This window comes from Elephas maximus, chromosome 25, assembly GCF_024166365.1.
Source record: "Elephas maximus indicus isolate mEleMax1 chromosome 25, mEleMax1 primary haplotype, whole genome shotgun sequence".
Lineage (NCBI taxonomy): Eukaryota > Metazoa > Chordata > Mammalia > Proboscidea > Elephantidae > Elephas > Elephas maximus.
In genome coordinates, this window is record NC_064843.1 from 49,801,913 (window position 1) to 49,874,001 (window position 72,089).

The 72,089-nt window shown below is 41.5% G+C and overlaps 1 long non-coding RNA gene across 1 annotated transcript; it reads right to left on the reverse strand.

Moving 5' to 3' along the window:
* Positions 1–24,806: 24,806 nt before the first annotated feature.
* On the reverse strand, positions 24,807–55,890 carry LOC126067731 (uncharacterized). Its single transcript, XR_007515460.1, has 4 exons — positions 55,779–55,890; positions 46,243–46,487; positions 36,806–36,852; positions 24,807–24,941 (listed from the first exon to the last, which is right to left on the reverse strand). It is a non-coding gene; the product is annotated as an uncharacterized LOC126067731 (long non-coding RNA).
* Positions 55,891–72,089: the final 16,199 nt, after the last annotated feature.

Sequence of the window (72,089 nt, forward strand, 5' to 3'; positions counted from 1 at the left end):
AGGACAAGTAGATAAAGTGTCTGATTTGTATTTAGGGTGGGTGTGACTTGTATCTCTGGCATCATTTGACCTATGATTTGATATAAAATGAGTCATTGTTGCAAATATTTCCCTTCCCTGCTCCGCCTCCTTATTTTTATAAAATAAAGTGGTTCCATTACAGTCCATGTTAATGGATTTCATTCTGAACAGAACAGGGCAAGGAGACTGTGATATCATTGCCCAAAGTGCTTGCTTTTTCCTGATGACCAACCTCCCTCCACTTCTAACGTCTTGTGCTAACTCTCCTCTCCTCAGCTCTTAAGAATGCTAGGCAGACCCAGTTGTCATCCTTCATCAATTAACATGATCAGTACATACTATAAAGTTATACCATGCTGCTCTTTCTGCATTGCAGTAGTGGGGGAGGTACTTATGATGTCATGAAAATGCTAATTAAAAACTAATAAATCCCATAGAGTTTGAGTTTGGTAATTGGCTAACAAGGAAGTCTTGACTCCATAGCTTGCTTACTAATAACCTGATGGTCCTTATTAGGAAGTAATTCTCACCGTCTGCTTCTCTTTACTGAGACTTAACATAAAGTTGTTGAAAGATTCTCCTCATGGCTTGGCTTTGGAGAGGGCAATGCTTACTAGCTTCCCCATTTTTAGAGTGTTGTGTTTGCCATAACCCTGTTTTTACTATTTGAGCCAGCTGTCTTTTAGTACGACGGTAATGATGTTGGAGACTTCACCCAAGGCGTGTTTGTAGGACTCAGTACAAAGAGACAGTTTATTCTCTGACCCAGGGCTACAATGCTCGCATTGGCCTGATCCCTGTGAATGTGGGGAGGACCAGGAGACAGCATCTTATGTGGTGAATCCTGACAACTACAACTCTGCCCAATCAGAGGGAAAGCCCATGTTCTGGAAAGGTGGGTCAGTCAGCTCACCTTAGTTTATAAAGGATAGCCCGTGAGCAGGAGGTAAAGGGAAGTGGGGAAGGGGTGTATTCTTCAAGAATTACCAGGAAGGGGTAGATAGGGAGGCCTGTGGGCTTACAGAAACTGATAGGATTGAATGATGGAAGTGATTGGGGATAGCAGAACCCCAAACCTGACCACCAACAGTAGTACTTTCACTACCCGATTACTACTTCGGGAGGGCAACCACTAATTTCCCTGGCCTGCAGCCTCACCTGACCACCATTCTGTTCTTAAAGTATCATCCCAGCATGCTCTCTTTGAGTCTCTTCTGGGATCCGAGGACCTCTACACTCTGAAAGTCCTATCACTGCTGGTGGGTGATAGAAATTAAGTCTGATTGTGGAGGCCACGTTGTTTGAGGTCACCATAAGTAAGCAGCCAGCAGGGTGGATGTGGTAGATTGCAAAAAGACCCCAATTTTTCTCTTTTGGTTTATTTTCCCACCCCTTGAATTTGGGCTGGCCTTACAAATTGTTTTGGCCAATGGTCCGCAATGAAAGTGATAGTGTGACATTTCAAAATCTAGAACTCAAGAAACCTTGCACACTTCCATTTATTCTCTGGGGTTCCTGTGACCATCATGTAAATAAAGTCAGGATAGCCTGCTGGAGGATGAAACAGGGAGATGAAGCCATCATATACCAGCCAACCCTCAGTGGATCCACACGCAATAGGGCACACGCATGAGTGAGCCCAGCCAAGATCAGCCTAGCCCAGACTAAAGCAGAGAAACCCATAGATTCCTGACCTATTTTTTAATTTTTGAAAATTTTAATGAATAATATACCACAGAAAAATTGCATTTTTTTTGTTTTAGTGAACAGCCATATATCACCCAGTATTTTACTGTATTTGTTTTTTATCACATATCTATCCATCTACCCCTTCCTCTACTCATCCATTAATTCCTATCTTTTTTTTTTTTTATAGTGATAATTGTTTTAAGCCACTAAATTTGGGGATAGTTTATTATACAAGTATTATTTGGAATGACAGGTAACTGAAAGAGTGGACATAATATAAGAAGACTGCTCAGTTACGGAACTGAGCAAGGGCTCAGCATAAATTGTCTGATTGGGAGTGCTTTGCATGGCAGTGTTTTCTTACCAAGGACGACTAGTGAGATCTCTTCTTTTGTCAGATACCTCTGTCTCCATCTCCATCTTTGTCTCTATCTACTGACTTGACTTGAAGTTGTGGGTTGGCTCAAGGTGTATCACAGACAGAAGACAGGGGACTCCAATCAGACTGTATCACTGTCCTTGTGTTCTGTGATTCCCTGGCAGTCAGAACTACTCAGAATTTTTTATTTGGAAGAGTGGATATTTTGGAAGTAGCTGTTTGTGGGAATGTGAAAGAAGAACACCCCTTACATATTGCCATGGATTGAATTGTCTCCCCTCAAAATATCTGTCAACTTAGCTGGGCCATGAGTACCAGTATTGTGTGATTGTCCACCATTTCATGTGATTTCCCTATGTGTTGTAAATCCTATCACTATGATGAAATAAGATGGATTAGTGGCAGTTATATTGATGAGGTATACAAGATTAGATAGTGTATGAAGCCAATCTTTTTGAGATATAAAAGAGAGAAGTGAGTAGAGAGACAGTGGACCTCATGCCACCAAGAAAGCAGTGCTGGGAGAAGAGCACGGCCTTTGGACCTGAAGTTCCTGCGCTGAGATGCTCCCAGACCAAGGAAAGACTGATGACAAGAACTTTCTTCCAGAGTCAACAAAGAAAAGAAAGCCTTCCCCTGGAGGTGACACCCTGAATTTGGACTTTTAAGCTACCGGACTGTGAGAGAATAAATTTGTCTTTGTTAAAGCCATCCACTTGTGGTATTTCTGTTATAGCAGCACTAGATGACTAAGACATATATGCACACACTTCTGAGGTTCCCAAGTGCTTTTCACACAGACATATGCTCATTTTCACATCAACCTTTTGAGGGAATCATTTTATTATCTGGAAATCAAAGATCAGAGATTTTTTGACCTTCCCAATATCACTCAGCTGGTTAAAGTCTGACCCAAGACTCAGACCTAGGCCTCTGATTGTAAGTCCAAATATTCTTTCTATTCATCACAACTGCCTTTTTTGTTACCCACACACACGAATTAGAAGAAAGGAAAGTGAAATTAGGAACGAGAAAAGTAGAAGAAAAGAAACGAGGCATTTGAAGATATGTCATTGATTTATTTGGAACTTGTTTCTATATAAAGTTTTTATCACACCTCTTTCCAAGTATTAGGCACATATTAGGAACATTCTGTGGCACCATGTCATGGGAAGATAGCCTCTGCCCCTAGAAACTTGCAGTCTAGATTGGGGTGATGAGGCACATAGCAAATGCATCTGGTATTGGAGTCATAGATCCATGGCGCATCTCTGACTTCAGCCCCACATGTGGTGGACAGTTCCATAAAGACTCAACTCTAGCTGCCAGCATCTCACTTCAAGGCTATATTGTGTGGCTTACTGTGTTCTGCCCAAAGGCCTTTTGCCAAGCCATGGGAGCATGAGCTTACTGGATTGTAAGCACCACTCAAAAAAACCTGGGGAATTGATAACCTTAGGAGTGATGCTTAATCAGTGGAGGACAGAATTTGGTGGGTAAATGATCCAGCCTCACACGTTGCAGTTGGACAATTCCAGAAGGTACTTTGTCTGTTTCTTACTGTACCCCACAGTACTGAGCCTCATTACTTGTATCAGTGACCTTGGTAATGCACTTCCTTTGTCTCGTTGTCTCTGTTCTTTACTTCTGCTTCCAGGGACCATGTCCCAAACAAGCCACCAGCATCTTTGTACTTGTTTTGGGTTGTGGCTTTCCAGAATTAAGACAATACATGTGCCCAGTGCCCAGTGCCATCGAGTTGATTCCGACTCATATATAAGACAAGACATATACTCATGACTAACTCATCCACAATGCAGTGATGAAATAGTATAAGACAATATAAAATGAGAGAGCTATGTGGTATATACAGATAATAGATAATGTAGAGGTTGTTAGAAATAAGAAATTACTGAAAACTGGGGCCACTAGAATCTAACCAAGCCTTTAAGTGAGGATATGATTTCAATACATTGTTAAATGGAATCCTGGGCATAGGAGTTGGCAGGAGGAAATTTTTCTGGGATTTTTATAAACCTCTGTTTTTCTTTGCTTTTAATAAATGTCAGCCATTAGCAGCATTTGAATTTCCAGTGGAAACTTTAATCAACAAATACCCACCATGAAATAACAACTTGCTGACTGCTAAAGCTTTTTGAAACCTATGTTGTCTCCTTTTTCTATCTCTGATTCTGACATAATTTTATGGGGGCTGACCCCTTGTTTTTCAGGGACGATAATATAGCTCCATTCCTTGGTAGAATATTTATGAGCAGAACCAATGCCCACGGACAAGTGGGATATGAAACCCCAGGCTGGTTTGCGATTGAACTTGTCAGTCAAGGAGACACGCAAATGCCATGTGGTTGGCTTTTAAATCAAGACCAGATGGTAAATAGAATTTGGTGGATCTTGGTAATTCTCCAGTTATCTAACGCTCAGAAGTCTGACAAAAAGTGGAGATATTTTTGCCACAGTGAAATTCTGGCATTGGTACCCAGTTGCTGTGATTTCCACTGTGGAAGGCCAGTTCTGAGGTATGACTTTCTCATAGCGACACAGTGAGTAAGGGCAAGAGAGAGAGAGAGAGAGGGTGGTCCTCTTAAGTCAGTGGTTAGGCTACAGAAAGTTCAGGGTGGGGGGTTCAGATTTCAGCTTTCTACATAGTGCCTGATCTTGTTTTAAGCAGACAGCTTCATTTTCTAGGACCAGTGTCTCTCGAGATCATCATCAGCCCAATGCCAAAAAGGCAAGAGCGTCTGAGAGCGCAAGCAAGAGGGAGGAAATTCAAAGGGGAAAGAAAATATCTACACATCACGGAGAGCATAAACAAACACAAACCTTCAGTAACTGGCACCCATAGGCAGATGAAAGGAGATGAAGTGAAATCCCCAAGTTACCACAGCTGTACAACTGTCTGTCCTTTGAAAACACTTTAAAAGCTCCAAACATTAACTATTTTGTTGTTTTCAAAGTTTATAACCTTTTCCTTTTCTGCTTAGCTGTGTACTAAGGACAAAGTTTCCCTCCCCCCACCCTCCCTGCCTTTTTGCTATTAAAGAGGACCGGTTTATGAGAACAGGATGTTTGTATTAAATATTCAATCGTCAAGGCTTCTTTCAGCTGAAGGTCTCAGTTTGGCTTCAGTTTTGATTGAAACAGACAAACCTACATTCCTACAGAACTACAGAGTGTACCAAATATTTGTCAAATCTTGATAGTGTTAACCCGGCATTGAGCCAATAACAGAATAATCAGTTAATGTCTGCATTGCTCTTTGAAGATACAAAGCACTGTGTAAGTTCTAAGTAGTATTGAGAGCTGAGCCAGCCCTTGAGGGTCTGAGGCTGGGGGTCAGCAGACTATATTCTTCTCCAACTGACTTGCAAGGAGCAAAGTCATTGACTTTTGTGGATGAACTGGACTCTTTGTGGAAGCCATTTGGATCCCAGAAATTAACCTTCAGCCTTGGGGTGCTTGCTCTCACCCTTCTGCCTGAAGGCTTAATTATGAGTTCAGTGTTCTATCAGCCGTGTATGATAGAGAACCCTGTCGTCTCTGGCCTTCTGAAGCTGTGCAATATTCTAGAAGGTGTCCTTCATTGCATGTGAAAACATTCTGGGTTTTGGAGGTACAGCTTTGGGATAAAAGGTATATATATCTTAGTCGCATTTACCAACTGTTCTGCAAGATGGCAACAGGCAGTCAGAAAAGTGAAGGTAGTATGGTGAAATAAGTCTTGGAAATGTGACATGCCTCCTCTTAGAGAGTCATAAAACAAGTAAACATATTATATCCATATGGTCCTGTCGAGAAAACTAAACCCATGCAAGGTAGTTTAATAGAATTCAATACAGGGACTGAAATAGAGAGATATTGGAAGAGCTGAAAACAGGAGAAAACGAGGCAATTTAAAGATGAACAACACAGCAAGTCACCACCGTGCTACGTGGATAATAAACAAATCCACTTTTCCTGATACCAACTGTGAGGATTATAATCAACCTAAATCCAAATCCCCTTTCCTCTTCTCTGCCACTTCTGTTCTGAAACCACCTTCCCCTGCAGCACTTCTTCTTCTGACCCTAACTACCTGGAGCTAGGTCAGAGTTCACAAGTTAAAGGACACAGCCTTTCAGACTGCCAAGTAAGCCCAAGGCTTCAGATGAAAGTCCCCAGATACCCTTACTGACTGGCTGGCTCTAAATTTGGGGTTTTCCCATTACCCCCTCAGGATACCAGCTGCAAGCTCATCTCAGGAGTTTCCAGCCCCTTCACTTCTGACCTGCTGGCTCCCATTACTTGCTCAGGATAATTTCATAAGTTGCCTGAACAAATCACAGAACTCATGGAAAGCACTATACTATGATTACAGTGTTATTGTAGGAAAAATGATACAGATGAAGAGACACATAGAGTGAAGTAGAGCTCCCGTGTCCCAAAAAGAGACACGTCACACTCTCATGTGCATCAAAGTCTTTTACTAACCAGGAAGCCCACGGAGCTTCCATGTCCAGAGTCTTTAGAGGGGCCTCATTATATAGACATGGTTGATTGATTGAATCAGCTCGCCTCCCCTGAGGTCAGCTGATAATCACAGAATGGTCTTTCTATCCTTGCCAGCCCCCATCTGAGTCACCTCATTAGCATAAAGTCTCAGGTGTGTGATCTGGAGGCCCCTTAGATAATGAAGGCACCTCAATTACTCAGGAAATCCCAAAGGTTTCGAGTTGTCTTTCAGATACCAAGGAAAAAGACCAAATTCTTTGGGTAAAGTTAAATTCTTTATCCCACACTTCCCTAGGGGTGGAGGGACAGAGCAAGGAGATAGTGTTTTCAGAGCCCAGGGCCTGCTGTGGGGATCTGGATCTGAGGGGGTGAGGCTACCTGGCAGGAGGAAATGCAAACTTGGCTGGAGATACCACTCAAAACAGAGAGAGGGGAAAAGTACTCTGACTTCTTTTTTCCTGCCCTGGTCCCCATTGAACCAACCTAATCAGGACCAAATGGGCAAAGGAATCTGGGAAATGCACCTGAATGGGTTCAGCCCCTGTGGTACAACCCACAGCAGGGTCAGAGTGGGAAGTAGATCAGAGGGTCAGTGGGTAAGTGGACAGGCTCACATATGAAAGGCACAGAGGAGCTCTGTGGTCATGACACTTGCTTACCATTGTTTGACTCCAAGTCATGCATGATTATTCGATACTTTCTTTTTTCCTTTCATTGATCCTGTATTGCCATCTTATATGAAGTTTAAATAGAATTTCAAATTGCTAATCAAGTTCACTCTTCCCTGCAGTAGCTTTTTGGCTTTACAGTGACGTTAATCGGAGATATAGAACCAAAAGTAAGTAAAGACAGGAACTTGTGGCTTCTCTAAGTGATTTTATTTCTCCTCCCTTCCCCACCCATGTTGTTGATGCACAGCAGGAATGAAGATTAGCGGTCTTGTTAATAGGATGTTATTGGTGGAAGGAAAGTCCCCTCTGGGGAGCAAAACAGATCTTGCAACTTGGGGCATATTGGCAAATGCGTGGGCGGTAGTTACCCTCCTCAGGGTAGACATTGTTGTCATGGATTGGATTATGTCCCCCCCAAAATGTGTGTATTAACTTGGTTAGGCCATGATTCCCAGTATTCTATGGTTGTTCTCCATTTTGTGATTGTAATTTTATGCTGAGAAGATTAGGGTGGGATTGTAACACCACCCTTACTCAGATCCAATATAAAGGGAGTTTCCCTGGGGTGGGGCCTGTGCTGCCTTTTATCTCAAGAGATAAAAGGAAAGGGAGGCAAGCAGAAAGTTGAGGAACTCATACCACCAAGAAAGCAGCACCAGGAGCAGAACAAGTCCTTTGGACCTGGGGTCCCTATGCCTGAGAAACTCCTCGACCATGGGAAGATGGAGGACAAGGACCTTCCTTCAGAGCTGACAGAGAGAGAAAGCCTTCCCCTGGAGCTGACACCCTGAATTTGGACTTATAACCTACTAGACTGTGAGAGAATAAATTTCTCTTTGTTAAAGCCATCCACTTGTGGTATTTCTGTTATGGCAGTGCTAGATGACCAAGGCAGCTGTCAATGGAACTTTATTTCTTCAAATGAGTGTGATTGTAGCATGGGAAGTTTACAGACAAAAGCTTGAACTACTGGTCCCAAGTGTCAGATCCTCCACCTAGAGTGGGTGTCCTATCACCCCCAGTTGCCCTTTAGAGCCACTTACATACCTCCTGTGTGTTCTGCATCTCCTACTTCCAGTCTGGTTCTTCCTAGGACTGTGGCCATTTCCTCTGAGTAGCCTTCAGCTATGTCTATCTTAAATGGCTCACAGAAGTAAACAGACATTCATAAATAAAAATGAACATGCATATTTTTGAAGTATTATACACACATCTATTTGTCTTTTATAGAGTGTATTGTGTGTGTATTTATGTTTACTTCTGTACCAGAGGAAAACTTGATGGCGTAGTGGTTAAGCGTTCAGCTGCTAACCAAAAGGTCAGCAGTTTGAATCCACCAGGCACCCCTTCGAAACTCTATGGGAGAGTTCTATTCTGTCTTATAAGTTTGTGATGAGTCGGAATTGACACTATGGCAATGGTTTTTTTGGTCTATACCAGATGAAGTGTGATTATAAAGTGCAATGTGGGTACTTAAGGGGAAAACTCATCCCCAAAGCCTTTCTGCCAAACATCTCTCAGGATTATGACCCTTTGGGGACTGCTTCTCTAAGCTGTACCTGAAACCTAGCCTTCAGCAGTGGGTTTGGTATATTGTGATGGGGTTTCTTCAGAGCCAAGAGAGATCTTTCAAAAAGTGGCATTGAGGAATAGCCTTACCTTGGCACTAGGCTGCCAAAACTAGGCTCTCCATTCTGGAGGGTGTGCTTGGGAGAGGTGGATCGGGTGGTGGCCCCTGGCTGCTGCCATCCGAGGCTTGTGAGCTCCAGTACTGACGAGCAGCAAGGGGAAGCTAGGCTGAACCTGCCACCACATTCCAAAGCAGTTCCTTCTCATCTCTTGGCTCTCTCCACATCACAAAATCCACACATATATTAGGCCAGTCTCTGTAAGTGTAATGCTAACTACTTCACTGATTTTGATGAGCAACATGGGTAATTTTGGCCTTGACAATGAAATATTTGGTAAACTTGGGTAGGGTGTGGCTTTTTTTCTTTTCTGAAGATAACTTTTACTCTTTTCCCTCTTTTGGTCTGGATAAATATCTGCCACTTGAATCAGCTCCTAGATTCAAGGATTTGTCTGGCTGCCTGAGAAGTCTATTAACTTTGTAGTCTAAACCTTCAACCTCTTCATTAATCACAATTGCCCTCCTCACAAACTTTCCCCAGATCCTTCCTCCTCCAGCTCTTCTCCTCAGTCAGCAGGGGCAAGAAGGCCTTCTCACTAATCAAGACAGCCGTCTAGTCTCTTTTGGAGATATTATGGGTTTATCCCAAACTTCAGACAAATCTGTGAGCCATTTACATACAATGGAGTTTGTTTTTCTATAAATGGACCAGACAGTTTATCTCTAGGGCTTCCCTTCTAGCCTCCGGATTTAGGCTCAAATCAAATATTATGAAAAAAAATATATCAGCAGGTGGGTGGAGGGAAAGGAAAACAAGGAAATCAGGCACATGGTTTCATGTAATTAAAGAAATTACCTGATGGTCTTGCACTACTATAGTGCAATGAACACCAAAGGAAACCTCCTTGGGGGTTACGTAAACACAGTCTCCCACAATCTTTGTTTTGAACTTTGTGTTTTTGTGTGTTACTTCACTCTTCTTGATTCTAGGCTGGTATGGCAAGTGGAAGTACCCAAAACCATGAGAGAGGCTGTGCTTGTGATACTGCCAGCCTGACTGGAAACCGGAAACACCAGGGACCTTATAATAAATATGGAGACTTCCAGCCTAATTTCACAGCCTCAGAAGTTTGCACAGAGGTTGGACTAGGCTGCAAATCTTGGGCGTAATTTTCAACAACACTTCTGGTCTCATGGTGTCCCGCCCTGTGTCAGAGGAGTTCCTAAGTCAGCCTTGGTTATCTAAATTCTGAGATGGCCAAATCCCAATGCCCTTTCGCTTTTTAAGTGGACAATGAGTAGAAAAAGAAGATGGGCTTTGGCTTTGTTGAGCAATGGGAAGGAGATAGTATCACTTTGATAATTCTCAAAAGTCAGTTAGGAAACCATTCGCTGCTACTTAGATAAGTCCTATTAGGGCCCTATTAGAGTAAAGGGGAAAGCATCTTGGCAGTTACTACTCTTACGAGCAGCATTGGCATCCTCTGGGAGCTTGATAGAATTGCAGAATCTCAGACCCCAAATCATACCTTCTGAATCAGAGCCCGTTTTTATAAACCTTCCAGAGATGCCTATGCAGAACAAAGCATGACAAGCACTAGTCTAGAAGTTCTGAAGATTCTTTGAAAGTTTAGTGATATCTACTTGGCTGATGAATAGTTTCTATAGGTAGAGTAAGCAGGCCTGACGTCTTGTATAATCTGTAGGGTCCCAAAAACTTTCCTCCAATAAATTCTCTCGAATTCTCTTACACTGTAAAATACATACGCATATGCGTGTGCGTGTGCGTGTGTGTGCATGAACACGAACATGTTCACGTACATTGTTGTCGTCTTGTGCCATCCAGTCAATTCTGGTTCATGACAATCTAGTATGTTATGGAGTAGAACTGCCCTATAGTGTTTGCTTGGCTGTAATATTTACAGAAGCAGATTGCCAGGCCTTTTCTTCTGGGTGGGTTCGAACAGCTAGGCCTTTTAGTTGCCCCCTGAGTGCAAATAGTTATACACATACATTTATTTATGTACGTGTGTGTGTATGTACGTATTTCCTCCTACTGTGTAACAAATTAACACAAATTTAGCAGTTTAAAACAACACAGATCTGTTACATATCTCAGGTTCTGTGGGTCAGAAGTCTGGGTACAGGCTGACGGGGTTGTCTGCTCAGGATCTCAACAGGCTGAAATGAAGGTGTTAGCTGGGACTGTGATCTCATCTGAAGCTTAGGGTCCTCTTCCAGCTCACTGGTTGTCGGCAGAATTCATTTCTTTGTGGCTGTATGATGCATGTCCCTGCTTGCTAGCAGTCTGCTATAGACTGCTCTTAGTTTCTAGATCCAGTTCACCCAGCCCCTTCCTCTTGCAACATGGCTGTTTGTTTCTTCTAGGTCAGCAGGAAAGCATGGACTGCTTCTCCTTGTCTCTTTTATGGATTTATCTGATTAGGTCAGACCCACCCAGGAAAATCTCCCTTTTGGTTAACTCAGAGTCAACTGATTAGGGACCTAATTACATCTCAGAGTCCCTTTTGTCGTATAATACAACAAAATCACAGGAGTGATATCCCGTGATATACCCAGGTTTTACCTGGACTCAAGGGGAAGGGATTTTACAGAGCACGTTGCCAGGGAATATTAGGGGCTGGCTTATAATTCTGCCTGTCAGTACATACACACATGCATACATACATACATTATAATTTTTATAGATGGAAATGACAGGATTATAGATTAAAAACCTTGGGAATAAAGCTGTGTTTCCAGACTACACTGATTCACTTAACATCATCATGATTTTTACATAACCTTGCAAAAACCATATCACTGTTCATATCATATTTTACTTGAATTGGTTACTTTTTCAACACAAAACATGCTTAAAAAGGAAACTTTAATTTCGTTATCAGAAATGGAAAGCCATTATCATTTGTCATGACTCTGCATTAAATAACTTTCTCATCTTACGATTCAACATTCTTGTAACTCATGTCAAAAGAAAAAAAAAGTGCCACCTAATTAAGCAGAGTTTCGCACTTTGGGACACATTGAGTTTACTGTTGGTTTTTTACTAAAAATATTATCTTTTAAGTCAAATGGATAAAACATAAGCCTGTGTGTTACCTTACCTTGTTAAGCCATTGATGTCCCTTCTACAAAATATTTATGCTGTTATATAAAATATTCTGTCAGGACTAGAAATAATTACCAAGAGCTCTTTCAGCTCCAGGATCTATGATTAATTCCAATTATTGATATTAGATGATTTGTGTGGAATTATTTATTAGATTTCCTGGCTAGCCACCTAGGAAGTTGTAGTTTTCTTGAAGGATTAAACCTGTTGCCGTTGAGTCAATTCCAACTCATAGTGACCCCACAGGACAGAGTAGAACTGCCCCATAGGGTTTCCAAGGAGCACCTTGGTGGATTCAAACTGGCAACCTTTTGGTTAGCAGCTGTAGCTCTTAACCACTATGCTACCAGGGTTTCCTCTTGAAGGATTAGGACTGGGAAATAGAGGGGCCGTTCTCATCAGAAATATCAACTGTGACTCAAGGAAGATGAGCCTGTGTGGGGCTGCCATATGAGGGCCAGGAGCAGTCACGGAGGACGCACAGGGTAATGATGAACTTTTAGTCTCAGCAGATAGGTCATGGACTAGGGAGAGATGGACCATCAAAAGGTTTAGGAGGCATCCAGGCAAACTATTTACCTCGCTTGTGCCTAAGGCAGAACCTGACATTCCATAGTTTGCTGAGTAACTCCCATTTTTCCCTTCAGGTTCACTCACCTGTTCTGATCCTTGTTGGTTTCCCCTGACTTCCCAGTGGGTTGGTCAAAGGGAGACACCAGGAGGAGATGGGAGGACTAGATGACTGGTGTTCATTCTGCTGATTCCTTCTCTGCCTTCCACCGTGGATTGGCTGATTTTACAACGGAAGGACATTGCTCCTATCAGACAGTCCTCTTCTAAGCTACCTCCCAGCACTCCAGTAACTCCTCCCAACCTTTGCTTCTTTTGCTAAAGGGGTCCAAAACAGCTTGCCTGTCTTGCCATTTCTTGTTGGTCTCCTGAACCCGGCCCACCCGTTGTAAATAGTCCGTTTCTTAAGCTTTCCTCGGCTACACAGTTTGCATGTTCTATCTTTTCATTGTCAGAATTCACTGATACACACTTTGGGTAGAGGTACAGATATGCACTCCATAATGTCCATTTGGGCAAAGTCCAACTCCACGTATGTCTGTGGTCCCACAAGGTTATGATAGAGTTCAGAACTCCAGATTGGAGAAGGGGGAGAAGCGGAAGTACTTTGCTAAGTACTGTAGATCCTGCCTGTCTCTCACTAGCTCTCCAGGTTCCGTGTCAGCCCTGGTCCTCGGGTGGCAGAGAAAGGGGGTCTCGGAGCCCACTCATGGCTACCTCCCCCACCACAGTCGCCTCAGGCAGGGACCGAGCAGCGCTGCTAGAACTACCAAGGAGGATGCTTCATGAGACCGCTGCCCCACTTGGCCAGGGCGCGCTGTGTGTCATGCCCAGGCTGGAGACCGAAGCTCCTCCTACGGTGGTGGCCTCAGGGTGGTCCAGGCTATGGCAGCGATGGTGGGAAGAGGCAGCAGGAAAGAAGAGTGAAAGCCCATGAGGTGGGAGAAGGTTGGAGGGGAAAGCAGAAGGGAGTCCTCAGAGCACCTGGAGGCAGCCACTGGACAGCGAGCACAGCCTGCGGCAGGGACAGGGCTCTGCTCTGGGAGACCAGGGCTTGGGGTGGTGGAGGAGCTTCTCCCCGGTCCCTCAGCGCAGCTGCGGTGGCGTGGACTCGGACCTAGTGACCCGCTTGCACATCTCTTGTACATAATATGGTAATCGCACAACGTCCAAATCACGTAATGTCCTTTTCACATAATGTATGGTAGATGCTAAGCAACGTATATACTTGTGTTAGACTAATACATATTTCGGAGTACTCCAGACCTTTAAGTAAAGCAGATACTCTCCTGTTACCATCCACTTTTTTCACCTTGCGTTGTGGAGTGGGATGAACAAGACACGCTCCTCAGGAGCTGCCTACATTTAGTAACCTATTCGGAATTCTCCTTCTTTACAATAGACATGAAAAGCATATGAAAAGGTACTTGGAAATGATGACTTATGATTTTTTTTTTTCATTTTGGGAAAACTCTTCTGAAGTTGTAGTAGCTTCGCTCTACGGAAGTACAGTCAAGTTTGATTTCTATTTTTAATTTAATCTCCAAATGACAGAAATACTTTTGCCCTTGGGAATGTAGTACCATGATTCCTTTCCCTGAGAATTATAAAGGTGATTATCCACCGGCTTCACTTGAAATGTGACACTTAGCCCCATTGAACCGTCTCAATTTTGTCTATGAAAAGGATCAAAGTAGTGGGTATAAGCCTGAGACAGAATTCTGAGTGCCTCATAAAGGAACGAGAAAAGAGGCTGGATATCCATTATCCTAGAATTCAGTGGTTTCAATTTCAAACAGGATAGAGATTGAAAGTTTTTTTTTTTTTTAATTGAGCAATTACCATATTCTAACAAAAGATTAGGTAGGATGAACCTGAATTTGAAGACAAAAAGACATGGGTATTTCTATAAAAGGCCTAACACTAAGCCAGCCAATTGCCAGTCAGGTGATTCTTTGCTCTGCTTTATGCCTGTGGATGCAAGGTGCTCTTGTCAACTTCCCTGATGAGTTTTGAAGATCTGGGTCATTTGTTGAGTCGCAAGGCTCTTCCAAAATCCTATCAAACTAAAAATCACGTGAATTTTTATATTCCATAAACAAAGCTGTGTAAAAAGAACATGTAGAAATTTAGTTTGCTTTCCAGCCCTACTTCAGTTTCCTGGGATATGAGTGTTGGATTTGAACAGTCCATATTGCACGTGATTCCTGAGTTGATGTGGACATTAGACCAAGGTTTCAGAAGAGCCAGGTGCAGCCTGTAGCAGTTCTATTCCACTTATAGCTGAATTCTATTCCTCTTACAGTTGAAATCTTAGGCAATGGCAGAAACTCATTCATAGGCTTTTATAAAAACTTTTCACATCAAGAATGCTATCTAAGAACAAAACAGCTTGCCAAAATGTGTAAAGACAGGTCCTTCAAAATTGGAGCCACCAAGCCCTAAGCCAGACACACAATCTGCTGACATTTGAAAGCAGCAGAGGAGCATAGGGCTGCCGATGGAATGCCAAGGATTTTGCCGCTGAATGTCAGCCTCGTCACTGTGATTGCCCCTTCAAAGTGCAGGCGGGCAGTTGGACCACCTGTGGGGGATTCTGAGTGCCTTGTTGCCAACTGAATCCAAGTTTTGGGTTTCAAGATGCAACCACCAGAACAGTAGTTTAATGTCTGAAAAGTACAGGAAGAGTGCAGGGGAAATAGCAAGACCTTTACATTGATCTTAAAACACTCAGGCTTAGTGTCATTTATATTTGCACTGACCAATTTAGCAGTCCTCTGGGATGAATCACTTAATTATAAAGAATAAAAAAAGCTGTTGTTTGATGTATGTGTCTTAATTATTTCCAAGTGGGAGAATTGATTCCCCCATCCCCCCCTTATGAATTTGCCTCCATTTGTGAGACTAATGAAGCCCCATTAAAGGGAATGGAAGGTCAGAGGTCACCCTTTCTTTACATTTAATGTCCTTAAGCTGGTAGATTATTTATGAGGGTTATTATGCCTTGGGTAATGTTCCCAGCTTCTCAGAAGAGCTATATCGATATGGAATGATGAGATACCACACATCTCAGCTTCACTTGGGCTCCAGATGTCAACTGGAAAGAAGTAGACTGGGAATATGATTAATTGGCCTCAATATTGGCAGCAGTCTGGGTGGCTCCCATAATCTTGGAAATAGTAACTTGGCCACTGTGGGTTATAAAGCTTATTCTTATCCAATGTTGTCGACAGCTCCTTGCATTCTGAAGAGAGAGAGCTTAATCACCAAGAGAGCTCATAGGCTGAACTCTTTTCCGTATATTTTTCTTTTAGATTTCATGAAAAATTTCAACCAAATATATATATATGTATATATATATACACATATCTCCCAGGAAAATGAGAGTGTACCGTACTGTGAAGAAAGGTTATGAGTTTGTGGTCAGACCTAGATTTCCTGGAGTCAAATACCACGAATAGAGAGTTTTTGTCTATACGTTATGTGATCTTGGGCCAACTACTTAACATCCATGTGTCTCGCTTTCTTTATCTGTAAAATGGGTATGATAAACAACGTTGAGAATTAAATGAGTAAATTCATGTAAAACACATATATTAGTTTCTGGTACACATTGAAGCCTTCAATAAGAGTTAGAAGTTATTACTATAATAATTAAACTTTACTAGTGGAAAAGTTGGTGGCGCAGTAGTTAAAAGCTTGGCTGCTAACCAAAAGGTTGGCAACTGGAATCCACCAGGCGCTCCTTGGAAACCCTATGGGGCAATTGTACTCTGTCCTATTGGATCGTTATGAGTCGGAATCGACTTGACAGCAATGTTTTTCTTTTTTTTAATTGGGGTTGTTTTCTTCATTTCTGCATCTTTTCTGCTCTGTAGCTTTGTTCCCAGGTCTGGATTACCTGTTCCCTGGCCTCTGATTTGTGCCGGATTTTCCCTAGCTTCACACTCTGCCCTGCTCTCTCCTCGTGCCCATCCAGATTCCCATAACCTCTTCTGGGGAGTGACTGCTCCAGGCCATTTCTCACGAGGACAGGAAATGAAAAGTCACTGCGCGTGTGTCTGTATATGTGCAAGGAGTCGTGGTAGGCTGGTGGTTAGATGACAGATTGTTGAGTCATGTGAGTCAGGATTTTAAATTCATAACTGGGACTTTCTAGCTGTGTGACCTCAGACAAGTTATTTCCTTACTCTAACCTCAAATCCTTTCCTATAAAATGGGTATACTTGTAGTACCTAATTTATGAAGAGATTGTGAGAATTAAAATCCAACACATTGCGTAGCATAATTCCTAGCACATAGGCAGCCTATAACAAAGTTTAGCAATTATATTTTAGATAACACACAAAATACTTAGTCACTAGCTAATACCCAAGTCCCTATGGTACGGAGGAGTTGTTACCCTTTAGGGATGGATAGATAATTTAAAATTTAAGACTTTGCCATCTAGTTTCCAACTTAACGCTCTTTTTCAGAGTTGTCCTTGTCAGCTTTTACATGGGGGATCTCACTGAATTGTGCAAATACAAAGTGATAAATTTTACAACTGCCAGTGTGCTGGGAATAAAGATAGTTCCACTCTTAATCTGATCTGTCTTTTGCAGAAAAACCATTGACTCACTCTTATTTGTTTAGAGGGCCAGGGAAACAGGGTTCATCACAACCAGAAAAGGGCCTGACACCCTCCCCAGGCAGATGGAAGGGCTGGGCCTCGTGCATTTGTTATTGCTGTCACTGAAATCACATTTGGGCCTTGTCCTCCACTGCTGGAGGAGAAATGGAGGGTTTCACTTCACTGGGAAATCCTTCAGAAGGTAGAGAGAGTGTGGGGGCAGCACTCAACCTCCACTCCACTGTGACTGCGTGCATAGGCTGCAGCTGACCCAGGGTCAGAACCATGCATAGTCCTCACAGCTCTGGAAGACAGGGTGGAGGGGAAAATGGAAGCCTACCTAGTAGCTGCCAGAGTGATTTTTGGTAATAACCCTTGTTCTTCTGGAGGGCAGCAGCTCCTCGGCTTCGTTTCTCCAGAATCCAAGGTGTGTTGCCCCATCTCCTGCTTTCCTGGGGATCCAGTCTTTGGGGTGGGGAGCACTACAGCACATATTGTATCGATCACTGACTGTTCCTCTGGTGTTCTGTGGGAAACTACAGTGGGGTGCTTCTGGGAGTTAATAGTGTCTTACCTAAAATATCCTACGATGGATACAGCTTCAGAGCCATGATTGGCAGTGACATTGGTTCAATGTGCTTTTCCTCCCAGATAACATATTTTTAAATAAAAATAACTAAAATTTGCTGAGTGCATACTATGTACTAGGCTAGGCATTTTCCATTTATTATCACACTTATCTTCACGTCAGCCTTGTGAGGTGGCCACTACCATTATCCCGTTTCACAGGCGAGGTGCTGAAGCTCAGAGGGAAGAAGTTTCCTAGCTAGAAAGAGTCCATTTGTTGAGCGTGAAAGGAGGTGCTATCCATCAGGACACCAGAGCAGCAGGCATATGCTAGGGCACACTGGGACACGAGTTTGCAACCACCAACTATGCTTGCTCCCTGTGTTTGTGTATTTTTTTTTTTTTCAATGAGTCAACCAAGACAAATAATTAAAGATGGGTATTCCAGGGTATAACCATCATTAAATCTTCCTTTTAACTCCCAAGCATTCTCCCTAAGATGAGCATTGTGCTTCAACAAACGAGGCAAGACGAAAGGCTCCATCCTGTCCTGAATATTTATTAGGCAAGTTTGGCAATTTTAAACTTAGTTCTCAGGAAAGATGTGGGCAGGATCACCTGAATTCGGTACTTCTTAATAGAAAGATTCAGGCTTTGAAGAGAAAGTAAGTCAGAATAGAAAATACCCTGATCATCTCCTTCTTAGGACATGTTCCAGAGCACAGGAAGACAGGGTCAGCACAGTTGTGCCAAGTACTGATAAGCAGAGGCTTTTACTTAAATATTCATGGAAAAGGTATTAGCTTTTGCCAGGGCACAATGGTTTTCTCTGTTTGGGGTAGGTGTTGCTATTCATACTTTCTTGAAATAAATACAAGTGTTCTGAAAAGAGATCATCTGAGACCAGTATATTGATAATCTATGGAAAAAAGATTGAAGTTGTCAAGGATTTCATTTTGCTTGGATCCACAATCAATAAACACGGAAGCAACAGTTGAGAGATCAAACGATGAGTTGCATTGGGCAAATCTGCTGCAAAGGGACTCTTTCAAGTGTTGAAAAGCAAAGATGTCACCTTGAAGACTAAGGTGCACGACCCAAGCCATGATGTTTTCAATTGCCACATATGCATGCAAAAGCTGGACAATGAATAAGGACGACTGAAGAAGAATTGACAGATTCGAATTATGGTGTTGGAGAAGAATATTGAATATACTATGACCGACAAAAAAATAAACAAATCTGTCTTGGAGGAAGTACAACCCGAATGCTCCTTAGAAGTAAGGACAGTGAGACTATGTCTCACATATATTGGACATGTAATCAGGAGGCATCAGTCCCTGGAGAAGGACGTCATGCTTGGTAGAGGATCAGCAAAAAAGAGGAAGATCCTCAATGAGATGGACTAACACAGTGGCTGTAACAATGGGCTCAAGCATAATGATTGTGAGGGTGGCACAGGACTGAGCAGTGTTTCGTTCTGTTGTACATAGAGTCGCTGTGAGTCAGAACTGACTCCACGTCACCTAACAACTAAAGAAAAAATTATTTGGCCTTCCTGGGAGGGCGTGTTTGTACAAAAGGTACCACCAGATGGGCATCTGAGGGGCCAACCTGTCCCATAGCTTGGATGTTTTGGTTTTCGAGCAAAGCAAATAAGTTGGTGGGGTAGGGGGGGCGGTCCTGGATGACTTCATATTGGTTCAGAGTCTAGTTTGGGTTGTATTTGAATAGTAGGTTATGATAGGGATGGGCCTTGGTGTAGCCCAAATTTTAGTACCTTCATTTGTGAAGGTCAGAGTCACAATCTTTTTGCCTGAAGGAGAAAAACATCTATGATTATATATTGTTTGACCTATACAGTGCTGGTCTTAGTGGAGTTTTTCAAAAATTTGAAGAAGCTATTACGATGTAATAATCAGGAGGTATTTTTACTGTGGTAAATATTTATGTAACAAAACATTTGCCATTTCAACACTTTAAAAAAAATTTATTGTGCTTTAAGTGAAAGTTTACAAATCAAATCAGTCTCTCATACAAAAATTTATATACACCTTGCTATATACTCCTAGTTGCTCTCCCTCTAATGAGACAGCGCACCCCTTCTCCCCGCCCTCTATTTCTGTGTCCATTCAGCCAGCTTCTGTCCCCCTCTGCCTTCTTGTCTCCCCTCCAGGCAAGAGCTATCCACATAGTCCCATGTGCCTGCTTGATCCAAGAAGCCCACTCCTCACCAGTATCATTTTCTATTTTATAGTCCAGTCCAATCCCTGTCTGAAGAGTTGGCTTTGGGAACGGTTCCTGTCTTGGGCTAATGGATGGTCTGGGGACAATGACCTCTGGGGTCCACCTAGTCTCAGTCGGACCTTTAAGTCTGGTCTTTTTATGAGAATTTGAGGTGTGCATCCCACAGCTCTCCTGCCCCTTCAGGAGTTCTCTGTTTTGTTCCCTATCATGGCAGTCATCAGTTGTAGGCGGGCACCATCTAGTTTTGGTCTCAGGCTGATGCAGTCTCTGATTTATGTGGCCCTTTCTGTCTTCTGGGATGATAATTATCTTGCATCCTTGGTGTTCTTAATTCTCCTTTGCTCCAGGTGGGTCATTTCAACACTTTTTACATGTGCAATTCAATGATATCAATTATATTCATGTTTTCACTTGTCAGAAGATTTTGCATAGATGTCTGGATTTTTGGATTCTTCAGAAATATGGTCCAGAGCTCACATGAGTTGGCCTCTCTAGTTCACCAGAGTTCTCACTTTCCTTATTGTGTACCCACATACCTGCTTCCTTTGCTTCTAGTATACTTACTGACTTTGCTTCTAGTCTACTTCCTTTGCTTCTAGTCTACTGACTTAGCTGCCCCTTGGGTAAAAATGGCCTTTATCATTTTCAGGGCTCCCAGGTGCTTTTATCTTCACCCTCTCCCTTTGAGGTAAGTGAGGCATTCATTACTTTTCCTAATGAACTAAAAAATAAACTGAAGCCCCAAAAGATTAAGTGACGTGGACAAACCTACCCAGAATGTTAGTGGGAGGATCAAAGCCTGACACCAAATCCTCCAGCCTTTAGTCTAGCATTTTCTCAACACTGCCAAGCCATTCTCACCTTCCGGGGCTTCTCCAAATCAAGGAGCCAGAGTCCACCTGTGCCTTAGACAACCACCCTGTTCTGGCTTGGTATATACACCAGGGACCTCAGAGGTTCTGTTACAAGTTTTGGCCTTGGAAGGTAACAACGTGGAGAATATGACTGCTGACATTTTCTTCTTCTGTTCCTCCTCCTTCCTCCCCTTCTGGTTTCTCCTTCCTTTTCATTGTATTCTTCTTCTTTTCACTTTCCTTCTTCTTCACTTCTTCCTTAGCCTTCTCTTCTTCCACCAACATCTCCTTATCCTTCTTCTTCCTCTTTTTCCTCTTCTTTTACTCCCTTTCTTCCTCCTTTTTTCCCTCCTTACTCACTTTCTACTCAGATCACATTTAGCAAAATAGCTTCCATTGAGCAGGCCTGTAAGAATTAAAGACCAAAGCCTTTTTTTGATTGACAGATTTGGTTGACTGATTTTAGTATGTCTTTGGTTGGAGTTTCCTAGAAGTAGACACTAAGACAAAAATTTGAATGAAAGTAATTTTGGGGGGTAGGTAATTTTAGTAACACCAGTAAGTGCATGCAGAAGCAAGACAACAGAGGGAGAAAGCCCTCTTTATATGTATATATATATATATATATATAAAGATAAATGAATATAGATGAATGAATGAATGAATAAAAGAATATGTCATCAAGCAAGTGACTTTGGAAAATAAGAACTTCATCCCACATGGGAAACTCTGGGATGCAGTGTAGAACATGTGTCTCAGCATTATTCTGCCCAAGGGCCAAAGGTAAGAGGGTATTTAGTCAACAACTCCCAACAGTCTTTAAGGGGTGCGCCTGTGGATATGTGGCATTGATTCCCTTGTTTCCAGCTTGCCTTGCACGTGGGCAGAGTGGGCTCTGGCAGCCAGAGAGAGTCTTCAGGCAAGAATCCCAGGAGCTGGCAACTGAAAGCCTGCAGCATTCATGGAAATGGTAAATGTCAATGGGACATAGATGGGTCACTGACAGCATCTGCTACATAGTCCTTTGCAGTGCGGCCAATGGTAGGTGAAGACAGGAGGAAAAGGGCTAGAATGCACAAGAGAGAGTCTTTTAAGAACTCAATCTTACCTGCACCCAAAACCATTTATGTCATTCCAGATTATTCCCACGGAGTTGTGTCTCCACAGTCTCCGGTCCAGAATTTTTCATCAATTGGGGATAGTAATATAAAGTAACATAAATCCTAAAGTTGAGCTTTATGATAGGCAATGAAATCTCTGAATGCAAATGTTGGCATGTGCTTAGGTGTATTTTTTATAGTCCTTGGCTTTCATTGAATATACAAAAGAGTCTACAATGATAAAAAGAGTTAAGAACCACAGTTTTAGAGTTTACAGCTAAATTCCACGGTGTTTGTTGCATTTTAATTTTATTATATTCCTATAAGCATTTATCTCTCTAATAGTATGTAATTATCTGGTTACAAATAATCAGACTTATTATGCATGTAGTGTTTTTTTGGGAGAGGGGTTAAAGGTTATGTGTATGTGTGCATGAATACCCAGATTCTCTCACACAACTGTTTTTCCACTGATACTTTAGAAGTAAATCAGCGATATTCATACAATTTCCATCAATTGGTATATTTATGTAGTCTTTCTCTTTCTCTCAGACACACACACAAATACACATATGATTGAGCATGAGTTTTCATGGAAATTGAGAATGCTTAATAAGCTTTTTACTCACTGTATTGCAAATGCGGTACTTTCAACAATTACCTAGAAAGGAAGGTTTATCTTCAGATCCCTGGGTCTGTTTCTAAGCTGCTGATTAGAAGGTTGTTGAGCAAAAGGGAGTGGTAGTGTTGATGACAAATAGTCTTAAAAACAGCTGAAGAAGTTTTTGTTTTTATAATTTATTTTTGTTGTTGAGAATATACACAACAAAACATACACTAATCCAACAGTTTCTACATGTAAAATTCAGTGACATTGGTTATATTCTTCAAGCTGTGCAGCCATTCTCCGCTCCCCCAACTCACTGCCTCCTAAATTTCCTGTCTAAATTTCTGAGTTGCTGTTGTCAGTTTAATCTCATATAGATAGATCTTAAAAGAGCATAATGTTCAAAGCAGACATTCTATACTAGTTAAGCTAAACTGTTGTTTGGTTTTAAGAAGATTTCAGGGGATATTTTGGGTTTAAGGTTTAAAGATTACCTCAGGGCAATAGTTTCAGGGGTTCACCCAGCTTCCATGGCTCCAGAAAATCTAGATTCCATGATAATTTGAAATCCTGTTCTATATTTTCCCCATTTTGATCAGAATCCTCTGTAGATCTTTGATCAACATGTTCAGTAGAGGTAGTCAGGCACCATCTAGTTCTTCTGGTCTCATGGTAGAGGTAGTTTTTCATGGAGGAAATTAGCCACACATCCATTTCATCCTCCTGTTCCTGACTTTCCTTCTTCCTCTGTTGCTCCAGGCAAATAGAGACCAACTGCTCTGCAATTAACTGCCTTAGTACATGTTTAGTGCTTCCGTTCTACCTCCTATTTTATTGCATCGTTACCTGGAGTTTTAAAAGCTTATAAGCTGAAAAAGTTTTAAGATAGAAGGTTTTGCATCTGAAAGTCCCAGGAAATACTGGGGCTTTACCTCAAACTCAAACCTCTTTCAAAACATGTTGTTGTTGTTAGCTGCCTTCAAGTCAATTCTGACTCATGGCAACCCCACGTTTGAAGAGTAGAACTGCTCCATAGTGTTTTCAAGACTATGACCTTTTAGAACAGATTGCCAGGCCTGTCATCCAAGGTGCCTTTGGGTTGGTTCAAACCACTGACCTTCTGGCCAATGGTCAAGTGCTTAACCATTTGTGCCACCTAGGGACTCTATTTTCAAAGCATAGAAATTATGGTTCTGTTGGACAGAAAGTAGACAGGTTGGCCTTGATTATGTTGATAAGGTAAGTCAAGTCTGTAATACCGAAAAGAGATTAGTTCTGGTCCAAGAGAGAAGTGAGTCAAATACTTAAATTTTACCCACAAATTCATGCTTCATCAACTTAATTGTTTCTTGATGAAATATTCATTGAGCACCTAGCATGCTCCAAGCACTACTCTAGGTGCTAGTTTGCAACAGCTCTTCCTTCCCTCCTCATTCACCTTAAGTAAAGACCTTGAACCTCTGCTTCCTGTCTTCTCCTTTCTTTGCCTTCCAGTGGGCAGGTATGTATACTTTTGTTAATCATTTACCTAGGCCTTGAACTCTTGGGAGAAGCATTTTAAGTATGGGAAGAATTCTGCTAAGAATTGTCTATTGATCATCTACCCTTTTGGAACTTTAAAAAGGTTGGCTTTATTTGCCCATGTTATCCTTCAAAGATGACAGATATTACAATCTAAAGTATGATGAAACCATGGGATGGCTCTGTGATTCATTTTTTTACTGAAGCAAGTTATAGAAATCACAGACCACAGGGAATGAAGTGCTAGTAGAATAGTGGAGTTGAAGGGTCAGGGAGTTTAGGGATCTGGAGTCTAACCCTGCCTCAGTCATTTCTTAGCTATATAGCAAGTTTCAGTCTTAGGCTGGGCATCTGGGCCCCTGATCTTTATTGTCTGGCTCTCCTCCAACTGTATCCTTCTTCATGGGGCAAGAAAGCCACAGTGCTGGGGAACATACCCGATAGAACCTACGACCTGCCTTCTAGACCATGTGCCAAGTAACCTGGACTGGAATCCTCTGCTGAAATTGCCCTGAGTCCTTTTCCAGAGCCTGGGGGAGGGGTTATTCTTCCAGTTTATTGTCCTGAAGGTGTCTGGCAATGCCAGTGAATATACTTCTAGGCTGGAGGATTGGCCAGGGGGTGGCTGTTTGTAGGGTGGTGGAGTGTGGATGAAGCTTCCGTAGATGGTCTGGGTTGTCCACAAGATCCTTTGCGGTGCTGAACAGCTCCATGTAAAGAGAAGCATGGCAGGCTTTGTTTGTCTTCTTGCTCTGGCCCCCAAATATCGGGGGGGGGCTTGTATCTAACAATGAGTAAGTTATGCAACCTCTCCATTCCTCGGTTTCTTCAAATCTATGAAAGGGATAACAATACTTATATCATTGCTGTTATAATTAAGCACAATGTATATAAAAGGCACAGTGCTTGACAACCAGTTCACTCTTGTTTAAAGCTTGCTTTTATAGCACTACGATGTGTTCTTAAAACACAGTCTGACTCCAGAAATAGCACTGTTGTTGTTGATAACTGCCGTCAGTTTGCCCCGACTCACAGTGACCCCATGCCCGATGGGATTGCATAGTTCTGGCCCATAGGATTCTTGATGGCTAATTTTTTGGAAGTGGATTGGTAGGCCTTTTTCCGTAATCTGTCTTAGTCTGGAAAATGCACTGAAACCTGTTGAGCCTCACAGCAGCATGCCAGCCTCCACTGAGAGACAGGTGGTGGCTGTGCTTGAGGTACATTGGCCTAGAATTGAATCCAGGTGTCCCTCAAGGAAGGGGAGCATTCTACCACTGAATTACCATTCAAAAGAATGTTTAAAGGGGGTTTGTCCAACAAATATTATATGAGACAGGAAAGATCAGTAATGCATCCCATATGGGATCCTAGGATACAAGATGTCTTACCTGTAAAATGGGTATAAAAAATAGTACCTGCCTCAAAGGGTGGGTGTGCTGTTTGCATGAGTTAATAAATGTAAAGCAATTAGAACAGTCCCAGTACCTAGAAAGTGCTCAGAAAACATTAGCTATGATAAATTTGATGATTATGGTAAAAAAATGAGCCAACATCTGTAATGTCTAATTTGTTCATTTCTACATCTGCTGAAAAAAAGGGAAAAGGTTAGCATGGCATTGAATCACAGTAATTGGACACATTTACTGTATTTCAAGAGACAGACCTCCTCCTAAACAGAGTTTAGCTATAGTTATGTAGAACTGGACGTGGTTACTTAGGTTTTTCATGTTATTTTATTGAAAGCTTTTCCATTCTTCTGTGTTTATAAAGAGCACACTTCTATACAGAGGCAGAAAATAAATTTTGTGAGGGAGGAGAAGAAAAAAAGTATCAAATGTACTATGAAAGCATGCAGGTGAAGATGATAAGGAAATATTTGACATATTATGCCCTTCAGAGATAGCTTATCACAGACCCGGTCAGCTTGATTGGTTTCACAAAATAGCCCTGTTATGGGGAAATTGCCCAGGACCAGCTGGTCCTGTGCAGTTGTATGTGGGTTTCAAGTTCAAGAGAGATTATTTTCTCCAAAGCATCATTTTAAAAGTCTTCTTTCCTGGCAGGGAGTAGGTAATCCAATCTATACATTGTTGTCAAGAGGGAAAATGGGATTTAGGTTGCCATTGGAGTGTGGATCAGGCAGCTCAAGCAAAGGGGCCAACTGAAAGTTTGTTGCATGCCTGGCCATGAGTGATGGAGGCTGAGGTGGAGAGCGAACAGGGAATCTCATCAAGCATCCAGTCAGTGGCAAGAGCTCTCAATGTGAAAGCACACAGTGGTAAGTTACTTGGAAAGTTACAAATTGTAGTTAGACCAAGGACAGGATTCACTTTAGGGTCCTTGTTGCTAAAAAATTTCAAGATCAGTAATGAGGTTTTGTCTTGGATTAGGGTTCCTAGAAATGAAATTCTCTCAGGAGAAGGGGAGCGAGTGAAGTAGGATGGGTTGGGGAAGGCATTGAGAAGTGGAGTTGAGCTTCAGCCTGACCCCATGGGGAGCTCTGGAGTGTGAGTTGCACCAGAAAGTTGGTCTTTTTTTACTTCCTGTCAGTCAGCCAATGGTTGACCCCCTCCCATTATCCCCAAGGGTGGAGTGTGTAACTTTCCAGGCAAGTTGGCTCTCATCTGGCCAAGGGCAATTATTCAAAGAAGGGACAGCTGTCAAACACTCACAGCAGCTGTAGGATGGGTACACCAGCCTGGTAAGGAAATTGGGTAGGGCATAAAGGATGTCGACTATAAACATTATGATACGTGATTATGTGTGTGTTTATGTGTGTGTATGTGCATTATGAAGCCATGGTGGCACAGAAGTTAAGTGCTTGTCTGCTAACCAAAAGGTCGGCAGTTCGAATCCACCAACTGCTCCTTGGAAACACTATGGAGCAGTTGGAATCGACTCAACGACAACAGTATGTGCGTTATGCATATACTCAGTTTAGAACCTTTAGGATTAAGTATGTTTCCAGGAATCGCAATATGGATTGCAAATATAATTATGTCTATTTGAAGATGGGTATTTTTTTATCTTGAGTCCAATTGTGAGTATTAAAAAGATTTATGGCAGCACTGGGGTCTTTCAGGAGCACCAAATTCTTCCTCTGTTTAAAACTAAATACCCCGGGACAGCATTTGGTCCCAGTTGTATAAATGCTAATACTTGATCCATAGGATTTTGCTTTACCTTCATGCTGGAGAATGCGTTGAGAGCAATGACTGTCTTTGTGGTGGAGAGGTGGAGAAGGTTTGCATTGAATTTTTGGAGGCAAGCTATGGAAGATACTCCCCCATTGACTTTGTCACAGTTAGATGGAAGAAGGGAGATACTTTTTTGACTTTTCTTACACTTGCTGAGGTGGACTTAGGATGCAGGTAGCTTGGATTCATTCCATCTCCTGCCCTCGGTATGAAGTTGAGGAGTTTCACTCCTGGAACTCCTAGGAATCTATACTTGAGTATGTGATGATGATGATGATGATGATAAGGCCTTTGTGAATGGGACCCAGGTTTACAGTTTGCCATGATTTCAAGTTCTATTGCTCAAGAATGAAGTGGCCCCCTTGATTTGCTCAAACTAACTATAGGCCTATAGCATTTTTGTCAGCTCCTGCTGACAAGCAAATTAGATACAGCATTTCCAATGAATATGGCAAGCTTCGTGGTGTGGAAAAATAAAACTGGTAAAATTTACATGTTACATAGGTTAGAAATGAGAATAGTCCCCCTCCTACCCCACTTTATGTATATCTAACAGAATAAAATAATTACCGAAGATTATAAAGGAGGAAAAAGTCACATCCATTCAACAGGTTACGTAATTTTTTTAGTTACAGAAATAAATTCAAGAAAAGAAATTATGCACCTTTTTTTTTTTTTTTTTTTTAAGTACTTGGAGCTATTTCCTATTTCCAGAAAACTTTTTTATTGGTATTCTGTGGGGGGGGGGGGGACTATAAAAGAGACATTTGAGCAATATTGTAGAAAAATATTAAAACATCTTTCAGCTACAGTAAAAAGGGCTCTATCCCAAGCAGCCCTGACAAAACAGGTCAATGGGAAACATAAAAGCCACATAACTGATGAAGAAGTATACCTTTTATACTGTGGCTATATTAACACGCTAACTGTATTTCCTCTATTGTGGGTTTCTTAATTTACTTGTTTTTGAAGCTTTTTCAGTATTTCAAAAATTATTTTAAGCCTTTGATTTTGTTACATGTTTCTTTATTAATTCTATTCTTGTTTGGGGCATGAGTTTGTGGGGGTATTTTTTACAGCAAGTTCATTTTTATAGAATCAGTTACGTCCGTAAGGCTTTTCCCTACCCTGCTCCCCTCCCAGATTGCTGTCCCCACTACCACGCAACCGGAAGTTGCAGCTCCTTTGCTAACGGTACTACTAACCCATCTCAGGCAAGCATCCTAGAAATCGAGGATGTAGGGAGGTGTGCTGGGGGAGGATTACGTTGTTGTTAGTTGCCTCAGGTTGGCTTTGATTCATGGCTACCTTATGTACAACAAAACAAAAGGTTGCCCGGTCCTACTCTGTCTTTATGATTGTTGGTACATTTGAGGCTGTTGTTACGGCTATTTTGTCAATCCGTCTCATTGAAGGTTTCACTGATCCTCTTCTTCACCAAACACAATGTTCTTTTCTAGCGAAATGCCTCTAACTCTAATAAGCTAGTAAGCGTGACCTTGAGTCATGTAAACATGTTGATTCTTTGTATAGTCCTATTGGCATAGGTCAGCAGTGATTTGCAAACAGCACCTGGAAGATCCCTAGGGGTTTGTGATGTGACCTCGGAGCTGTTGATGGGGCAGTGTGGGCTGCGTAGGGATGGGCAAAATGGAGACCAAAGGGACAGGCTGTTAACCTCCACCAACGCAGCTCCGCTGTTATCTTAGAGTACATAATGATGCTCCATGAGAGATTTCTTTTGAGAAAGATTTTGGACACTTAAATACCAAAGCCTTCAAGGTAGATAGCAAATATGGCTGCAGATTCTTCCCATCCTTGTATGCACACCCTATTGTACTATGACTCTGGAATTTTACTCTTCCTGTTTTGAAAATTGTTTTTTCAATCCTTGAATCTGGTCATGGCCATGGGGCTTTCTTCAGCCAATGGGAGAGTAGCAAGTGTGAAGCTAGCAGAGACTTGAAGAGCACTTGAGCTTTGAGGTTGGTTCTCTCCTGTTGTTCTTTGGGCCCTTGAGACCTCTGCATGAAGAAGCCTGGACTTGTCTCCTGGAAGATGAGACACACATGGTCCAGTCATTCCTGTTGCCCCCGCCAACAGCCAGGCAACGACCAGACATGTGAGTGAGGCTATCCCAGATCAACTGGCTACCAGCTGACCACAGGCACAGACAAGCCCAGAAATGTCAGCCAAGCTGGCCCAGACCAGAGCTGCCCAGTTGACCTACCTGTGGAATAATAAGCTAAATAAACGGTTGTTGTTTTAAGCTAGTACGGTTGGGGCTGTTTTAAAGAAAACTGGTATTGTCTTGAAAAGATACTAGCCCATATTATTTCTAAGTCCTAAATTCTTATTTATCTTTAGGGTCTTAGAAAAGTTTGCATGAGTTTTTATCTTAGGGTGTAATAAATGGGTGGTTCTGGAATTTCTTATTTGCAGGTAGTTTGTTCCTTAGGACTTAGCACTAGAGTCGAAACCTACTGAGAAAGACAAGCTACTTGTTATGTATCATTCTGTGCTCAGCCAAGCTGCTATTCGCCCATTCCCTCTACCTGAAGGAGATTTTAGTGAATAAAGAGCTTCCCTTTCCAGCATCTTCCATAACCTAGCAATTTCTGTGGAATAAAGGCCGTATGAGGAATTCAGATCAGACTGTTGTCAGTCATAGGCTCACACTGGGCTGGGCTTGCTGGTCAGTGCTGTGACCTCAACAACAGCAAGGGTCACTACCAAGCAAGAGCCTTATGGTGTGGAGCCCAGAGCTCTAGCCTGGTATCTGGGCCTGTTATAAAGGAAACAAATTACCTAATAAATGATTCCAAGTCCTTGATCCACAGGATGTGGATTTTTACCTGCCTGACACCAGTGTTGACTTGTTAGGTAACACATTCCACCTGGAAGAGTCAGCAGGGAAACCCCAACCCTGGCCTGGCCCTGCCAACAATAATTCCTGATTCTCACCAACAGCCAAACAATGGAGCTAAGCCTGCAGACAGAGGTGATATTTTGATTCTTAAGTCACTCATTCCAGAGCTTTATTTCTATGATTTTCTTTGCAGATGGAAAGGAGTAGCATTGGAAAAAGTGCATGAAGGGGAGAGTCGCAAAGTCTGAGCCCTTCTTATCTGATCTTGACCAATCATTAGCACTGTGATCACGGCCAAGGCACTGACTTTTGAGGTCCCCAATTTTATCATTAATAAATACGAAGAAACTGCGCTATATAATCTCTTGGGCCCTTTGAGGGCTAAAATTATACAATTCAATGACCAAGGCTTTCCACCTGAGTACTGCCAAAGAAAACCCTGGTGGCATAGTGGCTAAGTGCTACAGCTACTAACCAAAAGGCTGGAAGTTCAAACCCACCAAGCACTCCTTGGCGCAGTTCTACTCTGTCCTATAGCGTTGCTATGAGTTGGAATCAACTCCGTGGCACTGGGTTTGGTTTTTGGTTTGGACTGTTGAAGGGCAATTCTACAGGTAAGTCTTGAATACAATTAAACAAGAGATCTGAGACCTGAGGCAGTTGGAAAGAAATATATATTTCAAAAGGTTTTTAATTCTAACCATAGAGTTACAGTTAGCACAGCCTTGTGTTTTGGCATTCTTGGAAACATAGAATATTGGAATAAGCAGACCACTCCCTCCTCCTAAACAGTTACCTCATCTTGAATTCCCTAGCCTACTGGTTTTCCTCCTACCCTACTGGCCAAGTCTTCTCCATCTCTTTCATCCTCTATCTAATCCTTGGATTTTAGAGGTCCAGTCCTGGCTTTTCCTTTTTTCAATCTACACTCTTTCCCTGGTTTTCAATTTTGACTTTACACCAGAATCACTTGAGAAAACTAAAAAAAAAAAAAACAGTGTTTAGCCTCCTCCCCAGGTCAATTGAATCACTACCTCTAGAGTTATCCATTTATTACACCTTAGACAAAAATTCATCCTGCGACCCAGGCATCAGTATTTTTTAGGGCTCACTCAATTCTTTCAATGTACAGCCAAGTTTGAGAACCAATGTTCTAAATCAGTAGCTATCAAAATGTGCTTCCTGGATGAGCAGCAACCAGGAACTCCTTGAAATTTATTATACATGCAAATCCTCATGTCCCCCTTCAGACCTATTGAATCAGAAACTCTGGGAGTGGGATCCAGTAATCTATTTTAGCAAAGCCTTCAAATGATTCTGGTGCACACTCAAGCTTATGAACCACTGTTCTATGTCTAGTATAATCTGAGGTTTCTCAACCTGGGCACTTGACATTTTGGGCCAGATAATTCTTTTTTGTAAGGGGCTATCCTACGCCTTGTAATATATTTACCAACATGCCTGGCCTCTACCCACTATATGCTAATAACACTACCTCTCAAGATATGACAATCGAAAATGTCTCTGGACATTGCTGAATGTACCTTGGGAGTGGGATAGTTCCCAGTTGAGAACTACTGTTATTGATGAATGTTTATGTCAATGGTTCTCAAACTTGGAAGCATGCTAGAATCACTTGTGGAGCTTTAAGAATGATGCTTCGTTAAACCCTAGAGTCTTTGATGGAATCAGTCTAGGGCATGTCCTAGGCACCAGAAAAATTTTCAAGTTTACCCTGTGAGACCAATGTGCAGTTAAAGTTGAGAATCATCAAGCTAGACTATCTCATTTTGTCTCATGACATTAACTACCATTCACATGTCAATGACTTCCAGACTATTCCTCTGAGCTCCAGAATCATGTACAGATGCCACTGCCTACCTGGCACTTCCCATTGGATGTCTCATAACAGGTCAAACTTACACCCTCACTAAGTGGCCTTCTCCAGCTTCTCTCTATTTTGTCACTCTACTCAACTTCTTTCTAGTACTTATTGTAACCAAACCAAAAACTCATTGCTGTTGAGTCAATCCTGACTCATAGAGACCCTATAGGACAGAGTAGAACTGCCTCATATAGTTTCCAAGGAACGGCTAGTGGATTCAAACTGTCAACATTTTGGTTAGCAGCCAAGTGCTTAGCCACTGCTAAGTTGTCCTTTATTTAGTCACATATTTACTTATATTTATAGTCTAACTGATCTCACCTGAACATAAGCTCCTTAAGCGAGGGGATCTCATGAGTTTTATTCACTGTTGTACCCTAAGCCTCTAGCATAAATCTAGGCATTTAGTAGCTATTCAATAAATGTTTATGGAAAGGACGAAGGGCTATAGTGTGCCCTGTGTCCTAGGGATTGACAGTTCCAGTCCAGCTAAGGATTCTCAGGAAATGGTAGAAGATGCATTGCAATTTTGGTATAAAATTGTCCCAGAATGCAGAGTCCTGAGCACAAAGCTGCTGTCTAAGGAGGCCATTCCTGAAGCACCCTAACAAAGTAGGGGTATGCCATGGCTCCTCCTCTTATTGCCACATCCTTGGTTTTGGTAAATAGAAGGAGGTCTTCTTAGTTAGTTAAAGGCATATGAGCTCTAAGAGAAAAAAGATCTTCATATCCTAGAGCCCAAACCAAACCCACTGTTTTTGAGTCAATTCTGACTCATAGTGACCCTATAGGACAGAACAGAACCTATAGGATAGTGTTTCCAAGGCTGTAAATCTTTATGGACGCAGACAGCCACATTTTTCTCCTGTGGAGCAGCTGGTGGATTTGAACTATGACTTTTGGGGTAGCGGCCATGTGCTTTAACCACTGTGATACCAGGGCTCTCTTACTCTAAAGCAGTGACTTTCAAATTATGATGCACAAGAGACTCACCTAGAGATCTTGTTCAAAAGCTAATTCTGATTCAGGAGGCCTGGGGTGTAATTCTTTCAACAGCAGGAGCCAGAGAAATGAAAGAAGACAGTCCTTTTACCTCTTTCTTGAAGAAAAAAGAAAATATGTGGAGATGTAATTTTTGCTTTGTTTTCCAAGGGCTTAAGCCAATTCCACTAATTTTTATTGCTTCCAAAACATCTTGGAGTGGTAATTTCACCTACCCTCCTCAGCAGACCCTAGACAGAGATTGCAAGCCCAAGTGTCTACAGAAGCCGGGCAACTTAATAGAAACCAGTGGAAGGGCTGGAGTAAAACAATGAAGACTGGGGTGGGGGGACTGTGTTAAAGGGAAAGCACATGTTCCATAAAAAGGGCAGAACCTTTATGTAGCTTCAGTTTCTCTAAAAAAAGTAGAAAACCCCTTAAATTTTTAAATGTTGAATACTTATTCTTTGAAAGAAAAAAGTACATGTTTCTAACAAAATATGCCTGTTGGTTAGATTTGTCCCAGAGAAAGGATGACAGCAATTAGAAGATTCTTGGTTTGAGTTCCAGGTCAGTCTAACTTATGGAAAGGATTTCTGAGTTCTTACCTCCCGTTGGCTTTGCTTAATAGCTGCAAAAGTATTTGAACACACTGTCTCTAAGAATTTTTTTACTCCAACCAACTACTAAATCAACCTGTCCTTCAGTCTAAGCAGCATACCCACGCCTTCAGGAAAGAGTCCTCAGTCTTCCTTGAACCCCAAACCTACAGAGGCTAATCTGGAAGAGGTGAAGGAATTGGGAGCATTCCTGAGGTGGAACTGTAGAACTAACATGGTGAGCAAAGGTGGGGCCATTGGGTAAGGAGCCTATCTTCCTCTCACTTCCTACCCTGAAAAAATGCCAAAGTCAAAATACTTCGAGTGATAATGTCTGATGAGGGCAAATTGAATTTTTAAAATGATCCTTTTAAAGGCTCATTTGAAAGAGTATGACTAATTTGTCTCTCTTTAGCCGTAACAGAAACATGGTCTTTTGAAATCTGTGTCTCTTTCAAGTTACATATTCCTCACCCACATAGTAGAGGAATACAGATCCTCACTATCACATATTGAAAGAGGCCATAATCCCCAGAAGTTTGGGCAAGGAACAATCTCACTACTCATTAGAGAACCATCTTAGAGAAACCTATTGAAGGGAGTCCTGATGGTTTAGTGGTTAAAAGGTTGGCAGTTCAAATCCACCAGCTGCTCCTTGGAAACACTATGTGGCGGTTCTACTCTGTCCTATAGGATCTCTATGAGTCAGAACTGACTTGATGGCACCTAACAACAACAACAACAACAACAACATTGAAGGGACAGGGGTGAGGCATCATAACAGCCTGAAAGGGATTATGTGACAATTCTTCAACTCTTTATATTTCATTTTTAGGGAGTAGGGTTATCGCTGGGAACAGCATTAAATTGTCCCATGAGGAGCAGCTTAAGAAAGTAATAAATCCAATGCAAGATTGAGTATCCTTTATCAAAAATGGGTTACCCCAGCTGTATTATCAGTCAGATTAGCTCTTTGTGAATCAGAAGGATGTTAAGGTGACATGACAGGAAAATGCTTTGAGCGTAATTTCCCATGACTGATCCTGGCTGCAAAGTTTTCTGACAGCAGATGGTGATTGCCAAGTTGGCACTGCCACCCTCACTTTGCAACACTGCCACCCCCACTGCCTGGTCAGGCAGAAACACATTGTAACCCTGCATTTTCCCTTCCAAGGCATCACAATGCCATCATGGTATTAAAAAGAACATGGGGCCTCCTCTGTTCTACCCTCACCTATCTCCAGGGCTGTAATTGATGTGAAATGTGAATCTTGCAGTTGGGGGTCAACAGTCACATGCCCTCCCAACTTCCACTGAGTCATGCCATCAAACTGACCTTTCTCATTATTAGTATTTATTGTTCCTTGAACTTAGCAAGCAGAAGTGGCTCATGCAATAGCCCTGGCAGTGCCAAAATAAATAGCTACACTCCTGTCCTGAACTGCTTAGGGATTGGAGACACAAATATTGTACAAAGGAAAAATGTAGAACAAATGCAGAATGGAAAATGTATATTTTTCCTTTGTCCCATTTCTTATGCCATCAGCTCGACTCTTTTGGACTCAATGCGGGAAAGAATAGTTGAAATGTGTATTTCCATTTCTGAAAGATTGTTCAATAAAGAGTGAGAAGATTTAGATATTTCAATAATTCTGGAGAAAAAATGTTTTAAAAAATCCCACAGATTTAGAAATTTTACTTCTTTGCAGAAAATAATTATTTAGTTTTGGGGACTGTTCTTGAAAAGAGAATATTATCGAAAATTTTTTTAAATTTAAGTCTAAAGGTAAGAGTGGGGAAGAAATGTGGAAGGAATGATTAGGACAATTAAGACTGAACTCTAATATTGTGGTAGAAGGCTGGTTTTCAATGCTTGTTATCCACAATTTTAACTTAAAATTTAACTTTCACTACATATGAATTTGGGATGGAATGCTTCCCCTGAAATTAGTTGAAAAGTTGAATCATTACCATGCTTAGAGGAAGGACTTAGAACTTGCTAGAGGCTAAAATCAATGACTATAACATAAATGAATGAACGGGTGAATGAATAAAGAAAAAAATCCATCCTTGGTTTCTGTTATATCAAATCTCCTTTCTTGCATTCCTTTTGTTTATTATTATATTTTTTAAATTCTCTGCTACTATGGCCTCCTACCCTATTCATTAAAAAAAAAAAAAAAATTATGTCTATGCCTTCTTCATGTGGTAGACTTCTGCTGTGGTTTTCCTATCCAGTATCCCTTCTCTTTTCTTCTAGTAAAAGGATCAATGTGCTCCTTGAAGACCTTTCTTCCTTCACAATCAGGCCATGTGGTTTGATTAGGCTGACTCCATCCTCCCTCCCCATATCCCAGGTGGTTCACATGACCCAGGCTAATCAGTTATGGATATGTGACCCACATCTATCCAATCATAGTAAATCTCTGCGGTTTTGATGGAACGACTTGGAAGGAGGTTGGCTGGCATTGCTAAGAAGGTAAGAAACAGGTCTGGAGCTGTGGAGAGCCATCCTGACATCTTGGGTTGTGTTGGTGGAATCTGCTTTTGAAATGAGTCAACCTAGAAAGATGTTCTGAGGACATTATTTGAATTTCTACATTTACTGGTTCCTGAAAACAGTCACTGGCTATTGAATCAATAAAGGTTTTAAATTTTTTCCTTATGCTGATATAGTTGGGTTTGCTGTCAATGTGCTGATGCACTCCCCCCAGAAGTAGTCACCTTTATTTGAGAGAGGAGTGTACGTAAGTTAGAATCACAGCAATGTTTCCTAGCGTGGTTCTTTTTGTTTCAACTATCACAACAAATTCTCTTGGGATCCTCGGTATTGTCATGCAAAGTAAATGCTGCATAAATCTCCCAACACATTACTGTCCACATTCTGAGAATGGAGGGGTACGCCAGTTATAGGTAAAGTTATTAAATCATAATTGTTAGGGGTATGGATTAAATGGTGTGTTGAAGTCCCTCCTGCACGACTATGCACTGGCCAAATCCTGTCTCCTGGGAGAGGAAATGTTTCGGTCACTCTCTCTCTTCCTGAGGAAGCATGTCTCCTGCCTTGCAAAGTCATCATGCCTAAAAAAACCACCACCAGGTTATGATAACAGGACAGGCCCTCCCATGGTGCTAATTATGCTTGCCCTCTTGAAACTGCTCACCTCTGCAGTGCTCCCCATCGCCAGGGTATGTGAGTCAGTGGCTTTTCCTGGAACAAACGCACACAACGTGTGTTATTAATGCCAACCATCAGAAAAAATGCATTAAAAAAGGGGGGGGGTAGATGGGAGAAGAGAACAGAGGGATATTGTTTTATATTCTATTAATTTATAATACGGTAGCCCTTATCGCTTCTCACTTTGTTTCTCCTTGGTCTGCCTGCAGCCTTTCTTTCAGGAGGTGATATAGCATGGAGGCCCTATAATAAGACTATATGGGGTAGAATCCTGGCTCCCCTGCTCACCAAGTACAAATTTTGGACTGTTGGCTCTGTTCCCCTGTTGTTAAAAAAAAAAGTTTCAATAATACTTACAATTTAATAATATTTAGAATTAAACGAAATAACACATATCAAGTGACACTCAATGTCACTGCTGCTCAGTGGCTAAATGGTTTCACTCCATCCTCCTCCCCTTCCATCCCGTACCCTCCCAGGCTTGACTGGTCCTCTTATTTGCTAACTAATATAGTCAACTTTTTATCAGGTTTGATTTGAAGTGCCTCAGAATGGTGTTCCTTGTACTAGAATATTTATCCCATTGCTCCTTCTGAAATTCCCCTTATAAGCTCAGCCTGGGTTTAATGTTGAAGGCCTTTGTTGAATAGTAACAGCTTTAGCCCTTACGCATTTTGAATTTATTTCTTAATTTCTAGCAGAGGTCAGATTCTGGGGGCATGAGGCACAGGATGAGTTGGCACAGGAAGGAAGGCCAGGACCAGCTGCTGCTGTGTTCTCTCTCTGCTGTCGTGAGCATGGGGTATTAAGAGAAGGAGAGGACCCCTGGCCAACCAGACCACCAGAATCAACTGGTAAACAGTGGATATGGGTATCAAGGTGAAGACTCCATTGTTTTTGTGAGATGCTGCATTGGAGAGTCCAGGCCGATGCTTAAGGTGGATGTCACGAGGGTACTCTGGTTGCTGTGGGTATCAGTTAGAGGTCAGTCAGAAGAACAGAAATTGATCTGATTTGAAACCAAAGGACTTTAATACAGGGAAATGAACACGCAGTTGATGGAATATCTGGGGTGCCAAATAGAGGCTGATGAAGGAATGTGGAGATCAACAACAACAGGTAGTCATTACTATCCCTGGGCCTAGATGTACAAGGGGGGAGGTGAGATTTCTGAGACTGGGAGCTGAGGTCACTTGGCATAAGCCAGAACCACATTGGGTCTTCCTGGAAGGCGATGGAGCCATGGAAAAGGCACAGTTGACGTCTGAGACACTGGACAGTGAAGGAGAGGGGGAAAGACCCTGGCTCTCCCTTCTGTCTACCCCCGTACTTCACACAGGGCCTCCTATTGGATGGGTTTGCCTAGAAGCCAGCTGGTTCTGGAGCCTGGGAAACAGAGCCTGTGCGGCTCCTCTGTATGTTATAAAGAACAGATCAGGAGATGGGGGCCAGAAAGACCTGAGAAAAATGAAACAATGGGCACAGTACTGAAAGGATGAAGGAAAACCACTATACTACGGCCAAATAAGAAGATGACATTGAGGAAATTGAGCTGTCAATAAGTCTGCTTTATGTTTGTCATGCATATCTGATTTTGGTTGACTTTTTAGGTCTGGCCTTAGAAATATATTACAAGCCTCAGTTTTTTTTCAAAGGGTAGTCTGAGAGGCTTAGTGTTAGAAACAGGTATAGTGCTAATTCAATATGCTAATTCCTGAGCCTCACCCAGACCTTAGGAATCCACTTCCCTTATGGTTGGGCCCACTGGCTTGCCTACTTTTCTCTGTGTTGTTCCTAAGGTTTGTGTTTACAAAGCCTTTCGAATTTAAAATTGGGTTACTCACTCCCTGGGCAAGCTTAGCTTGGCTTCTTTTCCTTCCTGGATGAAGAATGATGCTGTCCTTATGAAGTTCTAGTCTACTGGCCTGTTCAGTATCTGCCCGAAGGTTCTGCCCAGCAGTTAGACTGCTGATGAGAAATGTCTCTTGTTCAAAGATTGATGGTTTAACTCAAGAGAAGGGCAACAAATTCTCAAGCAAGTTACCAAATCTCCCATCCCAGGAACAGGGTTGCATAATTGAAAAAGTTAGAAATAGAAAGCAGAGGAATTCCTTGGTGCAAGAGGTCAGTGAGATAGACTCCCCAACTGGATTGCAGAGCACACTGCTTGCTGGGAAGCTTTTTCAGGCACTGGAAACTGATTCCTTTGCATTTCCCACAATGTTGATGTAAATGGTATAGGTTTCCTGGCTATCCCTGGTGGGATGTTGACGCGTGTGTGATGAGCCCAGGTCTGAGACAGGCACTTGGGTTAAGCATCCTTTTGGTGGGTGAGCTCAGACCTGCATCTTCTCTAACCCTGGTTTCCATCCTTAAATTGTGCATAACTGCTGTACTTCCCTTATAGAGTAGTTGGAAGAATCACCTATACTAATTCACTAAGGATTTAGCCCTGGTGGCACAGTGGTTAAGAGCTTAGCAGCTAACCAAAGGGTTGGTAGTTCGAATCCACCAGGTGCTCCTTGGAAGCCCTATGAGACAGTTCTACTCTGTCCTATATGGTAGCTATGAGTCGGAATCGACTCCACGGCAATGGCTATGGTTGGTTTGGTTTGGTTTGGTTATTTATTAAGTGCCTTGCATGCAATATGTATCATGTTAGAAATATAAAGACAGCATTCCTATCTTTGATTGATTGCAGTTTCTGAATTGAGAATCTGTGTGTGGAAGCAGCCTACACTCCACAATACAACTGTGTTGAAAGTTATTGTTTAAAATGCTATAGTTAAATTATTTGGGCTTTCCCTAGTGGGTACACCTTCAGCAGAGGAAGATAAGTATCAGCTTTGTTCTGGTGGGATCTAGGATTTCAACGTCTAACCCTGAGAATATGCAGAGGACAGTAAATGCCCCAGTGGCACAGTGGTTAAGTGCTACTGCTGTTAGCCAAAAGGTCAGCAGTTTGAATCCTTACTAGCTGCTCCTTGGGGTTCCCATGGGTCAGTTCTACTCTGTACTATAGGGTCACTATGAGTTGGAATTGACTCGAGGGTAAAAGTTTGATTTGATTTTTGTGGGGTTCTCTTGGCAGGCCTAGGTCCTCACTAAGGGAAGGAAGAAGAAAGAGGAAGTAGGGGAAGGAGAATTACAAGAGAGGAGAATGAAAAAGACCAGGATGAAGCACAAAGAGGAATACTGTACAGCTACTAATGTCCACACAGCTACTCCTCCAAGCCCCTCTCTGCCCATTGTTCTATCCCCATGAAACACTTTATGGAGTGTTTACAACCAGGAATAGTATAAATGTGAGCAAAAACCTGTTTTCAAAGAAAAACAAAAATTTGCCTTTCATGGTTCGTAATTTATTTCTTCTTTCCTACAGTCCATTATTGAAGGAGTCCCTAGGTAGTGCAAATAGTTAAGCACTAGACTACTAGCCGAAAGACTGGCAGTTTGAACCAACCGAGAGATGTCTCCCAAGACAGAATTGGCCATCTGCTTCCAAAAGATCACAGCCTTGAAAACCCTATGGAGCAGTTCTACTGTGACATACATGGGGTTGCCATGAGCTGGAATCAACTAAGTCGCAACTGACAACATCATACATTATTGCTCACATTTTTGTTTTCTTTGTTTTGCTGTGTTTTTCTTCTGAGGGTTATGAGATCCTGTCCTTTATTCTTTCGACCTGGGTTGACTGTTTTTAAACCCTTGTAATATTTTACCTAAAGATTTTGTAAAAATAACATTTTGTCAAAGGTAAAAGTTTGCACTGCAAATTAGGTTTATCTATAGATAGATCATGGTAAACGAAGAAAATATTGAACTTGTTAAGGATTTCATTTGACTTGGATCCATAGTCAATGCCCATGGAAGCAGCAGTCAAGAAATAAAACGACGTATTGCATTGGGCAAATCTGCTGCAAAAGACTTGTTTTAAAGTGTTAAAAAGGAAAGATGTCATTTTGAGGACTAAGGTGTGCCTGACCCAAGTCATGATATTTTCAGTCTCCTCATATGCATGGTAAAACTGGACAATAAATAAGCAATACCAAAGAAGAACTGATGCCTTTGAATTATGGTGTTGGCAAAGAATATTGAATATACCATGGACTGCCAGAAGGATGAACAAATCTGTTTTGGAAGAATTAAAGGCAGAATATTCCTTAGAAGTGAAGATGGCAAGACCTGTCTTATATACTTTGAAGATGTTATCAAGAGGAACCAGTCCCTGGGGAAGGATATCACGCTCGTAAAGCAGAGGGTTAGTAAAAAAGAGAAGGACCCTCTACAAGATGGACTGACACAGTGGCTGCAAAAATGGGAGGATGGCGCATGACTGGGCAGTGTTTTGTTCTGTTGTACATAGGGTCACTGTGAGTTGGAACCAACTTGACAGCACCTAATAAAAACAACAATAGATACATCTATCTGTGTACACATGTGTACCCACTTATTCCTACCCATATATGTATATACCTATATGCAACTAATGCTTTTCTGTGCTTGTTTTTTTCTAAGCACAGTTATTTTCAAACTTTAGCTTCATCAGAAACACCAGGAAGGCTTGATAAACCACAGATGACTGAGCTTCACCCCAGAGTTCCTAACTCAGTAGGTCTGAGGGGATAGGGCCTGAGAACTTGCAGTTTTCACAAATTCCCAGGTGAAACTAATGTTGCTGGTCAAGGAACCATACTCGGAGGACCACTTGGTTAACATTTCAATAACACTATTGAACATTTCTTCCCTTAGGCCTCTATTTTCCTGTGTGTGGTGATGTCCTTTCCTCCTATAGACTGAATACCTGATAGAACATTTTAATAGAATTTTTTTTTTTTTTTTTTTAGTATGTTAACTTAAGTCCATGTGTTTTTGTGTATTTCTTACCCAGGAAGCTTATATTCCCAAATATGTAGACATTCCTCTAAATGAATGATCCTGTATTCACGGAGCCCATGGGCAAATGCAAAGCCATGGTTAGGTAAGCAGAGAAGATAGGCTTCCGTGGACTCAATTCCTCAGTTCTAAAAGGGAAATGTGAAAGCGTGGCTTGGACAGCTAGACTAAATTTAGTCACAGGAATATTGTGGAGAATTATCTCCAATATTCAAGAATGACCCCAATAGTGTAGATGTTATTCCTACTTTGACTGATATGAGAAGCTCTGGCAAGAGAAAGAGAATTGGGTGGAAGGTCATTGATTATGGGCTTTGAACCAAGTATGCCACTCTTCACTCGTGTGATTTTGGCCAAGTCTATAGTCCTCAGTTTCCTCAATTGTGAAATGGAAAAAAGAAGTGACAATTTTCCAGACTCATGGAGTTGTTGGGAGGCTCGAAAGTCGGTGGGTATGGAAAGTACCGATTGATGCATTAAACTCAAAACTAAACCTTTTGCCGTGGAGTCGATTCCAACTCATAGCAACCCTATAGGACAGAGTAGAACTGCCCCATAGGGTTTCCAGGGAGTGGCTGCTGCTGGATTCAAACTGCTGACCTTTTGTTTAGCAGCCATAACTTAACCACTGCAATACCAGGGCTTAGATTGATGTATTATTTGCTTTTTATTTTATCCAAGCTTGCTTTCTTTTCCTACTGTGTCTTTCAGGGTGGAGAAGTTTCTTCCTAGCCTATGCAATGGAGATGGTGATAAGATGCTGGGCTACATTGAATAGAAATTCTACAGCTTTGAGGATCTTTGCAGAATGAGGAATCATTGTATTATAAGGAAATTTTCTGTGCAACCCTTGAAGCAGTCTTTCTGCTAATTCCATGATTTGGCTGACAAGCATGGTGAATGAGCTATCAAAATCTTCAACATCAAGCTTGGCTACCTCTTGATTCTGGTGTAGAGATAGATTTGGAGACAAGAAAGAAATATAATCAGGTTTTCTCTGCTGCTTTGTAGGATCTTCAGCAGTAGTTTATTCATAGGCTTAGATTAGATGGACCTCAGGCTACCAAATGGTTCAGTGCTAAAATTCTCACCTTCCATGTGGGAGACTAGGGTTCAATTCCTGGCCAGGGCATCTCATACGCAGCTACCACCCGTCTATCAGTGGTGGCTTGTGTGTTGCTATGATGCTGATCAGGTTTCAAGGGAGCTTCTAGACTAAGATGGACTAGGAAGAAAGGTCTGGTGATTTACTTCTGATACAAGACAATAAAAACACTATGGATCACAAAGGTCTGATCTACGACCAATCATGGGGATGCCACAGGAGCAGGAAGTGTTTGGTTCTGTTGTGCATGGGGTTACCATGAGTCAGGAGCTGACTACATGGCAGCTAAAAATGACAACAACAACAACACTGAATTAGATGTATTCTGGTATTAGAAAGTAATTAAATATACATAAATGTTTTATTGAAATGTAACTCACATACAGAAAAGTGTACACAGTGTAAGTATACAGCTTGATGAATTTTCACAAAATAAATATACTCATGCAACCAACACTCAGATCAAGAAGGCAAATGCTTTGCTACGTACGTATTTACCACTGTAAAAATATAAGTAAAATAAAAAGATATAAGATAAACATTACCAGCACTCCAGAAACCTTCCTTATGCTCTCCATTAGTCACGTCACCCCATCACGAATTGAATTGTATCCCCCCAAAATATCTGTCAACTTGGCTAGGTCACGATTCCCTTGTATGGTTGTGTGATTGTCTACCACTCTATCATCTGATGTGTTGTTCCTATGACTTGTAAATCCCATTGCTATGATGTGATAAGATGGGTTAGCGGCAGTTATATTGATGAGGTCTACAAAATTAGTGTCTTAAACCAATCTCTTTTGAGATGTAAAAGAGAGAAGCCAGCAGAGAGATGTGGGAACCTCATACCACCAAGAAAGCAGTGTCGGGAGCAGAGTGCATCCTTTCGACCTGAGGTTCCTGTGTTGAGGTGCTCCCAGACCAAGGAAAGACTGATGCATCCCAAGGACCTTCCTTCAGAGCTGACAGAGAGAAAAAGCCTTCCCTTGGAACTGGCACCCTGAGTTTAGACTTGTAGCATAGTAGACTGTGAGAGAATAAACTTCTCTTTGTTAAAGCAGTCCACTTGTGGTATTTTTGTTATAGCAGCGCTAGATGACTAAGACAAAAAACCAAAACAAACCCAGTGCCGTCGGGTCAATTCCAACTCATAGCAACCCTATAAGACAGAGTAGAACTGCCCTATAGAGTTTCCAAGGAGTGCCTGGTGGATTCGAACTGCCAACCCTTTGGTTAGCAGCCGTAGCACTTAACCACTACGCCACCAGGGACACCCCCAAGGTTACCACTGCCCTGAGTTCCAGCCCTATAGATTAGTTTTGCCTACATAGGGCAGAATGTAGTCTTTTGCGTCTGGTTTTGTTTGCTTAATGTATTTGTGAAGTGTATTCATGTCGTGGTATGTGGTTTCAAGTTCATTTATTCTCATAGATGAAAAGTACTCCATTATATGAATAAACACAATTTATTGACCCATTCTAATGTCGGTGGGCATTTTTTGGTTTTGGTTTTTGATAATGACGAATGGTGCTGTGATGACCATTCCTGCACAAGTCTTTGGTGAACTTATGTGTGCATTTCTGTTAGAGCGGAATTGCTAAAACCTGAGGTGTGGATGCCTTCAACTTTAGTAAATACTGTCAAAGAGTTTTCCAGAATAGGACACCATTTACATGCCCACCAGCAGCATATGAGAGTTCTGGTTACTCCTCACCAAAACTCGATATTGATTATTATTATTATTTTTTTTTAAAAAGCCATCTTGGTGGGCATGCAAAAAAAATTAAAATCAGGACAAAATTTACCCTTCTCCCTACAAAATTGGTACTGGTGTTTTGGGGTTTTATTATACTTTAAGGAAGCTGTTCTTTTATGGGAGTAATTGCCACATGTTGGTTAGTTTAATCTATATATAGAGGACACAAAACCATTTAGAATAACTCTTGGGGCAGCTGTATCAGGCTGAAGATTTAATATTGCAATACGGGAAATACTCTGTTTATAATTGCTGCTGCTGTTGTTAGCTGCCAGTGAGTCGAGTCTGACTTATGGTGACTCTAAGTGCACAGAGTAGAACTACTCCATAGGGTTTTCAAGACTGTGACCTTTTAGAAGCAGATCACCAGCCCTTACTTCTGAGACAACTCTAGTTGGCTTTGAATCACCACCCTTTCTTTTGGTTAGTAGTTCAGCGCTTAACAATTTCTGTCACCCAGGGACTCCTTATATTTGTTCTATGTGATAAAATTCTTTTTCATAAGACACTTAACCTGGAAATTCTTCTTTTGCCACGAAGACAAGATAGTATAAATCTCTTCAACTGTCAGAAAGGAAAACATTTGCACACATGGGAGAGAGGGAGGGAGAGGGAAACTGAGACCCCCAGAGGCCTTGAACTCATTGCCATTGAGTCAATTCTGACACATAACGACCCTATGGCTCAGAGGCCTTAGATCAGTACTATTGCAATGTCTAAGATGACATTCCCTGATACTTAGTGCCAATGGTGGCAATTTGCAATGGATATTGAAAGAGTGAAAACCTTATGTTGCAACATTGATCACATATACAATTAGCAGTAGCAAGAGCCCTAGGTATTCAGTTAATGATTTTGTGTGTGTGTGTGCATGCAGAAATCATTAACTCTGAAAGTTGCAGTCAACTGTTTCTCTCTAATAAGTATTAAAAAACTGGATACAAGGAATTTATCATTCTAGTGAGACAGACGTATGATGAACAGAATAAAGGAATCAAAGGACAATAAAGAAAAACATTAACTAAACTGTCCCAGCTGTCTTAGGTATGACTGGCTAAAGATTTAGGGGATTCTCTATGGGTTTATAATATCCAAATCATGATGAGTATTATTTTTGCCATGCTATATTACAAATAATTTCCAATTTTGATAAGCCTCATTTGTCTGTGGGTACTAATGAAATAACAACTAAATTTCACCTCGCTGTATCAGTTTTATATTGCCACAATAATGAGGCAGAACAATCACAAAACCTCAGTCACATATAATAATAAACGATTAGTTACCTTAGGAGTTTGTAGGGCTCAGTTGATCTGGGCTGGGCTCAGCAGATGTTGGCTGGGCTTGTTTATGTGTCTGTGGTCATGTTTGGGTTGGCTGATCTTGGCTGGGCTTGCTCACATGTCTGGGCATTGACAAAACCAGGATGGCCCCAGCTAAGGTGCCTGAGAACAACTCGGCTCCATTCCAAAACTCAGTGGCATACACAATAAGCATTTATTTAGTTCACAAAGCTGTGGATCAGATGGGTGGTTCTTTTGATCTCAGCTAGTCTATTAGTTAGCTATTGCTTTGTAACAAATTACACAAATTTAGCAGCTTAAAATGACACACATTTATGATCTCACAGTTGCTGTGGGTAAGAAGTCCAGGTACGTCTTACCTGAGTTTTCTGCTTTGGGGTCTCCTTAGGCTATAATCATAGTGTTGGCTGAACTCTCCCCTGGAGATTTGACTAGGGAAGGTCCCAGTTCACCCTGGTTGTTGGCAGAATTTGTTTTCTTGCAGCTGTTGGATTGAGGTCCTCAGTTCTTGTAGCCTTCCCACGGTTTCTTTTTTTTTTTTCTTTCTGTTTTTGCAACATAGACCTCTCAGCATTTTACAACATGGCCGCTTGCTTCTTGAAGTCTAGCAAGGAGCAAGACAGACTAATGAGATGGAGTCATATATAACATAATGTAATCACAGGGTGACATCCTATCACCTTTGCTATATGGGGTCCTGCCCGCAAGCAAGAGGTGGGAATTACACAAAGCTATTGACACCAGAAAGCGAGAACAATTGCAGGTCGTGTAGGATCTGTCTGTTTCAGCTGGGCTTGCTCACAGGTCTTGGGATCAGTTGACTCTCAGCAGATCTAGGCTGATTTGGGCTGGAATGTCCCGGACAGCTCACCTCCTCTTTGTGTCTCTCTTTCTCTAGAAGGCTAATTCTGGCATGTTCATGTGCAAAGGTGCAAATGCTAGAGTAGGAGTAGAAATGCACAGATGAGTTTTCAGCCTGTTAGTTGCAGCCCATCTTCTAAAATTCCATTGGCCAAACTAAATCACTGAGTAAGAGCGGGAGACCACTACAAGGTTACGTGGTAAAGGGTGTCAATATAGGAAGGGCAAAAAATTGGGACCATGCATACTATACTTACCCTCATCTGTGTAATCCAAGAATTCAGCCCTCTGTAAATCTCCTTTCTCTCTTCCTCCAGCTGGCATTTGTGGATAAACCAAGGGTCCCCATTGGTGTTTCATAGGTGTTCACAATCATGGTTGCTTCCGCCATTCTGGTGTCTACTCTAGGCTATCTGCTTCTTGCAAACCCTCACACGGATAGCAACTTACATGACTCTTCTACAGTCACCTTCCATGAGAACACTAATATCTGAGCAGATATGCTGACTCCGGGGCTCCCAAAGCTAAATAAACTTTCCATGTCCTACAAGGAGAGAGAAGACTGTTCTTTTTACCCACTCTGTGTCTATTCCTTCTCTCATAGAACCACTTTCTGCCCACAGGGCTTCTCTTCTCAGGGACTGGGCCAAACTCATGGTGTCTGCCTTATCCTCCCCAACATATATTCAAAGAACTGTAAAACTACCTTTGTGTGCTCTCTTGATTTAAAGAATGCTCCAGAACTTTTTACAGGACTGTGCTTCTCAACACTGGGTATACATTAAAGGCACATGCGGAGCCCAAGACACACCAAAGAACAATTTTTTGTAGTTGGTTCTAGACACTGGCATTTTTGCCCTGGTGGCATAGCAGTTTAGATCTCAGCTACTAACCAAAACATGGGTAGTTGGAATCCACCAGCTGCTCCTTGGAAACCTTATGGGACAGTTCTGCTCTGTCCCATAGGATAGCTATGAGTTGGAATCAACTCAAAGGCAATGGGTTTATATGATTCTGATGTGCAGCCAAGATTGAGAACGCCTATTATAAATGGAATTGGTTCTTTAATTTTATTAAAGACATTAATGACTCTATTTCCAGTAGTAAAGAGGGCACTAATAGACAATGGCATGGTGTCGCAATAGAGATGCATGAAATATCACCATTAGATACTTATAATCAAATACTAATAATAGGCAAGGTCCTGGATGATCATGTGTTTGATACCTTAGAACATTGTCAAACTTTAGATTAGTTCTACTCTGCACTCGTGGGTTCACCATGAGTCAGAATTGACTAGACAGCAACTAACAACAATAAGTACACACACACACACCCCTACACCTACACCTACACACACACACACACACAAAGAGATTTTAAGACATTGGCTCTTTCCATTGTGGGGTCTGGCAAGTCTGAAATTTGTAGGGCAGGCTGGCTGGCTGGAAACTGAAGCAAAAGCTTCTGTTGCAGCATTAAGTCTGAAATCCACAGGGTAGGCTAGCAGGCTGGAAATTCAGGCAGGATTTCTATGTTATAGTCTTGAAGCAGAATTGTGTCTTCTTTGGGAAACCTAAGCATTTGCTCTTAAGACCTTCTACTTGTTATATAAGGCCCATCTACATTATTGAGGGTAATCTCCTTAAAGTCAACTGAATGTTAATCACATCTACAAAACACCTTCAACATCTGTACCAGGGTTTGACCAAACAATTGGGCACCATGGCCTAACTAACTTGGCTCATAAAATTAACTATTACAATAAGTCTACAGTATTTTATAAGAATTTCCATTTCTATCATGTTCCCAGGTGACACTGGTCATCTTGAATCCACACTTTGAGAACCACTGTCCTACATTTTAAAGCTGCCATGTTTATGTCTGTTATGGGGGGAGAAGTGGTGGGGAAAGAAGTTGATGGATTGATGTACAGAGAATGGAGATTTTTGTAAAAGATATTTCGTCCACTAAATGCATTACACTACGAAGCGTGATGTCCTTCTCCAGGGACTAGTCCCTCCTGATAACATGTCCAGAGTATATCAGACAAGTCTCACCATCCTTGTTTCTGTGGGGCATTCTGGCTGTACTTCTTGCAAGACAGATTTGTTATTTTTCTGGCAGTCCATGGTATATTCAATATTCTTTGCCAACACCATAATTCAAAGGCATCAATTCTTCTTTGGTCTTCCTTATTCATTGCCCAGCTTTCACGTGCATATGAGGTGATTGAAAATATCATGCTTTGGGTTGGGCATACCTTAGTCCTTAAAGTGACATTTTTGCTTTTCAACACTTTAAAGAGTTCTTTTGCAGCAGATTTACCTGATACAATGTGCTGTTTGATTTCTTGACTGCTGCTTCCATGGGCATTGATTGTGGATCCAAGTAAAATGAAATCCTTGACAACTACAATATTTGCTCCGTTTATCATGATGTTGATTATCGGTCCATTTGTGAGGATTTTTGTTTCCTTTATGTTGAGGTGTAATCCATACTGAAGGCTGTGGTCTTTGATCTTCATCAGTAAGTGTTTCAAGTCCTCCTCCCTTTAAACAAGCAAGATTGTGTCATCTGCATAATGCAGGTTGTTAATGAGTCTTCCTCCAATTCTGATGCCACATTCTTCTTCATATAGTCCAGCTCTCAGATTATTTGCTCAGCATACAGATTGAATAACTATGGTGAAAGGATACAACCCTGATGCACACCTTTCCTGACTTTAAACCATGCAGTGTGTGGGAGAATTATACAATATAAAAAGGAAGTTAAGAGCATGAGGCTCACAGACCTGGTTGTAAGTCCCAGCTGTGGTTCTGTCACTGAGCTGCTTGACACTGGCAAAATCCCTTAATATCTCTGAGCCTCAGTTTCCACTTCTGTCACTTTGAAATAATAATAATATCTACCTAATAGGGTTTTTTTTTTAAAATAGGGTTAATGTTAGGATTAAATGAGCTAAATGAGCAGAGAGGGCTTAATACAACCCGTGGAACCTAGATTTCACAATGCAAGTTCTTGTTATTAAACTTATTTTGGGATGAGACACAGGCTTAGAATCAATTTCATTATCTCGTCATTTATATAATGTAACTTCATCCTTGGAGTTTTCAATTGTGAACCATGGGGCACAATAAAAAGAAGCTAAAAATAAAATTCTATTACAGTTATTGTCCCACAAAGCAGAAAACCAGATTCCCTGGATGAAATTCCCCGAGTTTTTTCCCTAAGTGATAAAACTGAGACTGGTACAGTTTTATCCCGGGATTTTATGTCAGAAGAAAGCCGTTGTTTTCCAGGATATGTTTCATTTTCAGTCCTTCGTTGGCAAGGCCAATGGTGCACTGAATGGTGTAATTTCTCCCAATGTGGTTACGTGGTCAGAACAGTGACTGCGTAAAATGGCCTGTTCCAACCCGACCCGTCTGCTGTATGCCCACTTTTGAGTTGCGTGAGCTTATGTCACAGACCAGTTTCACTCACATCCACTTGGAGGTCATCTAACAGGCAGAGGGGAAATCACTTTTCCTTCTTAGACGTCCATCACCAATGTAGTGAACAGATGTTCTCTGATTATAACCAGTTGCCTTTCAGTTGATTCCGACTCATGGTAACACCACATGTCAGAGTAGAGCTGTGCTTCATAGGGTTTTCAATGGCTGATTTTTCAGCAGTAGATTGCCAGGTCTTTCTTCCAAGGTACCTCTGGGTAGACTTGAACCTCTAACCTTCCAGTTAGCAGTCAAAGGCTTTAACAATTTGCACCACCCAGGGACTTCTCTGTGATTATACTATCCTTTTTATTTATGAGGATCAAATAGGCAGGAAAAAATATTTAAATTCCCAGATATCTTGCTGTGTCGTGATTAAAATGAAATCACTGGGCCTTTCTGGAGCATTTTTCGTAATAGTAATTAAGACACATCTGATTTGCCCTCACAGCTAAAAGATCTGGCAATTTGGCTCAGAGAAGAAATTATATATTTCAGCGGGAAAGAAAAGATGCTGTAGGAGAATATTTTAACAGAGTTGACTGAGTGTACTGAATAAGCACTGAAGATGGTGCAAAGGAGAGAGGGTGGGGCTTAGGGACAGGATGGCACTGAGTTTCCCACAGTTTAAGTCAATGTTTTTAAAACTGTGGCTAAAACCAGTGTTTTCTTTCCTTTTTTTTTTTTTTAAATAAATAGGTAAACAGGATAGATGAGACAATATTAGGGTGTATCATCACACTTAGTAAGGGTAGGTATTTACTTATGTTTGTATATGTAAATACACACATGTAAATATGTATAGTTGTATATGTAAATATATAAATATATATGCATCTTATGTCACTTTGAAATATTAGTAACACCTAACTCCTAGGGTTATTGTTAGGATTAAATGAGCTAAATGCAAAGAAAGGACTTAATATAACCCATGGCACACAGATTTTACAATGCAAGTTTTATGTATATATAAAAAAAAAAAAAATAGTGTGTATATATATATATATGGATTTATATATATGGAGCCCTGGTGGTGCAGTGATTAAGTGTTCAGTTGCTAACTAAAAGGTAGGCGGTTTGAACCGACCAGCTGCTCCATGGGAGAAAAGTGTGGGCAGTATGCTTCCGTTAAAGATTTACAGTCTTGGAAACCCTATGGGGCAGTTCTACTCTGTCCTATAGTGTCGCTATGAGTCAGAATTGACTCGATGGGAATGAGTTTATATATATACATATATACACACACACACATATACATATATGTGTGTGTATTGACTTGCAACTTAAAATCCATTTCTTCAGTGGGTGATGGCCAAAAGAAGTTTGATAATACTGCTTTATATGGCTTTAGGTATTTCTTGAGATGGCTTACTCAGAATACTGACAAATAACTATGTAACTGAATTCCATGGTAAGATTTTTTCTCAGCCCCTTTTCAGTATCTTTCAGGTCTTTGATTAGTCACCACCTCATCACCTCTCTAACTCTTGGAGTGTCCCTTTAAAGGAAGAGAAGCAGGCCTGGACTTGGGGGCTATGGCAGGACGGCTTTCTGCCTAGGGTCAGTGCAGAGTTTCCATCCCTCTCTCTGGGAGCTTCTCACATGCTTCTGTTTCCATCATTCACAAGAATTTATAGTTTTCCTTTTAAATAACTTTATTTAAGCAACAAATTAACTCAAAAAAAAAATATTAAAGAGTACCACTAAAAAAAAAAAACAAAAAAACAAAAGCAAAACGAACCCATTGCCGTTGAGTCAATTCCGAGTCATAGTGACCTATAGAAAGACTGCAGTCTGGCAAAAATGGATAGTGGTGGTGTGGGAATAGCTGGGCAAGGTGAGCACCCACGTGCTTGGGTGTCTGGCTGTGCTGTCCGCCCCTGGCATTTCATGTGGCCTGGCAGATTTCCCCTGGGCCACAGTGATTGGACCCTCCTTGTGGAGCAGGTCAGATGGATCACCACTGGTGTTCCTAGCTTCCCAGGTGTTGCAGATGACGACTGCGTTTCCTCCACAAAAATGAACAAAACACAGACAAGCATGCCCCAGGAAGTCCCCTGTGGTGGCCACACACTGCTAACACACTGCCAACGCACTGACATTTTCACACGAGGCAAGCCAGGTCTTGGAACTATTCATTTTTCATAGATTAACTACATCATTCTGATTCTATTTCGTTTTCTGTCAGCAATGATACAAATCCCATGGGGATGGTTCAGCGAGCTCACGTGCCCGGCCGGGTTCAGTGGCTACTCAAAATCTGGCTGGACTGCTTGGCCAGGTCTCTGTGGAAAAGTGTTTGAGTCCTTTGTGTACGGGGAAACCTGAGCAAACCAAGTGTGGTCTGAGGCCTGAAGTGTACCTGGGCCTGCTCTCTTTTCTCCTGTGGAAGCACCTGAGAATAAAACAGGGCAACAAGTGTTCAAGCAGTGTCAGTTCTCTTTCCCGGTACAGATAACACTCCTCTGAATATAAAAGTAAGTAGGTCAGAGGGAAATTGAGAGTTGCCTTTGTCCCGTCCTAGACTTTTCCATATCAACATGAGGGCTATTTTCTTTTGCCTTTATTTGGCTTGACAGAGTCATTATTGTGATTTTCTTCTCCCTGTATTGCCTGGATGTGGGAGCCAGGACAGCTGCTAAAATGCCCATCGTGTCCTTAGTGAACTTGCCACTTCATCACAGGACCAAAACGGGACTTTGGCTCCCCCCCGGTAGAAAAGTGTTGTCCCCTTTTCTGGAGCAGGAATAGTGTTGGCCCCTATGTGCCAAGACTCAACTTCTACCTCAAATCCCGGTAAATTTTTCTTCCTCTTTCCCTCTGGATCCTCCCACAGAGACATAATTTGGTAGGCAATGCTTTAACCCCATGGAAGACAACTTTGAGAGAGAGCATCGCAGATTTTGAAAGAAAGGCTCAGATTGCACCCACCCTTCCTCCTCCCCTGACTTTGGCTCCTCCTTTGCCAATTTGAGAACAGAGGAAATGCAGACAGAATAAACTGCCCAGGCAATTTATGCCTTATTCAAGTTGTTTGAGGACTTGAGAGAAAGATGAGAGGGGACCAAAGGGCCTCCTGCATTACAATTTAAAAATAGCCAGGCTTGGGCTTCTCTTCTTCCTATTCCTGTCTCATCTTCTACATGGAGAGGTTTTGAGAGCGGCTCCCCTCCCCCTGCCTCATCCACTCTCCCTCCTTCCCTCCCATCTTCCACTGTCCTGTGACGACAGTTCATTTGAATGGGAAGAATTTTCTGAGCAGGGATAAGTGTGATACAGGAAATCACTATTGAAAGACTTCTTTATTCTCGGTATCATCATCACCTTAATATGAGGGACAATCAAAGCGTCCAGTGACGAAAGCAGAGGCCTGGGCCAGTGAGGTTGTCCTAAGACCCAGAGGTTATAGAGACCAAACTATGGTTCACAGAGGTCAATGGCCACAGTAAGGTGGTGAACCTTACTTCCTTGGGTCATGTCAGTGGGACTTTAGATCACACTCTGAAACGAGATATTTTTTAGATCCTTTTTCAAGTTGCTAATGGCAGTCATGACAAAGGGACATCAAACCAACCTCACCCCCCCCCCCCCGCCACCACCAAAAAAAAATTCTTGGTGCACTGTGTACCAACATGACCGGGATTTGTGGTGACCAAATAAGCTTCCTTAGACTGAAATTTGGGTAACATGTTCCCTAATTTTGAGTTGATTGCTCTCTGGTACAGCTGAGCTCAAACCTAGAGTGATTCCATTTGTGCCAAGGGTTATCTACATTGAGTTTTGGTTTCCAACATGGGCAGATAGATTCTCTTCTCTTAGGAACCTGATGTCCAAAATGTTTAGCTGGCTTGAGACTATGTAGAACAGTGTGGAGTAATTATAATTTTCTTTTATTTTAACCTCTAAGCTACATCCATCTGGGTCAGTTGCTCTCAAAGTATAGTCCCCACACCAGTGACATCAACATCAGCCTTACCCAGGAACTTGTTGGGAAAGCAGTTTCTAGGGCTCTGACCCAGAACTTTTCAGTCAGAAGCTTGGGGGGTGGGAACCTGGGATCTGTGTTTTAAGTCTTCCAGGTGATTGTGTACTAAAAGTGCAGGTTTTATACCGTTTTCAATCAGTGTGAAGAGACAAACAAAATTTTTAAAATTTCCTTGATATATAAATCAGGGTCAATGACATGTTTTTTAAAAAAATTAGGAACACAAATGCATAAAATATTTGTGTTGATGAAAATTTTCTTTTTTTTCTTTCTGGAATTACGCCTGTGGTTAAGACCTCTTTTGGAACGTTTTTATTTTCCACATTGCTTCATTTGCCAATTGGACTTTTTTAAAAACAGAGGTTGCTACACTTGGATTTCCTGTGCTGGGAATTCAATAGAGGCTTAGTTAATTTGCTATGGCCTGATTTGCCAATTCATACCTAGAACTTGACCTTTTTATTTTTTTTATCTCCCAGATTACTATAGAAGATCTGCCAAAGTAATCCGGAATTTGTGTTATCACATAGTGCCGCCCTGTGATTTTACAGGTGAGGAAACTATAGCCTGGAGATGTTAAAGTCACACAGGGACTAGGGGCGGGCGGGGGGGGGGGGGGGAGCGGATTCCAGTAAACCCGGGACTCCCAAGTCTCCATCTTGGCCTATTCCCATTGAAGCCTCTGCTACAATCAGTAACTAACAAACCAAAACCAAACCAAACCCAGTGCCATCAAGTCGATTCAGACTCATAGCGACCCTCCAGGACAGAGTAGAACTGCCCTATAGAGCTTCCAAGGAGCACCTGGTAGATTCGAACTGCCGACCCTTTGGTTAGCAGCCGTAGCACTTAACCACTATGCCACCAGGGTTTCCAACTACATAAGTACCAAATAAAGCAACATGCTATTTACAATTTCTGGTTCAATTACTTAAACGTTTCTGCCCACTCCTACCAACGCACAAATCACAGAAGGTGCTCTTCAGACCTGGGCACCTGACAACACGAATTTCTCATTTTCTGAATGTGCAGATTATTTATTTGACAGTGGCTGGCCTTGAGAAAATCCTTAGTTCAGAAGACATTTTTACGTAACTTAAAGAAGTTTTCCTTTGTTCTAGCATTATTCTCATTTTTTTATATTAAAACTTTATGATGTTAAGTTATTAAAGGAGAGACAGTCATCTATTGATCTCCCCTAACCTACCCCAGATTACACCTGTTTCATCGATTCCTTTTATTTTTATTTTATGAGTTGTTTTAAAGCAAATTCCAGATATCATGTCATTCCACCCCTACATTGCTCAGTACACATCTCGAAAGAGTTATGGGTATTTTTGCTACATAAACCTAATGCTATTATCACACCTAAAAATTATAATTACAAGGCCATCAAATACCCAGTATTATAATTTCCGTGATTGCTCCCCTGAAATATTGTTTGAGTTGCCCTTTCACATTATTTATTAATATGCATGACTAGGAGTTCAGGATTCTAACAAATATTGTAAACTTACACAAAAAAAAAAAAAAAAAAAGAAAGAAGACAACTTACTTAGCAAGAAGGATTTTCCCAAATTCTCACAGCTCTAATCTGGACACCATTCAGTGTGACAAGCTTCTCACTGGGTTCCCACAGCTGGTTAGTGTTTTGAATTCCAGCCCCATGAACTCATATCAGGCTACATGGGCTAGTGCTCAGCGCCCAGCCTAGAGCTGATATCTCCGATGACAGAGTAATGGAGCAAGCGCGGGCATTGTCTGCCCCCTTCTAAATGCACTGTCATCTGTGTTATTCTTCCATCTCTGCAGGGAGGGAGTGACTCTAATGCTCTTGGAAGCATTTAAGCCATTATGGAGGTGAAAGTAATGCCATGCAAGCATATTTTGTTGAAAGGCCAATGAAGGGACCTGCTACATTGTGAACAAGCCTCTGAACGCTCAGTCATCTAAGTCTTGCTTAGATGCACAGCTCTTCAAGTTCAAGTTTCTGTCTCTAAGTTAAACTTTGCAAAGGATATTTAAAGCGAAAATATAGACAGATATAAAATATAAAGATATATGAGAATTAGATATATAATTTTGTAGCTGCTGACTTTTGATATGGTTTACCTATCCAGCTCATAACAGATAAAGTTTCTTAGAGAAAAGGAAGCCTTCCACTTGAGGTGAATGATTAATTGCTTCCATGAGAAGCTAGCATAACAACATCAAGATTAGAGCTCCTCTGCTGGCAAATTTAAACCCTGTTAGGGTTAAGTGCTATGGCTGCTAACCAAAAGGTTGGCAGTTTGAATCCACCAGGCGCTCCTTGAAAACTCTGTGTCTGGAAACCCTGGTGGCATAGTGGTTAAGTGCTACGGCTGCTAACCAAAAGGTCTTCAGTTCAAATCCACCAGGTGCTCCTTGAAAACTCTATGAGACAGTTCTACTCTGTCCTATAGGGTCATTATGAGTTAGAATCGACTTGACTGCAACGAGTCAATGGGTATAGGTAAATATTACAAGCCATCCTAGATGCCACAGGGGTATTATTTTACATGCCCAACACCGAAAATACTACACAATCGCTTATTGAATGATGCCTGAAATTTAAATAATTTTTCATTATTGTAAATTCTTTATCTCCTGTTCATTTGCATTGATTTGTAACATAATGTAAATGAGGACGGGTTTTAAGAAGGGAAGGGAGAAGAAGATATGAGTGCTAGATTTTTTCTAAGTGGGGGCAGTTACTGGGAGAACGGACATGAAGAATCTCTTGCCTATTCTGATGGAGCTTGTTATGGATTAAATTGTGTCCCCCCAAAATGTGTGTTGGAGTTCTAGTCCCTACATCTGTGAGTGTAATCCTTTTCGGAAATAGAGTTTTCTTTGTTATATTAATTATATCGTATCCAAATAGGGTGAGTTCTAATTCTAATCACTTTTAAATTATAAAAAGAGCAAATTAGACAGAGACAGGCACACACAGCGGGGAGAACGATGACATGTGAGAATCATCTACAAGCCAAGGAATGCCTGGGACTACCTACAAGGAAGGAACTGACACAGCCGAGACCCTAGTTTGGACTTTTAGCCTCTAGAACTGTGAGAAAATAAATTTCTGTTCTTTAATGTCACCTACTTGTGGTATTTCTGTGACAGCAACACCAGGAGGCTGAGACAGAGCTTTACACTTTAGTGGGCAGAGATGGACCATAAGTTTACAAAGAAATACATAGACAAAGTGATCTGAAACTTGGAAAGTTGCTAGGCTATCAACAGTAGGCAGTATCTGTTGGCAGATACTAAAAGGGGTGTATGTGTGGAGGGCTACTTTATATAAGGTGTGGCATTTGGGCAGGAACCTGAATGAGCTAAAGAACAAGGCATGAGGAGGTCTGGGGACAAACATTCTAAGAAGAGTGAACAGAAAGCACAAAGTCCCTGTGGAGGGAATAAACCAGGCCTATCTGGTGCCCTGGTGGCACAGTGGTTAAGAGCTTGGCTGCTAACCAAAAGGTCGGCAGTTCAAATCCACCAGCTGCTCCTTGGAAACCCTATGGGGGCAGTTCTACTCCATCCTATAGGGTCGCTGTGAGTTGGAATGGACTCGATGGCAATGGGTTTTTTGGTTGTGTCAGAGGTACGTAAAGGGGGCTTCTGTGGCTGGAGCTTCCAGGTTGGGGCCAGATCATAAAGGCCTTGTAGAACATGGCACAGAGTTTGGGCTTCAAGCCTGGATGTCATAAATACAACAGGTGTGAGGATCTTAATGGCTATCAAAATCACCTGAAGAGTTGTTACAATTCAAATTGTTGAGCTCATCCAGAGGGTTTGCATTCGGCAGTTCTGGGGTAAGGCCTGAAATTCTGCCATCCTAACAAGTTCCCAGGTGATGCCCAGACTGCCTATCCAGGGACCACCCTTTGAGAATCCTTGTTTTAGTGATAAGCTCAGGCGTGTGTGTGGTCTTTGTCCATCTGTGCAATCACCACAGAGAAGAGATTTCTGAGTAGTTGAGGTGGCAGGTGTTTGACCTGATTACCACTTATCTTTCCCAGAATGCTTTGCTTTTTCTCTTCTTTAGAATAAACCTGAATCTCTGTTTATTATTCACATTCCAAGTGCCCAGTGCCACTCAGAGGAAGAATTTCCAAATGGCAGCAAATCACACTACCACGTTGCTCTCTCCAAGTTCCGGACACCCTGTCTTCGTGGGGGCAGTCGGCTGTAGCAGCGGCTGCTGGGTTACAAGCAGGAGTTGCTCTCAACATTCCTAGGTTGAGAAAGGGGGCCTGTCTTGCCCTTTACTCCCATCCTCCTCTCAATCTGGGATCTCTGAAAACGCACTTCATCTTCCCAGACATTTATACAAGAGTAAAATAAGTTAACGGAGGCCAGCGCCACTGCTGATCTCCAACCAGGAAGCATTCCTACCGTTAGGAAACACGGGCGAGCAAGTGTTTACTGACCGTGTAATTAATATGATGCCTTGCCCTGTCTATCAGCCCTTAGCACCGTATTTCCTGTTCAGGCAGTGGAAAGTGAAAATATTCGTTGCTGTTTGACCAAAGGAACAAGTGTCTTCCAAACGAACACATGATCTATTAGCAGTCCTGCTAGTCTTCCCATGGGAACAGGCATTTTACTTTGTTTTACAGCTAATTTCTTTCTTGCAGCAGGTTCCCAGACACATCAAATGCCTTGCATTTGAGGCTGAAGTCAAGATTTATAGTCCAGGCCCATGTAATTCAATGTCAAGCAACTCTGATAACATAAGGGCTGGAAGTCAACCATTTTCTCATGGGTTCTCATAAAAAAGTCATTTTAGCCAAATTGAGTTTGAATAGTGGGTGTGTCTTTGTGATTTGATGGATGCTGCCTACCCATGAGGGCTGGGAAGAAGCTGGCTACTTGCTTTTGCTACCGTAACAACAGAATATGAAAATGGACTCATAATTCCTGATTGATATTATTGTTGGATAACATAATGGTGGATTTTGTCACTTTTTTCTCTGTGGACATCAAAGGGAGAAATAGGAATCCAAACTCTTTCTCCTCTGCTGATGCTTTGCACCTACTTTTTCTGCCATTTAGTCCTTTTGCTCAACATCTCACTTTGACCTATGTATCATGAGGGTCTATTTCCTTAAAGCCAAACCATCATTTGTGCCAAGAGTAAGTTGGAAAGGAGGATATTTTCTTTGGTTCTGTATGTAGGTTCATGACTTTACAAACTCTTAGAGATGGAAGGATCTTGGGGATCACCTAAAGCAAGTTCCTATTTCACATTTGAAAGTAAGGGGAGTTCAGTGGCCTCTCCAAGAGTGACACAGCCAGTTAGGAACAAGATCAAGGGTATAGTGATCTCTCCACACATGTATTACCTTGGTTTATTACCTGGATGTGGGGCACAAAGGCAGAGACGAGGTCTTGTTTCCTGTAGCCCAGTGCTTTCTAGGTTAGTTTAGATTGACTACTTCTTGACGTAAGGAAGCTGGCTATCCGTATCTTTCAACAAAGCTGGCACCCTATCTGTCAAAAACACCTGAAAATTCTTTGGGAAAGAACTGGACTGTGTTCAAGCTTATCATCTGTGGAGAAAACTACTGTTGACTTTCTAGAGATGAATGGAAAAGGAGAGAGCTGGGAAGTGCTTCAGGACACCATAGCATCCTTCACCTGCAGCGTAGGGCAGTGAGTTTGTTCTCATCTTCTCAAAATACCTGAATTAGGAAAAAAAGCAAAGCAAAAATAATAAACCACTAGTCACTTCCAAGACATGACTTTAATGTTTGCTTGCTTGTTTGCTTGTGTTTTTTAACCTGTGGCACAAAGCAAACCCAAAGCAATAAGCCTGCACATTATGGGAAGGAAGGTGAATCCTAGAGGCCTTGCAATTCAGAGCAGAGCAAAGGGCAGGGGAAGCTCAGACCCTGGGCAAGCAGCATGATCAATAATCTCATTGTGACAGAATAAGGGATGGTGACACTAATGATGATAAAGACAGAGGACCCTGATGATCAGGACAGAGCTTGAGCAAGGTTGGGAGGCTGGTTGGCCTCTCATACTGTCACATGGACTTAGCTTGAGGTACCAGCTGTAAATAATAGTGGCAAGAACAGAGAAGTCAATCTCCCAACAGAACTGTGGTGGGCATTTCTTCCACCTTGTTTATCATTGCATAAAATAGCACTAATCCAAGTGCGGTCCAAGGGAACATCAGTAGCACCTGGGAGCTTATTGTTATTGTTAGTTGACTTAAGGTTGGCTCCTGACTCATGGCGACCCCATGCACAACAGAATGGAATGCTGCCCTAATCTTTGCCATCCTCACAATTAGTTGAGGATCAAATCATTGTGATCCAGAGGGTTTTTACTGGCTCATCTTTGGACTCGTAGGCCTTTCTTCCTAGCCTGTCTTAGTTTGGAAGCTCCACTGAAACATGTTCATCACTGCAACATACAAACAGATGGGTGGTGGCTGTGCATGAGATATACTGTCCTGGAACTGAACCCAGGTCTCCTTTATGGAAGGTAAAAATTTTACTACCAATGTCCCTGTAGGGGCTTATACAAATTGACAGGCTCACCTCAGACCTACTGAATCAGAATCTCTTTGGGGTGGGTTCAGAAATCTGTTTAGCAAGCTCTCAAGGTGATTCTTATCCACCCTAAATTTTTAGAAACACTGGCAAGAAGAACTTGTATTATGGATGCATGAATACAACATTACGAGGAGTGTATGTATTTGTTGGGATTACATAGGAGGACTTCTTGCTTGAGTGCTAAAGCCTGTTTTTTTTTCTTTTGGTACTTGGCTGTGACAATGACTCAGATACTGAAGGGGAATTTATTTTTCTTCCTTTGTTCAACTGGGAGTTGATTGTTGGAAATTATGAATTAACTCTAGGCAAATGAATTAAATCTGGAATTTAGGCATGTGTCTCAGAACAAAGGTGGCTGAATGTTTGGGTTCTATGGCACCTCAGGACTCAGAAAGTCAGTGATAGAGAAGAAATTTAAACTTCTTCTTCTTTGGAAATCCTGCTGTCTAAATGTAGATTTATCCTGGCTTCCTCTGGAGAATAGTGTACCTGCTCTAGAATCAGGTCCTCATTTCAGAAGTTGGCTCTGCCAGATTGAGACTGTGTTTCTTTGGATAAGCCAGTGATCGTCTTTCCATCTGTTTCTTCACCTGTAAAAGTGAAAGAATTGCTACCTTATAGCCTTCTTGGGAGCATTAATAAGGTCAAATGAGATGGTATAAACAAATTATCAGTTATAGATTGAATTCTGTCCCCCAAAAATGTGTGTCAACATGGCTAGTTCATGATTCCCAGTATTGTGTGATTGTTTACCATTTTGTCCTCTGATGTGATTTTCCTGTGTGTTGTAAATCCTACTTTTATGATGTCAGTGAGGTGAGATTAGCAGCAGTTATGTTAATGAAGCATAACAATCTACAAGATTGGATTGTGTCTTAAGCCATTATCTTTTGAGAGATAAAAGAGTGAAGTGAGCAGAGAGAGAGGGGGACCTCATAACACTAAGAAAGCAGCATGTCCTTTGGACCTGGGTTCCTGCACAGAGAAGGCCCTAGACCAAGGGAAGATTGATGACAAGGACCTTCCTCCAGAGCCAACTGAGAGAGAAAGACTTCCCCTGGAGCTGACACCCTGAATTTGGACTTCTAGCCTACTAGACTGTGACAGAATAAACTTCTGTTTCTTAAAGCTACCCACCTGTGGTATTTCTGTTATAGCAGCACTATATAACTAATACAATATCTACAGCTTAGTTTGTTGTTGGTTGCTGTGGAATTGGTTCTGACTCATGGTAACCCCACATACAACAGTACAAAATGTTGCCCAGTCCTACACTGTGACACTCATTATATACTCGAGTCCATAGTGTGGCCACTAAGTATTTTGAGTGCCTTCTATCCTAGGGGCTCATCTTTCAGCATTGTATTCGATAATGTGTTGTGATTCATAGGGTTTTCACTGGGTGATTTTCTGAAGTAGATTACCAGGCTCTTCTCTCCAGTTTTAGTCTAGAAGCTCCACTGCAACCTCTCCACCATTTGAAACACCAGTTTCATAGCTTCCAGCATCATAACAACACATAAGTTACCACAGTACGACAAACTGAAAGATGGGTGGTGGATGACTTAGCTTAGTCCTTGGCAAATTCTCACTTAATGGGGCATCATGATTATGGTGAAGATGGTTAGGATATAATAATATAGATTCTGTTACACAACCTGACCTGGTTCAGAAAGTACCAGTCTCACCTTGGTAACGTCTTTCAGAGGTTTAATACAAATTTTATTAAGTATAATGTACTCTTAGTAGAGGTTACAGATCATGTGTTTTCAGCCCCATGACTCTCACAAAACGAGCAGAAACCAGCACTCAAATCAAGAAACCATGTATGTCCAGCCTCCAAAGCCCCCAAAGTCCCGCTTCCCCCTTCCAGTCACCATCCCTCCAGGGAAAACTGCTATGCTGACTTCTAACGCCAAAGATTAGTTTTTCCTGTTTTGGAAACTCTCTACAAAATTAATCATGAAGTATGTGCTGTTTTGTGTCTTCTTATCCCAAAATTTTGTTTGTGGGATTCATCCATGTTGTAGCATATTATCGTACTGTTTATTCTCATGGCTGGATATTTTATTGTTGGCACATACCATAATTTGTTTATCTATTCTGTTCCTGTAGGTATGTGGACCGTTTCCAGTAATTGCTATTATGATGAATGCTCTATGAACATTTCTGAACATGACTTTGATGAAAAAATGCACATATTTCTGCTGAATACGTACCTAGGAGGGAACTGCTGGGTTAAAGGATATGTATGTGTTCAGTTTTAATTAATACTGCCACATAATTTTTCAACGTGGTAACATAAATTTACACTCCCACCAGCAGATGATGAGAATTCTACTTGCTCCAATTTCTCATAACACTTAGAATTGTCTGTCTCTTCTGATGGTGTGAGAGAAAATCTCACTCGGATTTTAATTTGCACTTCCCTGATGAAGTGAAGTTGAGTAACTTTTGACCTGGGCATTTACATATCTTCCTTTGAAAAAAGCACATTCCAATCTTTTACCCATTAAAAAAATCATGTGGTCTTTTTCTTATTGATTTGAAGGCATTTTACATGTATATAGATATATTCTAGAAGTGAGTCCTTTGCCAGATACATATATTTCAAATTCCTCTCCTACTCCATCACTTGCCTGCTTACATCCTTGGTAAAATTTTGTATGGTTTTTCATTTTCTGCCTCAGAAGTAGGGTTGCCAGATAAAATACAAGATGGTGGCTAAACCTGAATTTCGGATAAATGGAAAATAAAATTTTAGTAATGTTGCATGGGACATACTTGTACTAACAATTCATTGTTTATCTGAAATTCAAATTTAACTGGGCTTCCTGTATTTTTAGGCCCCTGGGTGGTGTAAGGAAATCCTGGTGGCATAGTGGTTAAGAGCTGAGGCTGCTAACAAAAAGGTCAGCAGTTCAAACCCACCACATGCTCCTTGGAAACCCTATGGGGCAGTTCTACTCTGTCCTATAGGGTCACTATGAGTCAGAATTGACTAGACAGCAGTGGGTTTGTGTTTTTGGTTTTGGTTTGGGTTGTATAATGGTCAAGTGCTCAGCTACTAACCAAAATGTTAGTGGTTGGAATCTACCCAGTGCTGCCTTGCAAGATGGCCGGGGATCTACTTCTGCAAGATTAACCCATTGCCTTTGAGTTGATTCCAATTCATTACAGCCACTGAAAACCCTGTGGAGCACAGTTCTACTCTCTAACAATTACGTTCGCCATGAGTTGGAGTTGACTCGATGGCAATGAGTTATATTTTTATTTACTAAATCTGATAATCCTACTCAAAAGACTTCCCCCTCCCACCACCCCATGGGGCTCAAGTATTTTCAGCAGTGGCAACAGAGTCCTGAAGGAGAGGAGGGGGTAATTACTTAACATATTAGAGCCTCTGGGTCTGTTTTGAAGCCCCATCCAACATATATCAATGGTTCTTAAAATCTTATTCTTCCTCTTTTTTTAAAACTTAAAACTCTCTCTACCTTCCAATGAAACAATTCCCACACAGTTATTTTTGGACAAATGACATGCCTTTACAGGTGTGGCTCTGTTTAATTTTCACTTTGTCTCTCTTTGATTCTGAACCAGGAACTTGAGTGTTCATCGGCCAGTTTTAGTATAGGTGGAAATGGAAAGTGGTTTAACTCCACAGCTCTCACCTCTGTTTACTTTCCTCAGACTTCTTAACTGCTGTCCTCAAAGCCCAGCTATTTTTGTTTCCTCCCTTCCCACTCACCACTTCATGTTCACTGAGGAAGTGAGTCGCTTGGAGGTAAAGTACAGGAAAAACACCTTTACAGTGGCTGGTGCAAAGAAAGAAGATATATTAGGAGAAAAAGATAGGAAGATTGGAGGATGGATGATAGAAACAGAGATGGCAGAGCAGACCCTGAAGGAGGTGATTATCTGGAGTAAGAAAGACTTAAAAAACAATATCAAAACCAAACCAGTTGCTGTCAAATGGATTTCAACTCATGGTGACCCCATGTGTGTCAGAGTAGAACTGGGCTCCATAGAGTGTTCAATGGCTGTGACCTTTCAGGAACAGATTGCTGGGACTTTCTTTTGAGGTGCCTCTAGGTGGATTCAGACTGCTAACCTTTCTGTTAATAGCCAAGTGCTTAACTATTTGTGCCAACCAGAAGGAATGAGGGAGGCTAAAGTGGGGGAGCTTTTGAAAGAGAAAGGAAATAGGAGGAGAAAGTTTAGTTCAATGTACATTATTTGAGCAACATGTTTTGGCCCTTTGTAAAGACTCTAAAAAAATCACAGGATAAAATGAAATTTATGTTTGAAATGGGTTAAGGAAACAGAATTATCGTTAGAAATTGAAAAGGATGCTATAAATCGTATGGAAGAAGAAAATGTGGGAGTCATGTGAAAGGAGAAAAAACATTGATAATCCAGTTGAAAGCAGTATTTATCACGTGGTGAAAAGTACTCTGAAAAGTGCTATAGAAACCAAGAGATCGGGGTCTGTCTTGATTTCTATATAATTGTAAGATATTGGGAATTTAATTAGCACCCACACCCACCCAGTCCTCATTTTCCCAGCTGTGAGATGAAGGCATGAGTCCTCACTACCCAAAGTGTGGTGCTTGGACCAGCAGCATCTCCCTTATCTGGGAATTTCATAGAAATGCAGAATTTTAGGCCCCTGCCCAAACCTGCCGAATCAGAATTTCTATGGGGGTGGGGCCAACAATCTGTATTTTAACAAGCCCTCCAGACAATTATGTAGCATTCTGATGTTTGTGAATGAAACCCTGGTGGCGTCATAGTTAAGCATTTGGCTGCTAACCAAAAGGTTGGCAGTTCAAATCTACCAGGTGCTCCTTGGAAACCCAATGGGGCAGTTCTACTCTGTCCTATAGGACCACTATGAGTCGGAACCAACTCAACAGCAACATGTTGGTTGTTGGTTGTTTTGTTGGTTTATCTTATACCAGTGCTTTACAAATTTTAATGTGCATAGAATCTGGAGGCTCGTGAAAATGCAGGTTCCATTCTGTAGGTCTGAGGTAGGCCTAACAAGTTTTTAAGTAGCCCTGATATTACTGATTGTTGGCAGGTCATGCTTTGAATAACAAGGGTCTAGAATAATCTTTAAGCTCCTTTTGAACTCAAAAAATAAGAGAAGAATATTAACTAAAGATAAAAATAAGAAAAAAGATAACTAAATCTACATCAGTACATATATTCATATGGACAAGAGTGTTTACGAAGTCCTGTTCCTTAGCAATTGTGTTGTCCTAGAGAAGAGCAGAAGACAAAACTGTGTTTCTTATCCAGCTCTACGAGACAGTGTGTTTTTTTAGATAAGGCCATTCTGGAAAAATCTATGCAACAATTGGCTTCTTGATTATTATTGTCCCTACCCCCATAGCAGAATGTGTGTGGTGTTCTCCCAAATCTTGAACTTTTGTGAGTGTGAACATGTGCAAGACCCACCCAACCTTGAATGTGTGTTAAATGTGTATATATGGACCACACACACACACACAGTTCCTTAGTAACAGCAAGCAGAACAGATTCCCGAACCAGTGGAAGCGACAAATGTCTTGGCCTTAGCCTAGATCCCAGGCCTGAGGAATCCCAGCCTGTACCACATTTTAACAAGCAAGGCAAACCCCTGGCTCTTAGAGTCTGGGCTATGGGAAGTGGCAGACAGCCCCTGCACGCAGTCCCCAGCCCTGACAATTGGGAATTTAAATGCACAAGCATTTCTACCCAGAAACTTGTCATAGTAGGAGAAGGCGGGCCTGCCATCTGCATGGTGATGTGGGAAGGGCACAGGGCAAAAGAAAAGGGCTGACTAGATGCTAAGGGAGAAAGTCCTGTGTGCCAGGCCTGAAGCATTTACAAAGGGCCTTGTAAATAGAGGAAGGGATGTGAATGAGGAAAAAGGATGTACTGGAAGTCCTTTTTTTAAATATTGATGATATATTTTTAACATTTTAAGTGCCTGTCACTTTTCTCAAAGCTTCATATATATTATTTAGCCCTCACAACACTGTTGTAACCTGGGCCCTGTTTTGAATCCCATTTTACAGTCAAGGAAACAGAAGCCACAGATAAGTTATTTGCCCAAAGTCACACAGGAATGAAATCCTGAAAACTTGTAACAGCCAGCGAGCGTAACTCTAAAGCTACCATGCTCTTTGTTTTCTTGATGCAGTAAAATGTGGGTTGGGATTTATATAATTTACTGTAGCATAATAGAAGGAATCCAGGAATTCAAAATAGGAATGGTTGCTGCTAACATTGCCACTGATTAGGTGGGTATGGTAGATTGATTTTAAAAAATGGCCACAAATCTTACGTTCTTAGTATACCAATTCTTGCAATGTGACTCCCAGCAACTTCCATCAAGAGGTGGAGTCTATTTCCCTGCCCTGGTATCTGAACTGACCTGTGACTTACTTTGGGTAATCAAATGCAACGGAGTGAAGGTAGGCCATTTCTGAGCTTAGTCCTTCACAGGCTTTGAATGCTCACCCTCTCAAGATGCTGCTACCACTACGAGAACTTGTCAAGACTTATTTGCTTGAGAATGACAAACGCATGGCCTAATCACCTCCATTGAGTCAGTCTACAACCATTCAACCATCAGACACAGAGTGAGTTCATTCTAGCCAGCTGTCTCACCATGAATGAGTCCAGCCAAGATTAGTTGTGCTTGGCCCAGATCAGCAGGACTGCCCAGATGACCAAAAGACTTATAATGATTTTGGTTGTTAAAGTTTGGGATGGTTTATTATGAAGCAACAGATAGCTAATACATGACAGGACCCAGGGGGAGCCATTTGAAGTCTACAGAATTCTAACAGAGGAACACAGACAAGACTATGCCCCAAAATTTCATAATTCCCCCATCCTAGCTTTTGTAGGAGTCCCTGGGTAGTACAAATGGTTAACGCACTTGGTTGCTAACTGAAAGGTTGGAAGTTGAATCTACCCAGAGGTACCTTGGAAGAAAAACCTGGTGGTTTACTTATAAAAATCAGTCATTGAAAACCCTTACAGAGAACAGTTCTACTCTGAAACACATGGGAAAGCTGTGAGTCAGAACTGATTCTTTTTTTTTTTTTAGTCTTTGTAGGGTATAGGGTTGCTATGTGTCGGAATCGACTCAATGGCGCTGGGTTTGGTTTGGTTTGGTTTAGGGTGTGAAAGCCCATTCAGGCTTTTCAAGAACATGGGAGCCCACCTTTGTCTCCATGTTCCATTTGTCTGCTCAGTGGTTAACAGAACTAGTTCTCAGGACCTGCCATATTCAGGGACCCACCATGTGAACGTGCTGGCAGTCCGCCAGGATGGATCTTGTCTGAACTCCTTTAGCTTGGCCTCTCATTCACAGTGGGGCTTCCTCCCTCTCCTCCTGCCTCCCAGGGATGCTCAGTAATCCACCAATGTCTACATGTAGTTTGCATCTTTGAAGCTTTAATTAGTGGTGTCTTGAATCTTGATTGCTTCAGGGGTGGCTAACGAGTTTGACTTCTCAAAAAATGAACACTCAGGACATGAGAAAAAATACTCACTCACTAGGCTCAAGAGAAGCAGAGATCCTCATGTAAACATCTAGGAATGTAGCACATTTTCTTTCCCTGAAACTCACTGATACTCCAGTGGGGGGAACGAATGATGTCTGGATGGGGGATAACCTGCTTCCTACTGAGGCTGAAGGTTCTCCACATATTAATTTTAACTGAAATCCTGGGTAGATGACAATCTAATCTGTTAACTATGATGCAGGTTCCTTTAACTGTTGTGTGAAAAGTTAGGGTTTGCTCAGTCTCCTAGGAGTGGAAGAAAAAGGATCCTGTTTTCTTGGCAGCTGCCTCACTGGAGCTTTCTGAGTGTGCCACATGTGTGTGGTTTAGCTGGCGACCGTGGTGTCTGTATATATGTGGTCAGAGATTTGTTATAACCTCTTGTCTGCCAAGGCAAGACCATCAGTTCCATTTTAATTCTAAGTTAACCTCAGGCTGGAGTCTATCCACGCTGCTTAAACATAAACGCTGACACTCAATCCACTCATTCTCCTGGCCCCACAATTTGTTGTTTTTCGTTTTCTTTCTTGTTTTTTTTTTTCAAAGGGGGTTTGAACATTTGTGAGCAATCCAAAACCAACACTTTGTATACAAGACATAGTGATTACATAATGCTTTATCGATTCTTATACTTTTACTGTATTGCAAATTTTGCAGTGGCTTCATAAAATGTTTCAACTTGGAGAGCAAATTTCTAAATGACATCTTTAGAGCTAGGGCAGTAAATTTTATTGTGGTGATAGTGGCAACTCTTTTGAGAAATACAGAATCAACATTCTAAGCTGAGTGCTAGTTTTTTAAAGAATGGTTTTAGACAGGCTTCTTCTACTCACTGTGTTTTTTGAGATGGGAAGAGAGAAATTGATGGGATTGTTGCTGTCTGTGCATTTCCATAGCCTGGCAGTACAAATGAAGGTGACAAGATGATATCAGTTTAGCAAAATTTACTTCCTTTATTTTCTAATTTTAAGTTGTAATCTAAGGAAACACACAGAAGGAGCCTGTTAAGACTTTGACTTTGCAAAACTGAAATCAATTGATATCACGCCCATGACTATGACAGGATGTACATCCATAAGTTCTAAATCCGAATTTAAATCTTCTAGTTCTTAGTTCAAGCAATTGTGAACTTGATCAAGAGCTAGATAAAATTTTTTTTTTTTTCCCTAATTATACTTTGTGGCGATCTTACATGGTGGCCTATGTTCATTGGTTCAATTACAAAATTATTTTATTTAAATATATTTCTATACAGTCATATGCCACATGACATCCATTTGTGCAACATCCTACCACATATATGTTCATGGTCCCAACCCCCATAAAACCTATTATATTAAAAATTTGAGGTACATACAATGGTTTGTAATAACAAACAGGCACTAATCTTTGTCATGCATCAAAACAGTATTATTGCTGTATTATTATGTTAAAGATATTTTAGTGTATCTAGAAGTGTTTCTTTAATGTTTTTTACACATAGAAATGTACACTATATCCTATATAATAAGACAAACATTTGACTGATGTAAAAGATGAACCATACCTAACTATTCCAACTGATGTACAAATTTGACATAAAGACAGACTTAGGAACAAAACTCATTTGTAATCTGGGGAATGCCTGTATATAATATGGTGTTCACACAGTGTCCAAATCACGTAACATCCTATTTCACTGAACATATCGTAGACACTAAGAGACACATGGCTTTATTTGGAGTTATCCTTTTTCTCTGAGACTGCCTGCTCCTCATTCCAGGAACCTGAGTGACTTGTTTGCAGAAGTAATCAGTTAGCTACTTCGTGAATTTCCAAGGCTCCCTCTTTTAGTTACTAAACAAATTTTACAAATACCACTGTCTTAGTTATTGTCATGGATTGAATTATATCCCCCCAAAAATGTGTGTATCAACTTTGTCAGGCCATGCTTCCCAGTATTGAATGGTTGTCCTCCATTTTGTGATTGTAATTTTATGTTAAAAGGATTAGGGTGGGATTGTAACGCCACCCTCACTCAGGTCACCTCCCTGATCCAAGGGAGTTTCCCTCGGGAAATTTTTTCCTCTCCTTTTTCTCACCACCTTTTATCTCTCAAGAGATAAAAGGAAAGGGAAGCAAGCAGAGAGTTGGGGACCTCATACCACCAAGAAAGCAGCACCAGGAGCAGAGTGCATCCTTTGGACCCAGGGTCCCTGCACCTGAGAAGCTCCTTGACCATGGGAAGATTGAGAACGAGGACCTTCTTCCAGAGCCATCAGAGAAAGAAAGCCTTCCCCTGGAGCTGACGCCTTGAATTTGGACTTTTAGCCTACTTTACCGTGAGGAAATAAATTTCTCTTTGTTAAAGCTGTCCACTTGTGGTATTTCTGTTATGGCAGCACCAGATGACTAAGACAGTTATCTAGTGGTACTATAACAGAAATACCGCAAGTGAATGGCTTTAACAAAGAGACAATCCATACTAACCACATTATCATGAGTTGAAAATAATTCCTACTGGGCTGATTGAAAATACCTTTGTTAACTGATGAAAGCATTGGGAGTCTTATGGGTGATGCTAAGAAGAGAGCTGATATTTCCAACCAATCACACCCAAATTCCTACTTGTTGAGACCAAAATTCAGTTCTTACAGGACTCTTCTGGGAAGAAAGTTGGGATATCAAGGGCAGAGTGGAAGAAATACTAGCTCCTAACTCATCAGATGATCTGGGTAAGAGCTCTAGCTCTACACTTCCAGTGTCCCAGTGGTTGGGTTTTTATTATTCAACCCCCTCTAAACCTCAGTTTCTTCATCTGTAAAATGGGAATAATAAGTACCACAATAGGACTGTTGTGAGGATTTTATTGGCTTTTTTTATATTCCTAGTATGTGATGTGGCCTTTTTCTTGCCAACCTGCTTCCCTGGCTTTCTGTCTTCTGCCCTTTCATCCTCTACTACAGAATATAGTCCAAACTTCCTAACATTGCATGCTAGGGCTTCCACAGTCTGCCCTTAACCTACCTTTTCAACTGAGTCTCTCTCAAACCACTCTACCACAAGGCATTTAAGTCCTGGCCATGCCTCATGGATCATGCCATTGACTTTATCAGAAATGCCCCTCTGCCTCCAATTACATGGCAGTCTCTCATCCTTCCTTTAAGGCTCAGCTCAAATGTCACCTTTTCTTGGAAGCTTTTTCTGAACCGACTCATCTCTCTCTCTCTGATCTCTGCCTTTATTTATACTTATGGCGTAGTGTCCATAGTTTTTCCAACCTTAGACCTACTGAATTAGAAACTCTGGAGGTGGAGGCCAGAAACCTCAGCTGATTTTAATTTGTGCTGAAGTTTGAGAACTACTTCCCTAGGGGATTACACTATAGTGTATTAGAGTAATATACTCAATAAGTGATTTTTGAATGCCTACTATGTGCTAGCTACCTTTATACTTACAGATGTTACCATGAAGAGCGAAACCAGAAGTGTTCCGTGGGAAACAGAATAAAGACACAAGTAAATAAGAACTCCCATCTGTCAGGAGAAGTGTGATACTAGAGCATATTACAAGAGGTGGGTTTGAGGGGGGAGATGGTGGCAGTGTCAGAAAATTCTTTCCTAAGTAAGTGATATGTGAGCACCTGATAAATGGGTGGTCTTGACCCTGGATACACATTACAGTCACCTGGGGAGTCTTGACAGTTTCAATCCCCAGGCCACATCCCAG